This window comes from Erigeron canadensis, chromosome 1, assembly GCF_010389155.1.
Source record: "Erigeron canadensis isolate Cc75 chromosome 1, C_canadensis_v1, whole genome shotgun sequence".
In the NCBI taxonomy this organism is placed as follows: Eukaryota; Viridiplantae; Streptophyta; class Magnoliopsida; order Asterales; family Asteraceae; genus Erigeron; species Erigeron canadensis.
In genome coordinates this window covers 8,411,919-8,483,861 of record NC_057761.1, presented here as the reverse complement: position 1 = coordinate 8,483,861, position 71,943 = coordinate 8,411,919, and the positions used below count along the sequence as shown (strand labels likewise).

The following is a 71,943-nucleotide window of genomic DNA, read 5'->3' as shown; positions in this document are numbered from 1 at the left end:
TATTTTAATATAAAACTCAAAATGTTGATATATAACTCTCTATTTTTTTAAAAGGTGTGAATCATTTGCTCGCAATAGGGGATCTAACTTACGTTGTCTTAACTGGGTCCACGCTAGAGAGCCCCTCACCCTTAATACCTAGTAGGAGGAGAAAGTCTCAACTAAACCGCCTGAAGGCACGACATTTAGTTGGGATAAGATCATGCCCTATCTGCAGGACTCAAACTTGCTTCACTAGATGACTTTATTTGTGAAATTCCTTTAAATGTCTTTCTCATGTCTCGAACTCGAAATCTCCGACATGTAAAGCTGGTACTGAACCACTGAAATATAACGAGAAGTACTATAAATTAAATTTTTTATTACTCAAAGTAGTATATTAAGATTTAAACTATAATAAACTAACATCTAACATTGATAATGTCGTAAGCTTCGTGTATTAGACGTGAGCCTAAAATCTAGCTAAATAACTATAAACAGAAAGGCAAGCAAACAAGATCAATAATAAGTATATATTTAAGAAAAATAATAATGACAGCCCTAAGGGTTGTCATTAACATCTTATTACATGCATAAAAAGTAGTACTTTATATATCAATAACCGTCCTCTGAATTTTCGTAAGACAAAGTACAAATTTTAATGCATCAAGTTAACTAATATCATTAACAAAACTCTATATTTAATTAATTAGTTTTCTTGTTACTCTGGTATTGGTATCCTTAAATTCCTATTTCTCAACATGTATCACATTTACAAAATGGTCATTGTCCTCAAAACAGTGAAAGCTCAAACAAAACCTCACTTTGAAAATCTTTAGCCTATTCCCAGCTATTTTTATTCGAATAATTCATTACTTATTATTGACGGTTCTCAAAAGATAAAGTTAAAACAAACAATAGAAAAACCTTAAGCAGCCGCAAAGAAATAAGGAAGAAAAAAAAAAAGAACCAGTAAAATATGACTCAGACTATCTACATTACTACTATAAAAGCACCCTCCCTCCTGCTAAGCGCTAATGTTTTAAAAACAAACAGTAAAATACTCCCTCCTGCTTAGCGCCAATGCTTTAAAAACAAACATCCAAAACAAATAGCTCCAATAATGCTTCCAACACAACAATTACCACCATCATCTACAAAGCAGTCACCGCTAATTAGCGCCGCTAGGCGGTTGTGGGAGCACTGTATTGAAGAAGTCGATGATCCCATGGCGGAAAGAAGGGCGGATGCTCTCTTGGTAGCAGCATCGGTCATTGCTACCATGAACTACCAGGCGGGCATAAACCCACCTGGTGGGTCATACCAAGAAACAAAGTATCGTAATGGCGCCACTGAGTATAACCCTGGACAAGCCCACGCCAATGGTGCTAAAATTGCATATGAAGCCGGACAAGCCATTGCTGCATATGTAGCTTACGAGGAGTATAGACGTTTCACCACTGCCAACACAATATCATTTGCATTTTCTATAACCACAATGTTCTTGTTGCTTTCTGGTGTATCCTTGAAAAGGCGGATTTTCTCATTTCTTCTGACGCTGACTATGTTTGCTACGATTACTGCCACCGCTTACAGTTATAAGTGTGGAATGGAAGCCGCAACGCCAGATAATGAAGAAAAGCTGCAAGGATGGAAGTTTGTGAACCATTTGGTGAATGGGGGTCTGATCCTATGGTATGTGGTTGCAAGTGTCACCATTGGTGTTTTTGTTGGGAAACAACTGATGAAACCACCGTTGTTGACTTCTGCTAATCGCCGGCCGAGCAACCTGGAAAACCTAACAATACAAGGGTGATTTGTATGTGATATCAGACTCATTTGTTGACTTAATTGTTGTATGTGTCATGTGTGTAGTATTCATAAAATAATGAAGACCGAGTCTTGTATGGGTGCCTGATGACTTGCTCTACTTCAGTTAATAAGCAGTTAATTCACACGTATTTGGTTTCAGCTTTTACTAGGTATATGGTAGTTTATTGTAATCTCATCCAAGTGTTTTTGTTTATTTTCATCATTCCCAATTCAGATGTCTTTTAATGTATATGAGTATGTTATGTCCAAGACTATTCTTCTATCAGGTTCTACAGTATCTTTTTTAACTTTCTTTATCATGTACTCATCTGTTGTGTTTGGATCCGTTTCTTTGTTCATGGTATTGTGAATTCTATACCCGTCCGTTAGATATTGTGACTGTTATTATTTGTGGACTAATAAATATTAAAATGTAATGAATTTGACAAATGTTCCTAAAATAAAAAACCGACTATATTTAAATGATTCTAGGATAATAGGCAAGTCATATTAATAACCACCCCAAACAACATAATCCATATCACGAATTGGAACTCTAAAGACCATACCAAAACAGACTAAGATGTGCTAATTAAAAGTTTAAAACCACTACTAAATTTGACAAGCAAACCAAAATCAAAACATGATATCATACAGCTTATAAACAAAATGGAACATCGCAAGCTTCCCTTGGTACACGTGCTATTTCACATCATCACTAACCACATACTGGATCATTTCTTTATCAATATTGTATAACTGTATATAATCAAATAACCAGCCAACAACTTGCATTAGCCATTTTTCTAACCCTAATGAGTAATTTCATACTCAAAAAACCAATACCTTAATACCTCTTGAAAAATCCGGATTCCACATTATGAACTATTAAAGTTTAACTTTATCACATCCTTTTGGCCATGAAACCCTTTACCTAATACAATATCAATTATATTGAACAAAAAGATCTCATAAATCCATCTATCTTCATTGCAGACATACACCCGCAAGAACTTTGAATAAATAGCACCGAGACATGAAAAAAATGAAACTAATATGCATTTTTATTAACTAAAAGGGTACCCGTGCAATGCGGCAGAGGTGGAGCCAACGCGGTTTGGCGGTGTTGGCAACTTGGTGGCGATGGCGGTGTCGAGTGGTGTAAGTTAATTTAAATGTAATTGATGTAAAGGTGGTAATTAAGAAATTTTAGAAGATTTAGGAAAGGCAATTGGATAATTTAAATCAAGTTTTTTCAAAATGGGGGTTCATTAAGGGCAATTGGGTCATTTCGCATGTCCCTTTACTCTAACTCTTTCCAAAAAGAGAAGGAAAATAGATTTTACAAGATAGTATAGATAAAATCTAACAAAGTTAAAATATAGCTTCAAACTACTAATAAATATTTTAACACCTCCTTGACAACCACTATGTGTAGAGTTGCTTACTCTGGAAACCGTTTTGAAATATTACACAACCCGTACCACCTGTCCATTATGCCATCAAGCATAGATACTAATAGTTACAACCTAAAGAAAACTATATGAAGTCTTTCAGATAAAGATAGAATGTATAAAGCAACCCAAGAAAACTCTAACCACGCAAAGCCGTGAAATGTTCAAAAAAAAAGTCTCTCAATGGCTACTATTTGGTCAATTAACTATCAGCTAAATTTATTTGATATGACCCATTTTAAATACAATAAACTCTAAGATTATACCTGGTTGAAACTTCAAAGTACAACATTCCTCTTAGATCGCTAGTTTGCAAGTTCCATAATTCCTCCCAAAGGATCTCTAATTTACCTATACATGTAAAGATCCAAACCCAAATGAGAAGAAAAAAAATAGCAATCTGCTAAGCGAAAGAACTAATTTAGAAACCGTCAAGAATAAGAGTAGTTTCCATGGCATCAATATTCCTTTTCTGGTTACACAAGGACATGTCCTACTGGTAGATATGACCAAAACACTTAAGTATGAGATTTTAATGTTTCAACATCCTTATAAAGGCACAAGTTGGAAAAGGCTAAGCTCAAGTTGACCTGAAATGTTTTCGGTTAATCTTTCTTAAACTCTTACTGAAGAGTTAATGTGTTAGATATTTATTGCAAAAAGTGGCCCTATACTATTACCTTTCAATTACCAGCACATTACAATAGCTTATGGTTCCCCGGCCATTATGCCATCATTAATATTTGACAGTCTAAACCTACAGATCCAACGTCGAAAAGCAGTCATTGCCGAAGGAGTAAGACTAAAGAAACTCCAAGAAAAATGTGGATGTGCGTACACCGGATGTGATTGGCATCCATCTGATCAGAAAAACTGGATGTCGGGCCTTGACCCTGAGAAAGTTCATATCAACAGCATTGTGTCGCCCGGAACCCACAATTGCGCCACTGACAAGATCGGCATCATGATTGTTACCCGCACGTTTGCTCAATGCCAGTCTCTATCTATTCGCCAACACTTTTATGCGGGGCCCGTATCTTTGATATTCAAGGAGAATGGCAGCGTCTGTCATGGGATTTTGACAACATACGGGGTTGATGTCATCATAGAAGATGATAATAGGTTTGTTTATGAAACTGAATCAGACATTGTAATTCTTGAGATCTGGACTAAGTTCGGCCACAAGGATCCACCAGCATTTGAGAAATAATTGGAAGAACAACTCGGGGAGTTGTTGATCCATCCAGATGACCATACCTTTGAAAAACGAATAGCAGAGATCTTACCAATTTGTTTGGAAGCCCAGGATCACCAGAGCCAAGTGAGGGATGCCTGTTATGGAGTTCAGATTACTTGAGGGATAACTGGATCAACACTGATTTACTAGCAACAAAGTTCGAGAACTATGAAGTATTTTAGTCAACAGCCGCCTGTCACTTCCCGTAATTACTTCTACAGAGTGGAGAATAGAGAATACTGTTACACCCCAGGCTGATAAGTGATAACCTGGTTGTGTGTGTGAAACCGGTTACCAACCGGATTCATGTATTTGGAAGCCCCAGATACCAGAGCTAAAAGAGGGGTGCCTGTTATGGAGTTCAGGTTACTTGAGGGATAACTGGATCAACACTGATTTACCACTTTACCAGCAACAAAGTTCAAGAGTAATATGAAGTATTTGAGTCAACAGCAACCTGCCACTTCCTGAAAATTCTTCTACAGAGTGGAGAATACTGTAACACCCTAGACTGATAACCCAGTTGTGTGTGTGAAACCGGTTACCAACCAGATTCATGGTTATAAAAGATTGTTTAATGCACAAATTTGTGCCCATCCTCTCCAGATTTTATCCATAAATTTCATAGATGAGGAATTTGTTGATGGTTGCATTGGGTTTACAAGGGCAAGAATTGAAGAGAAGCCAACCTAACATAGTGCCCCCTACTCTAGCGTCCAAGCAACTCGAGCCTTCGCTCAGGTCACATAAACCAAAGTGCTAGTGCAGGCAACTATCAACAACCACGTTACCAAACGGTTGGGTCGATATAGGGCAATGGATCAAAACATATAAATTTTTCATGGGACGAAACAGTTGGGCTATGGTTTGATTGACCCACTACACTTTTAGCCCAACTTCCTAGATTTCCCAAAATAGTTTGCATGTCAAATATGATAAGAAATACTATAGCACTTCAGAAATAATCTAAAATACTGGAAATAAATTATTTTATCCGTTGAAAATACTCTTTGGAAAACTTGTAACCCATTTGACCAATTTTCATTTTACCCATTTGATCCATTAGAGGTGAAACAACCCATATCAACCTATTCAGGACTAGATGGGCCAAGACTCAAGATTGCCACCTATATCCACCTATTCATAACCAGATGGGTCAAGACTCAAGATTGATACCTATTAGAAGTTTAGAACCAGTTACTTCCCTCAACATACCTTACAGAGTTACAGGCTATTGGGTGGTACATATGACAGGAAAATCTAAAACAATTTCTTCATCAACATAAGCAGGCGTTGTTTGATTAGCTTATATAGAGAAAAAAAAAATTGATGAAAATTTCTTTCTGATGAATATATGTCATAAAAGGAGTTGAATGCTAAATTATACATGATACTAGTTCAAAATTTGTGAAGAAACCTTTTTTGGACAAAACTCTTTTCTCAAAGCATCTTCCACCTGCAGGAATATTGACGAAAGTAACCCTGAAAAAAAAAAGTGACACGATAACGTCTTTCAGCAGCAAAACCATCAGGGACAAGATTTACATATTTTTTATTCAGACTAATAATATTAGTTTTAATTTCCGCTTGATCATAAACTGCTAATAAATTTCATATTCATGCTATCACTTTCATAGTCATTCTTTTTTGGGTGTTATGTAAACCTCAGATGTTTAAACTTAATATTATTATTTTAGTATCTAAATAATATATTACTCAAGAACAAAAGAAAACCTGGCACGGAGGTCTCTCCAGGTTTCAAGGATCCTCTAACTAAAAGGGTGCCAGGAATCTGCTCAAAGACCTATAAACAAGGCAAAGAAAATATCATCACAAACGGATCCACAAATAGCAGCAAGATATAATCGATAACTAATAGCATACTTACCGTTACACGAAAATGCAAAACATTCAATCCCTCACCCCACTCAATTTCCTTCAAATTCCCAGAGTTATTCTTCAAGATTTCTTTGCAGTCAGACATGGTTGCGTGTATCTAAATTTCATCAAAATATTGAGTCAAAGGACTTACAGGAGAAAAGATAGCTGAAGTTTTTAGCTAAATTAACATGTAGTTGAGCCTTTAGCCTTACATCAATAAAAAATAAGGCAGCATTTTTATTACTAGATGCACCACTCGCTTGAAAGAAGGATTCAATTGAGTTGAGAACATGAAATGCACTGAACTTGCGTTGGATTCCCTGAAGCATAAGCAAAGTTATACTGTAAAATCAGGATGATATATTACCATGGCCGATATAATTAGAGAATAATGCCTATATATTTTCTATTTTTAAAAACATAGTTTATTTAGCAAAGAGTCAAATAATCTCTACTATCAAGCTATTACTCCATAAAAGACATATTATTACTTTCACAAGAAAACTAAACTATATATATATATATTGTTGGAAATTTTATGTAATAACATAGAATATCCAAGTTAATAGATATGTTAAAAGGAGTTGAAAGAGTAATTAACTAATGTGAGTTTGTCCCACATTGGTAGAAGAATAAACATTAAGTGTATTTATAAGGAGGAGTGTTGTCGGAATTATAATTCCTTATAAGGGGCTACACCCCAAGTGGGCGAGGGTGCGAAGCACCCGACGCGCCCGAGACCGGGGGCGTGGGCGATGAGGCGTAATGTGGCGTTTTAGTGGCGCACTTAGCACGCTCGCATTGCCGCGAGCCGCTATTGAGCCGTCTTTATTTTTGGCTAGTTCGGTGTGGCTTGATTATGGCTTCCATGGCTCATAATGGTGGCTCAGTATTTTGTTGTTATGGCTTAAGTGGGTTGGTTTATTCCTGGTTTAACACCTGGAATAACACTTGCCTTAGTTCAGCAAGTGACACCTAGTGTTAAGGTGTTGTTAACTTTCTAAAGTTAACATGTGTCTTCCACTTAAAGAAAATCTGATATATATGAATCAGATTAACAACAAAAATATAACACTAACACTTCAAAAATCTGGATCATCAACTCTTCTCTTTCACTTCTCTTCAAGTTGTTCTTGAAGGTAAATTCCGGGTTGTTGGTTTACTCCGGCAGTACATACTGCTTTGGCTGTTGTACCCTGGGAAACTGACGGGTTTACTTAGGTAGCCCGAAATCAGTCTTAAGGCCCCTCTGTTTAACAGAACCCTCATCCCGTTTTGCCTTCTTCTTTTCTGTTTTATGTTTCTGTTCTATTTTTCTTTCTTGTATTGATTAGTTAATAGTTAATTTACTTGTTATATCTTTTATTGAATGGTGTTCTTACATATATAACATATTTATATATATTGGCATGCCATCATGACATCTGTTTAAGCAGATAAAATTATAATGGACTTGATCAATTACAAGTTCAAGCAGCTATGCAGATTCTCCAAACTCAATAAATGAACAGTTAGAAAGTAAAAAAAAATGTAACAGGTGCTGTAAAATATAACGGTTCATGTTTTTAGAGAAATATATGCAAACCTCAAGCATGAAGGTGAGGACATTCTTTGAGGCCACATGAGATGATATTATCTTCTTAATTGGAGGAACAAACGACCACGCAATTCCCCATCGACATGTTTGACCTTGAACAAATTCAGTAGTCTTAACAACTGTAACTCCCGCCTCACGAAGCTTTGATGTCAAGCTTTTCAAACTTGATTTTTTTCCAACCATTGATGTGTACCACCTACAATAATACAGATAAGAGTAAAAAGTTACATAAAAAAAACAGCTTTTGAAGCATTTTCCGGACTACAAAAGAACATCTATATGTGTGATACCTGAAAGATTGTTTAAGTTGAATGCTATCTTGTATCATGCGACTGACAAAAGCTTGTTCTCCACCAGGGCAAACCATCTCTGCTGGGGTTCCCCCGCAAGATGTATTCGGATTAAGCCCTGATTCTTCCATTGTCTCGAAAAAAGGAGGATTACACATACAAAAGTCAAACTTCTCACCCTCCTTGACAACATCTAGAAGTATCGGAGGCCCATTGTAGCTCTTGTTTGAATTTCCAAATGATGCTTGTTTTGGATGCTCTGTATTACCCGTTATATCCGTACTACTTTCAATGCTGTTTGTGTGTTGATGAGTCAGCTCTTGCTCAAAGTCAACTTTTCGAATCTCAATTAATTCGGAAATATGTGGGTTATTCTTAACATTCCAGTCGGCCCACTCTAGAGCTACATCTGTCACATCTGTTATTAATTAAACGAAAGTAACATCTATTAGATCATGTCTATAACATGTTGATGATTCTGATAGTACAAATTAAAAGACTTCACAAGAAATCAAAAACAAGCTACCTGTTCCAACAAAGCTCCAACCAAGAAGAGATGCACCAAGTAGAGGATAAATACAATTGGCCCCAGTACCGATATCAAGTCCTTTTACGAGACTATTGTCTTGTCGGGTATTGGGAATGATGTTAGACGATAAAAGGTCTTCGATCCAATGAATATAGTTAGATCTATTGGGTACCGTGGGGCAGAGCTGTCCATCAGGAATCCACCTAAACTTGTAGTTTAGCTCAAATTAACAAACGAACTATTCGTAAAGCATACGCACTCTAGTACTCAAATGTGGTTTTATGTTTATCAATTTCTACTATTTCGGGCAAATTTGATGTCAAAATAGGGAACCTTCTACTTTACTTTGAGTGCAAGTGGGTAAGATCCTAAACAACTATATATGAAAATGATGACTAAAATTGTAGAAATAAGTTTTTCAAGATTGTGGATGAAAACTTAGATAAAACTTAAATAAGGGTAAATCATTATGCTGATAAACAGTATGTATACATAATAAGTAACATATGATGATAAAAAAGAATAAGAAGAATACCAAGTGACGGAGTGATGATGAAGGAGCAAAACCCTGGTGAGCTCACGAGTGGCATTGAAGTCTTTCCAATCGATCTTTGGTTTGCCATCTCGAGAATAAAAAACGTATGATCCAAATGAAGGGTATAAAGACGCTAATTCACTAAAGTCCGGTGGGTTGTCCGAGTATCTGTTCCGGGGATGTTTCTCTTCCTCCCTCTTTCTCTTTTTCCCCATTCTCTCTTCCCTCTTTTCTGTTTCAATTGTTTCTTTTTTTCAATTTTGGCTGAACTTTATTATTATGTAAAAAAACTCGACACTTTTTACAACATTAACACTGCATTGTTAAGTTTTTTTTAAGAAAGGTGAGAGAAGGACTGAGAAGGAAAAAAATAATAAAGGCATTGTTAAGTTTTAAAATAATATCGAAAGAAAATGAAAGGAGAGAAGAAGTGGAGAAAATGGTAGTTATTTTTGCTTTAAAAGTTTCATTTTCAATTTTAAGGTGATTAGGAAGTAAAACTTCCTTTCACTCTCCTTTCCTTTCCATTCTTTAGTTAACTAAAGAATACAGTGTAATAGTCTCGTCTTTTATTGGTCTTCACCTAATATCAAAAATGCCGGTCTTGAAAATCATCAGAATTAATATCGGTTTAAGTTCCAAATAAAACAGGATCGGTATGAAATCAAAACGATATTAAGAGAATCCCGTAAATTACAGAATTTTTTGGTACCGTTTCGGTCTAAATCTCGAATCCCACAAAAAAAAATACCAGTCGCAGTCCCATTTGGGATTTAATACCAACTTTTAGGACCGATACGAGAGAAGGATCGGAATTTGAGATTTTTGATTAATCCCTAGTTCACACCATCATACGAGGGTTGTGTGCCACATCAACACCATATAACACAATCTAACAACTACCTAACAAACACATCACGTCTGTAACAATAAACATATCACACGGTATCTTTATATTAAAATATAACACATTAAATGTATTAATAAAAGTATAACAAGTTTAAATAAGATTTTCAAAACATGATGTTGCTGTGAAGGTGGTTGTCAATATTGTATTGGATTAAGATTTCCTAAAGTTATTATAACTTTATAGGTAAAGTTGAGAGGATCTCAACCATTAAATTGAAATTAAGTGCCCTATTATAACAACCTTTGATTTCAATCCAATGGTTGAGATCCTCTCAACTTTACCCTATTGTATTAGCAGGGACGGCTCCACAATGGGGGCAGTGTGGGCAAGTGCCCCCATTCCAATTTTGGTACAATGTAATTTTTTTAGAGGTATATTTATAGTTTTATTCCTAAATATTACTCGTAACAATAAACAGAAAATACATTATACATACAAATGTCACCATCGTTGCAGGGACGGCTCCACAATGGGGGCAGTGTGGGCAATTGCCCCCATTCCAATTTTGGTACAATGTAATTTTTTAGAGGTATATTTATAGTTTTATTCCTAAATAATACTCGTAACAATAAACAGAATATACATTATACATACAAATGTCATCATCGTTGTCATAAGCCTCTTCTTTGTAAGTATGTTACTTATGTTGGGAACATTAGTTTTGAGATAAAATCTTCTATTGGTAAAGTAAAAATCTTCAGTTATTTCGATTTTTAACGAAGTTGAAAAATAAAAGTTGAAGAAAGTGTTTTATTTGTTTGGGTAATTGTATCAAAATTTATCACATGCTCTAAAATTGCAAAGAACAATGTTCAAGTTAAAAATAGATGTTCTCATAACTGGCACCCAGACGAAATTATTTTAAGGGTCCATTTTTTCTAAATTCTCCGTTGAGAGTTAATTTTTGTTTAAAAAAATTTTTCCCCTCAAAGATGACTCTAATAAATATAATAAGAGACTTTTAAATTTGCCCCCTGACAAAAAAAGTTCTGGCTCCGTCCTTGTGTATTAGTGAAGTACATTGACATTTAATGCCTATGAAATTCCATCTACAAATGGGTGATGAGTCATCAAACTTATCTTGACTTCATACTTGCACATGGCTCGCTAGCTTCTTCACTGGTAATCACTAACGACTCACGTCAGTGACAAGTCATCAAAAAGAATCCATTCCCAACACTTCCGCTTCCTTCAGTATTGGTTCTTCGAATGAATTAATGATCGTTGGAATATCACACACAACTCTAAACCCAACAATTTGGAAAATAATAGTGACAATATTTTATAGGTGGATAAGGTTCATATTTGATCATCTCCACTAACGACCCTCATCTCATGTCCATTATATTCATTATAGTAAAAGTACTTTAAAATGAAGACAATAAAAACACTTAAAATTAATACTTTTGCACATACTTTTGCATCACACTCATCCAATTAGTCTTCCGTTATGTTCTTAAATTATTTTGAAATTTTGATCGACGTTCAATTTGTATTTGTATCGACTTAGTCTTTGAGGTAAAATTCTTTACCTGTTACAAGTTGTACATACTACATAGCTTCCTACTCCCTAGTCGTAGAATGTTAAAGCATCTTAATGGACCTAAAGACATGCTAACTTAGAGAGTGTTTGGGATTGCATTATAAAGTAATAATATGATTATTGCGTTTATAAAATGCAGATAATCTAAAAAAGTGTTTGTATGAAAAAGTGATTATTGACTATTAAAACGCAGTTTTGGAGAAGCATGTACCTACATGCTTACATGCTTTTTCAAAATGCAGTTTTGAAAACGCATAATCTATTTTGAAAACGCAGATTTTGTTTTGTAATCGCAATACCAAACACCCCTTTGAAATGATTTGAGTTATTTTAGTAACTTAAATTAAATTAGAATGGTGTAATGTCAATAATAATTTTAAAGCGGCAACATCAGTTAAACAATTAAACCGACAAAATAAAAACACAGGCAGGAACTCATACCCATCGACATGGAAATCATATGAATGGAATTCTGGCAAATCTATACCATTAAATTTATCTTTACATTGTCCCAACATAGATTATCTTTAAATTAAAATTCTATATCGTTGTTGAAAATTACATTTTTTTCATGTTGGAAATATCCATACTGCCCTTATGCCCATGAATTACACAATACCATTAACATTACATATCTTTACAATAATTACGTAATCTAATTCTAAAATGCCTACATTACCCTCTCAACGTTAATTACACTCACATCAATTATCTACAATATTCGCTACCGCTACTGCTACCACTAGGGGCGGATGTAATGTATATCTAGTGGGGGGTAATGCCCCTTATGGGCTGCCCAAAGATGCATTTTTTGTTATGTAATTTTTTTTGGACAAAAAGCCCACAAAGCCTAAATTTCATGTGCCCTCGGCAGATTAGCAAAATTAGATCATGAAGAAATGACTTCAAATTTGATAACAAGTTTACATTACATATCTAATTATTTTATTTTTTTTTATTTCATTCTAAAATAATAACTACTCAAATATCTAATTCTTTTATCTTTTCTTGCTACTGCTCGATGACATCTTAATTCACTATCTTTTATTTTAGAGACTCTATTTTGAATAAGGTAAGCAAAAATCCTAACTTAATCTATAATTTATAAACCCTAATAAAAAGAAGAAATTTATTTAGGTGGAATGTAGTGGAAATTAAATTTATCTTATGATGTTGGAACTATTTTATTTTTATTTTTTTTCTCATTATTTTATCATTTTTACTTGCTTTAATAAAAATAATATTTATTTATAATATATAGATTATTTTGCTACTACTTTTTATTAGATAAATGGCAAAATATCTTATAAGAAAAGAAACGTTTTCATCATCTCCTAATGATATAGGTGAAATATTTTTTTGTAATATATATATATATTTTATTGTTTAAATTTTGGCTGTTTACCGGTTAGTTTTTTTGTTTTGTTGTTGTAATGCTCTATTATGATGGTAAATTGGTTATTTTGAAGATGTTGTTTTGGTTGTTTTTTGCAAATTTGGCGTTTTTGCGGTTGTAATATTGTTATTTTGCGGCGGATTTTTTAATTGTATTAAAGCTGCTAATTTGTTGTATTTTTGATTTTTTTTTATTTTCATGGATCTTTTGAGGTTGTTTTAAAGCTATTCAAGGCTATTCTGTTATAGTTTTGCAAACTTTTTTTTTGCTTTTGTTTATTGCTTCTTACGAGGCTCATCAGTCACTAAGTAAGCTTTTTGCCCCGTTTAAACAAATTTCTGGATCCGCCTCTGGCTACCACCACATTGTGTTGTACCCCTAGTTGATAATTAAGTCTAAGACATTGTATTATTATGGCAAAAACAAAAGACTAGTGTAAGTTAACACTACTACGTTTAATAACGAAAATATTTGGTAACTCATGGAGTATATATATATAAACTATGAAAGAAGTAAATTAAGCACGACTAAAAAGACTAATGTAAGTTAACACTTCTACGTTTAATAACCAAAATATTTGCTAACTCATGGAGTATATAAAAAAAAACTATAAAAGAAGTAAATTAAGCCCAACTATAATGACTCGAATCAAATGATATTTTTTCCAAACAAAAAGATGATATAATGAATTAATGACACGTTCCCTAAGGGACATAAAACCTATAAATGCTATTTACTAGCATTTGCTACAATTCCCTGAAAGCATATCTGTCAACAAGATAGCATCATCTGGAGTTTGACCATCTTTCCATACCTTAAAGTCGGGATAGAAGTAGCCTGCATCACTCCAGACCTTCAACTCAGTTCTTGAAACAGGTCCTTGTATTTTTCCTTGTGGGTCTCGGTAAAACCATTTTTTACAAGAGAAGTCATACTCGTCGTCTTGCTTCAGTGTTTCCTCTTGGTTGTCTTGCTTATGTGTTTCCTCTTGGTCCTCTTGCTTCTGTGTTTCCTCTTCATCGTCACTTAACTCAATTACACCGGCCGAGCCATTTAAGACCGCCTTTTGACCCGAATTTTTGGTCTTGGGAACCTGCTCGACTTCAACCCACTGGAGGCCTGTCAAGTGTTCTCCAGGTCTCCCATTCTCCATTGGCCCTGCGTTGCCTTCCTTGACTTCAACAAGAACTGGCACTTCATGTTCTGCATATATAAACAACTCGTGTTAATGGAGAAGCATTACCATTGTGAGTGCATTGAAATTTAAGTATCTTTCTTGCTATATTATTACTGCAGTAAATGATAAAGACTACGATGAACAAATATATGTGACAAAACTAGCAGAGCAGTCGGATTGGATAACAGGTTAAAATGGGATCAGGTTCACAGCCAAACATTGTTTTGTCCGTTTTTATTAAATAGATAATGATTTAAATATGGTTGCAAAAACTATGATATCAGAAAAATAATAAGTAAAATTCTAATATAATACATTCCAGAAGACTGTAAGCACTATAATTATTGCCTCCTTTTTTTTGGGTAAAAGGTTCACCCCTATTAACTTAATTATTGACAACTTTCAATATGTTGAACGTGTTCAGCTCATTTCACACGCTTCCCTTAAGCTAACTTTTGATTCGATCCAATAGAAAAACACGCTAAGCTGAATTAGCCATCGTAATTAAATTATAAACCAGATGAGGCTAATAAGTGCAACACTTGTAACCATGGCTTATAAGTAGTTAAATGTAACTATGTAATATCTCATGAAAACTGCAAAACAACTTCCAAACTGACAGAAATGAAAGATTTGAATGTAACATGGTGATAATAATGGAAATTAAGAGAACAATAAAGCAACATGCTCACAGAAGTCTCAAAACCAGTCATTCTGTATAACTATACTTCATTTGGGAGCCAAAGGTTTCAACAATGCAATAAAATGCACGTGAACATGTTTATGATATCATAAATTGGTACTTAAAAATAAAAATGTCAGAAAAAATTTATTATATCAAGGTAAACTATTTGTTATAAGCAAATGCACAAACAAACCTGATGCATCAAGAGTAGGATGTGAGACATCCTTATGAGTTGTGGGTGAACGATGCAACTCGTTTATATCCTCTGCTTGTTCCTGTGGGGTAAGTTCAGGATCTAATTTATCTGCAGTCACGTTTGGAACATCAGCCAGCAACTTTGATACCTCTGATGGTGTTTGGAGCAGTTTTTTTCTTTCTAGATAGTCAAATAGCGTAAGGACTGAAGAAAGTAAAGGTTTACCAAGAATCTAGATACAAGTCATGTTAAATTATTATATTAACATAAATAGTGAGTTTATTAATTTATAAAATGACTAAATGAGGTGAGATCTATGCTCTTTCAGATAATTATGATAGCATAAATTTAATTAATTTTTAACTAACCACAGGCCCAGGTTGGAGTTGAGACAAGACAAAAGTATAACTTAACTTGGAGAAATCTCCAAATACACTACTAGAAACAAATGGGAATACAAAAAAGTAACACGATTGCAGTAACGCAAAATAGCAATTATATTACACAAAAGGATATTCTTTGCGCCATCCTTTCTCATTGGCACGGTCAATAAGGTTTTGTAGATGTTTAAGCTCTCTAGGAATCCACTGCATAAAATAAAATAAAAAAAACTTCACTTAAACACAGCTAAGACAAAGCAAGTAAACGTAAGACGATAAAATGCTTCAACTTCAGACCTTATGTTGCGTTACGTTTTAAATCATTTTGCTATAATACAAACTCATTGTGTAGCTAATATAATATAATTAGAGTAGGAAAAGAAAAAAAATAAACATTAAGTTAGCAATAAAATGATGGGTAAAATAAAACTTCAAATTGGAAACTGCTATCCTGTGTATTATGCATTGACTATTTGGAATATGAATAACCGAAGTACATATGCTATAAAACTCAAATCAGAAAAAGATCATCATTTCTAAGATCCAAGAAATTGATGACAAAGTTTTTATATATTATGATCACGGTACAACAAACTAAAACAGTTTTGTACGGAAAGTCCGATTAAATGTTCACTGGAGGCTGGAGCAATACGTACATGTTTTATTATATCCTCATGCAAGACTTGGGTCTTCTGTTCAACCTCCACCTATTATTGAGAGTTTTAAGAATCAAAAAATAAGTGAAAGATCACAAAACCTCTTCATGTTAAGTACCACACTGAATAAGAGAGGAAAACTAACAACAGTAGGCCTCTTAAGCAAACCATCCTTGACTCTTTGACATAGATCCTCGCATTCTTCCTGGAAGAATAATGGGAATGCCAGATAACATGATTAGTTTTATGTTTGCATAAACCAGTTCAGATATACAGAACTTAGAAACTTCAATTTTCACACAAATCTTGAGAAACTAATTAACGTCGGCCTAGCTTACCAACTAATCATGTCTGTTAAAGATTATATGGTAATCGCATTTCTCAAGTGTAAATAATTTAAAAGGCACTAGGCAGAGCCTTCAAATCAGAGCATATTTGACAATGTACTTTATCTGATAATGTAATTAAAAAAAAGTTACGTATGAAGGGAATGAAAGAATTACGATCCTTTTTAGCTAAGATACTTTAGATATAATGAGATTCTAGAAAGATCATGAGCAAAGAATTGCAAATGAGTTGAAATAAAACATAGGGAAATCACATATGGGATGATTTGTAAGAATGAGTATCCTGGCAATAATTAGATCTTACTTTCTTTTCTGGTTTAACAATATTTCAATTATTATCTGTTTTTTTCACCCATCAAATATACAAGCAAACTAGGTCTAGAATCTTATTGCACTAGAATTGCACCCATGCAATGTGTGGAAGTTGAAAAAATTTCAACTTTTTTAGATAGAAAGAAATCTAACTTTCAGTGAAGAGACGAGATTAAGGGTAATGACGGCCAGCTCCACCAACTGCTGGCTTTGGCGGGTGGTCAATGGTGGCGCAAAAGAAGTTTCTACATTAAATTTGATTATCCAAAGAAATAATGTTTTTATTGTGAACCAATCAATTAATGTTGACTTGCTGCATACTAAAGAACTTACCACGGTACCCGCACGACACAGCTGAACAAATCATTTATATATTATCATAATTCATACGGATTTATGATATCTGAGTTTTTAGTGGTGGTTCTCAAGGTCAGTGTAATAAAATCGGAGAGATCGTAAGATATCACTTGCTTTCTCCAGTAATATAATCAAATGACTAATTGACTATGTTTTACTGTTTTTTTATAAAATAATATGTAGTAAATCCATATTTTTGTTGAAAAGGAAAAGAAACTTAAGTTACAATTAGCTAAAAATAATTTAAATGTATTGTACTTCAAAAATTAGTTAAGAGAGTAATTAAATGTGTTATAAGAAAAGAAATATATTTATGTTCAATAAGTAAGGAAACAAATAAATTCACCGATATTCCACCAACATTGATAAACAGATGATTAGTGCCTACAAGTAAACGATTAAGTTTCCTTTTAACAGCTTCAATTACTTCTCATCGCATCGGACCAACATTGGAAACATTCTTAAGTTCATGATGACTTACCATTTATACTATAATAAAGCTATAGCTTGACTGATCCAACTAAAAATGTTAATTACCTTAGAGAAGTCTTCATCAGACAACATGCATATAGGCAAGTCTTTTATCATGTTTGGAACCTGAAGAAGAACTTCATGTATTACACCATTTACAAGTACATTTTTTACCCCTGCATAGTAACAGAAAGACACAATAAGCAAGGACCTAACAGGCGCAGATGAAGGGTTTACAGCGATCACAGTAATGAACCATCTAAGTGGTATCAAATAAGTAATAACAGATCTCCATTCTCCAATAACCTTTTGATGAATTTAAGTTGTTCTAAAGAGCTAATATTGATAGATTAAGGCAAATCGCATTGGTTGGATACTTTATATCATGCATAAGATGACCGATTTAGAACTCAATAAACGCACCCTCACAGTAAATTCTTTAGCAACTTCTGTTCAGCACAAAGATTACCCAAAATTAATGCTCAAAGGTATATAACTATCTGGAATAAGAAAAGTTTCACTGATGCTTTCATACATATTGAGAAAAAACAAATAGAAACAGAGTTAATATAGAATTAAGCTTCACCAACTTCTACAAGAAATAGAACCTAGCGAGATGCAGGAACCAGAGACGGAATAGGTAGCAAAATTATCTTTAATAAAGGTACATGTTTATAAAGATAATTGTTTTACTGCAGGTAAATTTCTTAAACAGCCATACGGTTGAAAGCAATACTTTAGCTGATGTTCATCACATCATAAAAACAAACGAATGTACCATCACTATGATATGTATCAAGCTGATTGAAACAGCAAATAAGAAAACATACAGTAAATAACACGAACAGAGCCAACAAAAGTCATCTATTAACTTTCATAGATTCTGGATTCAAGTTCCAGGGACTCCTAAACTGGATCTGAGTTCCAACCACTCCTAATAAGTTCAAAGAACCGACATATAATCTGACTGACTACAATTTGTCTAAGCCTAAACTTGGTGCACAAGAAAATACTAAATATAATAAACTATATTTAAGAGAATGACGTTACTAAAAAAGCCATCAATCCCATGGTGGTCGTGACTAGTAAAAAAGGAGAGCTTCAAAGGACTTGCCTGCGCGGTATTGGGATGTGACGGTGGGACTCACCTCGTCGGTATGATTGTCTTTTATGTTCTGATTACCGCAAGAAGCTGAAAACTGACTGTTAAGGACATGGGTTTATTCTGTTTATCGTTTCGGAGGTTATGTTCTTTTTTGCTTTTTTTTGGGCTTTTTTTCATTCTTCTTTGGCACCTACGGTAGAGATCGGAGGTATTTGGCCCCCAAAAGGGATTGCGGTTTTAGATCCTTGGGAAATCCCTTTTCCCCCTATTTGTTCATTTACCAGGTTCAGCACCAAATCATAAATAAGCTCTACCAAGGATTGCCAAGCATTTGGTACTAAGTTTCCTCCTCCTTTTTTAGTAACAAAATGAATCAGAAGTAGGACTAAACTGAGAGTTAGCAGCATCAGTAGCAAGATCGCGTCCCTCGTTACGAGCTTGTACACATGCTTCTAGAGCTACTCGATTAGCTACGGCACCAGGTGCATTTCCCCAAGGGTGCCCTAAAGTTCCGCCACCAAACTGTAGTACAGAATCATCCCCAAAGATCTCGCGTCGCATGGGAAGAATCGGCGTTTAATGCGGGCATTGTTGCAAGTAGGCATTATAGTAGTAAATGGACATTACAAGTAGTGGAGAGTACAGAGTACTACTCCAAGCGAGACTCGTCTAAGGGTTCAAAACCTGAAATTCATATTAATTTAATTCCAACCTGAACCCGACTCTCACAGCTGTTGCATGTAATATTCTTTCTCTTTCCTCCCTTTTTCTAGGGAAAAAAGAGAAAAGAAGGGGCTTTATTTAATTGTATCTCTAATCTTCTTTATTCCTTCCCACGTCAATAACTAGAATGAAAAAAAGTTCAATGTTATTAGCTGTGAATTCGAACTTTTTGGTATTTTCTGTTTTGTCGAGAGGAAGGATCCAAATGCCCCATCAATAAAGTGAGGGCTTTCCGGACCTTCCCCAACCCTCACTCCCCCTTTTTCAAAAAGAAGCCCCGCTCAACAACCCTCACTACTACATATGGTTTTTGTTACATATCAATTGTATGGATATGTAAAATACAGGATTTCCAATCCTAGCAGGAAAAGGAAGGAAACGGATACTCAATTTAAAGTGAGTACACAGAATTCCATACTCGGTCTCATAGATACATATAGAATTCTGCGGAAAGCCAGTCGAATAGAATCTATTAAAAGAAAGCCAAGAGGCGATAGTGGATCTGTCTGAGGGCATCAGGAATTGTCTGTTTCAGTATTCACTCTTGTAAACGGTCGCAAACGCTCATCTACAGAGCGAGTGGCTCTTCTAGGCGGGCAGCTGTGTGACAATACTACAAAGAAAGCGGCGCTTTCGTGTAACATGTTATGGTCCCAACGCCCTTACGAGGTAGTCATGAGTTTCACGCGCTCTAAGCCCGTCAGTACTGATTCGTATGGAATTAGCACGACCCGGCGATCAAATTCTTGGTGGGAATCATCAACTTTATAAAGTTTTAATAACGGCTCACGCTTTTTTAATGATATTTTTTATGGTTATGCCGGCGATGATACCCTAAAAATCCCATTTTCGATTTGATAGAACTGCCTTGCAACCAGGTCTTAGTGAAAGCAGACATACTATCTTGAACAAAACTAGCATTAAGAACACCTTTCAAATAAGACCAAACCTGAAACGTATCTAATTACAACGAATTAACCGCAAATGCACCTTTCTTTTATCAAATCTGAGGGACATGGTCGCTCAATTTTTTTTCTCAAGAAAGACAGACTCACCAATAGCCAAATGCACAGTTTCCGGTCCTATTCTTCCGGTCCTATTCTTACTGACTTTCTCCTCGACCGAAGGTCACTTCACTCTTTATAGCAAGGAGACAAAGAGCTGACCTAAAGTTCATAGGACGAAAAGATATTTTTTGAGGCCCTGATACTCAGCCTAGCATTGAATAGACTGGATATTCACCTTATCAATATATCAAACCAATGATGGGGTCTATTTGGCACCTAATTGGGCACCTAAATCGGACCGAACCTTGTCAGGCTATTAGTTCTTCAAACTCGTACACGAAAAAGTAACTTTCTGTATGGGGGAATCCTTTATTCTCAATCAAGATGCCTCAACTGGATAAATTCACTTATTTCGCACAATTCTTCTGGTTATGCCTTTTCACTCAAATATGAACATCCATCGACCGTTACCACTTCCTCTTACTCGTGACTCGTATATGTACTTTCTATAGCAAGCACACGAGACCTATAGCTAAAGATCATATAGCGCTCGTCGTGTCCTTTATATGGATATCAGAGGCCAGGGAGCCATTCCATTGACTCGTACTGATGAGAATTTTACTCCACGGGAGTGAAGGGGTCTCTTTATTTCCAGTCCCAATAGTAAATATTAGATCGGAACCGTTTCGCGCAACTCGCAGATTTCCTTTGTTTGTTTAACGCGGAAAGCATCCTTTGGAGATCTTCCAAGGAAGACTCCCGATCTTTTTGCCGTCCTTCGAATAATTTCTCCCTAATTATTTGAGTGAACTCCCACGCATCGCCGGGATAAAGATCTTTCATTCTACAATGCTTCAAGTCAAGGCTCCCTCCCACTCGTTGCCCAGAGCCTTTACTTTCCATGTTTTTAGTAAAATGCGCGCTACAACTAGCACTTTTTTCTCTGATAGGCTCGCTTCTTCAAGCTCCGCCCCTTATTGGAAAAAAAAAAGCGTGTAAATAGGTATAATCTGTGTAATAGTAGAAACTATCAAAATGAAGATAATAACTATAAGTATACAAAAAAAAAGAACCGTTTTTTTGTAACGCCTATGATGCAATTGGGGCTTTTCGTCAAAAACGAATCAAATTAGGTAGTCCTTTGTGGCTTCTCAACCTGTATCTTGTTCGTTCTGGAAACACGTCTTCTTATTCCATCTTTTCTCGAATCTCCTTTAACGGAAGAAATAGAAGCTCAAAAAGGAATACCAAAACCTAGTTAACCCTAATATGAACCTTGAGTCATCAAAGCCTTTCTGACTCGGCCTGGCCCGGTCGCCCTACGCGACTGGCGCTTCAAAAGGCGAAACTCTCGTCGTAGTTTGGCGACCTAAGGGGCGGACACTTTTTGTTAAATACAGAAGGTTTCCAATTGTACTTAAGATTCAGATAATAAAAAAAAAAAAAAAGAAATGCGGGCAGGGTGGAGCTCGGCAGAGTGTTCGAGAATAGGGTAGGGTCCTGTTCTTAAGATTCAGATAATAAAAAAGTTCCAAACCTTTATGCATGCATCCTATTACTTTTTGGCTGGATTGTTAGTAACTGCATATTTACAATACAGACGCGGCGATCAGTTGGACCTTTGATTCATTAACATCTCTTTTTTATTGACTTCCTCCTTTTTTTTATCCGCAGGAGGTTCAATTCAGGTTGCTGTTCAAATGAGTGGTCTTGCAGCTATTTAAATAAATAAGAATATAAAATATATATAATATAAGACTTTTTTAGAAAAAAGATTATATATATGTCCAATCCCCAATGGTGGTGGGACCAACCAAGATGTAAGAATCCTCTTTGTATGCGCGTTATCTCTTGTTTATTCTTCTAGTTTTTGCTTCTTATGCTTTATCAACTGGGTGATACTCCGTTTCTTCTTAGGTTGTCTGTAAGTGTAGTTCGTGGTTCACGGGTGAGGTTACCTGTGTCCAATCTTGTTTCTAGATTGAGTAGAAAAGGGATATATGAAGTTCGTTCTGTTCCTCTATACATCTCTGTAATGGGTAAATCTCCATAAAAAAGGGACAACTTACGTGTAGTTTGTAATTGGATGTGAGGATTGCTAACCCAACTCTCTTTGAATCTCTGACTAAGCCTGTTCCTCGAGTACCGCTTGCTAATCGGCTAACGGAACTGGTAACCGTTGACAGAACTGGTAACCGTTGACAGCTTCTTCTCTTGTCTTTAACGAGTCGCGGCGTATTCCCTTTGGTAATTTAAAACCAGATTTCCTCCATAAATTCTCCGATCTAAATGGTAGAGAAGTTTTCATATTTATACCTTTTCTTGTTGGAGTTGTAGACAACAGACGCTCTCAACGGCTAGGCGCCACTCTCTTTCTGAGTTATTGCAGCTTCTTCATGATTTCGTGTCGCGGTGAACAAACAAAACAAAAAAGAGGGCCATCTCAGCGGAAGGAGAAGGACCTTCGCGCTGACCGTTCGCTTTCTCAGTAGCAAAAGCGCTTCTCTTTGCCCCTTAAGTAGAAAGACAAGAAAGAGATTCTTGGTTTTCTTGCTCCCGCTTCCTCATCTGCGCTCATCAAGCCAACTTTGCTCTTTGGAGAGTTCGCTTTGCCAGTCCATGAATATGTCGCACCCAACAGTTCGAGGAGTTGGCCAGATACGGATCGAAGCCCTGCCTCGAAAAAGTCAGGACTTTTGGGCAGATTCCAGTATCTGACCCATCTCTTTTTGCCGATTCATACGAGGTACTTTATTGCTTAGTCTAGCTTTTATGGAAGCTTTAACAATTTATGGCCTGGTTGTAGCATTAGCACTTTTATTTGCTAATCCTTTTGTTTAATATTTAGATTAGATTAGAAATATGAAAAAAAAATTTCATATTATATTGCCTTGCATTTGCCTGTGTTTTCAGATCGAGAATTATTTGCAGATGAAAAGATGTCAAAGGGGCTTCTTACTCCCCAAACAAATCCTCCTACATCTCTATATAAACGTTGGTTTATCAAGAAGACGCAAGAAAAGCACTTCGAATTGTTGATTAATCCCCCGCAAGCGAAGAGGTTTCAAGATACCAGTCGACCGAGTGAAAGTGAACAGCTCTGGGCAAATCTTTTAGAGAGCGTACCCTTTGTTTCTACTCTTTCTCTTTTCTAAAAATAACTAAAAATCTAAAAAAGAAAAAAGACTTCTTGCAATGAAAGAACCATCCCTTCCTATTTGTTTGTCCTGTCAGATAGAAAGAGAGACCCCAAAGAGCCTTCTTTACCACTTTAGGGGGCGGGGGTGAAGGGGGGGTTTACATGCAACCGAGGCAAAGTTGTTCATACTCGATTCATTAGGGTTGGGCATGGATGGAACTAATCAGAAGTGCAAATCGCGCAAGCGAAGCCAGGAAACGGACCGCAGCGCAACGACTAGGACTCGTGTCGGAGGACTTTTGAGCGCGAGCTACGGGCTATGTATTGCGATATAGATCTGAACCCTTTCCCGGGAAAACAAGTTATGGGTCACCATTTCGGGAAACGGACGCTCAATCGAAAGAAAGATAAATCCACTATATGATTAACGCATGCCCCAGGAATCCCTAGACACAGGGGGTACGAACTAATTTTTTACTGGAGGGAAGGCTGGGGAAAAGCATAGGGCGTGCGGGCTGCCTTCTTTTTTCTTCTCATCGGAGTTATTTCACAAAGACTTGCCATGGTAAGGAAGAAGGGGGGAACAGGCACACTTGGAGAGCGCAGTACAACGGAGAGTTGTATGCTGCGTTCGGGAAGGATGAATCGCTCCCGAAAAGGAATCTATTGATTCTCTCCCAATTGGTTGGAGATCTTTTACAAGAGCAATTTGGATTAGCCTTGGTTCGTTTAGAAAATATGGCTCGAGGAAATATATATGCAGCACTTAAACATAACTGGACACCAACTCCCCAGAACTTGGTAAATTCTCCTTCCTATCCTAAAGAAGGTAAATCTCATCGGCTGCCATTCTTCTTAATCCGATCTTGGTTGGCCTTTCACCCCTAGCCACAAGTCATCCCCGTATTTTGCCGCCATTCTTCTTAGTTCTGAGGTATCTAATGCTGTCTTTCCGGATTGATTCTTATAGAAGGTTCTTTGGCAATTAAAGGCAGGTTAAGAAGGATAGCTTATTCATTTAAGACAATATCATAAAGCTAGGACCTCTCCGGAATACAAATTCGATCAATCGCTTAGATGGCGAGTAAAAGATTCCACCCATTTTCATACGAATAGTGAGAAATCTCAGAGTTTATCCAGTTGGGGCATAGAAAGAAGACTTGAACTCGGTGTTTCCTCAATCTGAATAGATCAATCTGGATTATAGGCCAGCAAGCCAGAAATAAGAAAAAATGCAAAAAAGAGTAAGTAGGAGCATCCTTGTAGTCTTAGTAGTCTTATTGTATTTTCTTGGAGTCCGGTGCGGACAATTGGAGTTATTGTCCGATCATAGCCGTCTGAGAGTCCCGCCCGAGCAGGAGGAGCATCCAATCCGTACCTAGGTAGAGGAAGCTGATCTGCCGTATGCACTTCCGACTGACCCAATCGACAGCTTGAGGAATAAATGTGCTTTTGATTCTTCAATGAAAGCCTTCATGAAAGTTGCAACAGGATAAAGGATATCCTCTTTTATCGCTCTGTCTGCTTAATGCCTTCTATTGAATCGATTAGTGCCATTTCTTCTCTTGGAGGTTCTTATTCTTATTGATGAAATTTCATTCTACAGAATAGATCTAAACTAAAAATGAACTAAATTGTAAATAAAGCAAAATTTACTGAAGTATTATTCTATTATTAATTAATATTAATTAAAGAATAATGAGATGGGTTGAATAGAATGAAGCAAGCTAGCGACTCTCCTAGTAGCGAAGGAAAGGGGCAGGAGTTAGTCTTCTAGTTTATCCCAGACTTATTGGAAATGAAAGCTAGGGGAATGCTACCAACTCCCTTTACTCCCACGAAGGAAAGGAGATCAGAAAAATAGGCGGACGACTTAGTATGATGATGAATGTGTCCCGACCAAGCAACGAAGAAGCGCTAGCAGATGAGATTGGACCTATATAGACTAGGAAACACAGGGAAACACAGTCTTGGGGTCCCCAAAACAGAGTGAGAACTAGCCCTCGGGTTCATAAAGGAAAGGACCTTGCCCCTTCGACTTTTTCTTTCATCGATTGACTGACTCAAAGGCAAAACCGACATTCAAGGATTGAAGATGTATCCGATCCCAGGTGCGTCTTCTTTTTCATATTGAATCTTTTGTAGAGTAGGCAAGAGAGCCTTTCACAGACAAGTTTCCGAAACCGGAACTTAATGGAATTGTTACTTTCCAAAAATGCTTTCCGAAAAGAAAGAAGGTCCATTTTCCCACGTAGTTCAGTGAGTGGTATTATTGGACTGATCTTTTGGTGGGAAATGTTCTTCATTTTTGATAATGAAAGCATTCCATTACTACCAACCCAAAGAAATACGACCTCTCTGAGATATATGGTTTATGCAAGTTTCGATCGATATTTGCAGAGTTGATCATCCCTCTCGAAAACGAAGATTTGAAGTGGTCTATAATTTACTGAGTACTCAGTATAACTCACGCATTCGTGTACAAACCAGTGCAGATGAAGTAACACGAATATCCCCGGTAGTCAGTCCAGCCCTCCCGGGGGCCTAGCCCTCTTTCTTCTAGTCTTAGCTTTCTTGACGAACACCTGCGCTAATAAGCCTAGTCGTCATGGGAAAGAAAGGCAGAAAGAAGAAAGAAATTATTCCCTTTTTTCTTGTCCAATACCACCAGTACCTGAAATGCATCTCCAAACTACTTAAACTACGACGAGAATAGGTTGAGCTCCACCCTAGCCCGCGGGAAACAGAAGGTTAGGTTAGGAAGGGAGAAAGAATATTTACCAAGACTACTTAAACCCCTTATCTTATTTTACTCTTTGTCCTACTGCTGTAACTGCTGTAACTTCTGATCTGCATCATTACTCCCGCCCCCAAACAACACCTTGTCCTCAAGGTGTTGCTTTGAAAATAGATTGGCGTGATTAATTCCTGGATCCCAAATTCGGATTTGAAATTCCATAGCTTGTTGATCATATTGAAATTGTAAAACAAGCCCAACCATGGATTTGTATTCCAGCCATACGCTAAGCCCATCTTCAACACAGCCAAAGTTTTTTGATGACTACTAAATAAAATTATAAAGTTGCCAATTCAACTTCATAACAGGTTTGGACAGGCTATGGTTTTGCCCTACTACTTAAATTGTACTCCCTATAAAGATGTTCTCGTCCTCATTAAATAAGTTTCCAATAACACCTTCACTAGAGCAACCTTTCAGCAAGGCAGCTTCCGGTAACACACTAACACATAAGCAGGGTTGTCAATAAACTTATGCTGAAAATCTTCTTAGACCGGATTGGAACCGTTTCCGCATCATATGAAGCAGCCATAAACTCGTCTGAACCATTACCATCTTCATCACTTTCTGCAACCACTGTTGGTTTATTAGGAGCATCATTAAACCGATCTTCATCCACCCCAAAACCTGTTACCTTTGAAGGTGAAACCTGTGTCACCGGTTGTTGGACAAAAACCCAAAGTGGCGACACCCAATTCCATAAAATCGCCATGATTTCCTCATGACTTCGATTCAACTCCTCATTAAGCCATATCTCCTCCTTGAACTTCAACAAATCCTCATCAAACCCCATCTTCAAACAAAAATCACAGGTTGCAAAACCTAGAAATTCATAAATACTTTTTTTCCTTTTTTTTTTCACTACCACGTGTTGCAAGAAGTTTGGCTCTGATACCAATGGATACGTATCAAACCGATTGAAACAGATAATAAGAACAAATACAGCATAAAACACGAACAGAGCCAGCAAAAGTCAGCTGTTAGCTTGGATAGATTCTGGATTCGATTTCCAGGGACTCCTAAACTAGATTTGAGTTCCAGCCACTCCTAATAAGTTCAGAGAACCGACATATAATCGGAATGAATACAATACGGTGGCCATACGCCTTATTTAACCAAGTTGTCTAAACCTAAACTTGGTCCACAAGAAAATACTATAAAATAATAAACTATCATTAAGAGAACCTACTGCTGTAACTTCTGATCTGTATCACACTACCATGTCTTTAATAACACTTCACTTATAAAAATCCAGTTGGAGGAACACACAATTCAATCCCATCCAAGAGATGTGTCATAACTATATTTCATACAAAGGCACCAGTGGTGAATTCAGGTTCAAATTCATCAGGGTGCAAGTTTATTGATGAGGGAAAAAAAGGGTTAATTAGAACCGACAAAATGTCAACTCGAGTAATATTTTAGTGCAGGCCAGACCGTTACAAGCACCATTTCGTGTGCAGGTTATAACTAGACTTGTGTCGGTTGGATTAATCCAAACACACTTTTTTTTGTCCATTTTAAAAAACATTAATGAACAAACGATAGTAAAACAATAGTCATAAACGTAAATAAGACGAATAAATTAGCATGGAAGAAGAATACCTGTAACTGGATGAAGTTGATGAGAGTTTTTCTGAAAAAAATCATTAGGATCAGATTTTATCCTGATGTAACTACCTACCATTTTCCCTTGAAAGTTTTCAAAAGAATGCTGCTTAACAAGCTCCTCAACTAAACTCCTCTTAAGATATAAAAGCTTTATATTTTCGGGAATAACCGCTGCATAGATACTGCTCAATTGAGTCTCTGATGTTTTTTTCTTTCGAGGTGGAGCTGCATTTTTCTCTAACAAATTAAAAATTTTCTGCTTCTTAGTTGCTATTCTATTGTCATCGTCATATTCTTCTTCTGAACTATACAAATTATCATCATCTTCAGATGATGAATCATGGTTCTTGGCAAGATGAGGATTTAGTAGCTCAAATATTTTATTTCGGGCAATCGATTTCTTAATAAAAAGATAGCGAAGCCGGTCATCACAGTCAACCTTTTTCTTCCTTAAGGGGTTAGTAAGATTATGCATATTCACATAATTGTTAATAATGGAAGTGACTTCATGCTGAGACTGCTCTTTTGTAGTGTCATTGCCAATTGATTGAAGAAACTCGTATAACGGCTTAGAACACCAGCCGACAAACTCCGGTTTATTTGTCTTCACTACTCTTCTCCTTTGCTGCTGCTTTATCGGAACGAATGTTGGATCATTGCTCTCCTCCTCCACCCAAAAAAATGACCCCTTCCCATTTTCCATAGCAGCAGCAAAAGATATAGTCCTTTCTAAATTGATTTTTTATTATTTAAGTTTCATTAAACCTGCACTTTCAAGATTAAAGTAGAAATTGGCATCAATATGAATACATATATAAACAATATATGTTAATATCTTTTAAACATTATAAATATATATATATGAGGGATGGGAACATGGCTGAGGTATAAAACCCCAGCCCAATTATTTATTCATTATACAATAAAATATATATATATAGGAAATTAGGAATTGGTTCAAATAAAACAAACCTTAAAATACAAAAAGGTAAGTTTGGCAAATAAAATTTCAACAACATATAATAAATTGAAACTCTCATGCCCATGTGTCTTAAGTGGTAGAGAACAGTTAGGGGGGAATTTGTATCGACTTTTGAACGGTGGTGATTCGCAAATTTGATTCGATTTTTAAATTAATGAAATAGTAATAGAAATTAGAATTAATGGTTACCTGAAATGTGCCGGATAGTGTAGGTGCTGATTATGACATTGATGAATGTAGCAGGTAAAAATTGAGGTGGTTGGCAGAGTTTAAAGAAGAAGAATAGAGCCGGCAATTGTTATCAAGGGTTTGTTAAATGTTGGTGACTTGGTGAGTGACTCATCAACATTTGAGTAATTACAGAACACCCCCTTACACTTGTTTATTTTATATCAATGATCCTCCTAGAATTCTTTTAAAAATAAGATAATGATAAATGGTAAAAACAAAGTATCTTTATATATAATAAAGAATTGTCTTCTAAAATTATTTTTAGAAAAAATATTATGTGTCAAATCTATATTTTTTTTCAAAAATGTTTTATTTTATTTATGATGTCATATGTCATATTTAATATTGTAATATATTTAAAGATAAATAGCTAGCTTATTAGATTTTTATTTTAAATTCTTACTTTTTGATTGTTAATTTTTTTTTATGTTTTGTAATGCAATAAATACTCATACATATATATTATGTTAGCCAGCTCAATATCTCCAAACTAAGATATGATATATCAATTATAAAAACTACATATATTTTTTTAACTTTTTTATTTTAAAATTTTATATAGTGCCCGGGTTAAACCCGGGCTTGTTAGCTAGTATAAGATTAAAAAGAAAATTAATGAATAAATATATCCTCGTCTTATTATTTAAAAATAATTTTTAAGTTAATTTTTAGAAGTTTTTTTTATCTTTGTTAGTGAATAGTTGTCTACATCTCACATTTTCCACAAATGCATTATTATTTATAGATTATATCAGAGCGGTTTAATCACATAATCTTTTGGAAGGAATCGAATTTATTATAAAAATCGGAATCTGAATGAACGAAATTTGACATAATGCTTTTGCTTTTTTTAAAATTTAAATGACGAGAGGAATGAAATTCTTCCCCTCATCCCTGAATAATGAAGATTTCATCAAATAATCAAATGTTTATATTCCAACAGAATTAAATTCCTATATCTTTGAATAACCAAACACCCCAAAAAATGAAATTTGATTTCAATTCCATAAGATTCTGTTAACTTCTGTTAACCAAACGAAACCTATTCAAAAGTTATATTTATCTATGAAATTAATATTTTAAATACATTCACTTGAGATAAGTTTCTACCTAGTTAACACGTGTACTAAACCTGAAGGTGGGTTCTCCCTTTACTCGCGAATCTTGATTATACTTTATTTTCTAATCATCAATTCCTAGATATTCAAACCATAAGGGTGAGGGGAGTACCTCACCATCCCTCCCCGTCCTCCCTGATTTTTCAATAGGTATCTGTCTGTTCTCTAATTGCAAGGAATACCTCCCCACCCCCTCATCGCCCCTCCCCATCCTTTCCTATTTTATTTATTTTTAATTTATTTTTCTCTAAATAATAATAATAGTAATAATAGTTTATTAAAATAATTAATAATTTTATACACAACAAAAAGAAAAACTTTTAGCTAATTTAATAAAGAATTTAAAATTACAGGATGTAAAATGTAAATATATATAAATATTTATCCTTATGGAATCTTGGATGTGTCTTCTCCTCCATACACTCCTGCAACTTTTTATATATATATATATATAATAACACTCCGGTAAGAACACGTTCAAAATAAGAACGGTGAGAACACTTAAAAATTACATTTTGATGCGTTAAAAGTCCATAAAACTAACATAGTGCATTATTTAAGTGTTTAACAACACATTGATCCGTCAAAATAAAAAAAAATCACATTTTTTGTTTTGTGCATCCATCTTGGATGCATATTCATCAAAATGATACATCCAACAAAAAACATGATTTTTTCAATTTTGACGGATCAATATGTTGTTAAACACTTAAATAATGATAATTAGTTATGCACTATGTTAGTTTTATGAACTTTTAACGCATCAAAATGTAGTTTATAAGTGTTCTCACCGTGTTCTTATTTGATTGTCCCATATATATATATATATAACGGTCATCAATTGGCAATGAAACCCGCACCACAGTTCCCAATTTCCTCCCCACCCTACTAGTACCGGTACCACGGGGCGGTGTTCCCTTAAGTACCGGTCCGGTACCTATTTCCTCATCGTGGCACTCCGTGCACCCTAATGCAAAGCTTTTATGCATATTATTGATATATTTTAGATACATCATTAATATAAAAATGGATTAATTGATAAGGCTTTTTTGATTAGGTTATTAAAAGATAATGAGAATTTTCGACTCGGATGTGTGTGATCTAATCGTGGTATCTTTAAAAAAAAGGTAAGTGGATGGAAACTATTTGATCCCATATACTATTTGGTACCCACTAATCTCTCAACGAGACTAGTGTCTAGGTGAATCTCAACCACTTAATAATCCTCTGCTTGTCTGAAGTTTGTCTTTGACAAAACCCAAAAAACCTCTCCTAAAAAAGTAACGGCTGGTGGTCATTGGGCTATTACCTAGTGGTTTCATGGTATCCTATTATCGTTTGTGAATCATTTTTTGGTCACCTTCTAAATTTATTTTAAAAAATTTCGGATATGAGATACATCTCCAATTTATTGATGGTTTCAAATAACATTGTATAGGTGCTACTTCTTTTACTGATTAAGGAAAATGATTGATTTTTCTAAATAATAACCTAAAAATCATCTTAAAACTTTATCAATGTGACAAGTGGATTCTGCATAATCTTTTTTTAAATCTCTTCCTTGAATTTCCACATGTCATCATCTAATAAATTTGGAAAATTTTTAAGTTAATGAATTAGAAAAATTAATCATTCACAGTTTGATTAAATATACATATACGATGGCAACAAAAACAAAAATGGCCATTACATTTGCTCTACACAGATTATAACGTTATTATTAGGTTCAATAATAGGTCATACCATCATGGTATGTCATATTCCATTCCCTAGTCGTGGTAAAACAATAAAATAACAGTATTTAATCCATCTTGTACAAAGTATGACAAGGTGAAATGAACATTACCGATCATTTTTGTAAAGAAGTATCATTTCTTTTGATTAATTAATCTGTAAAATTTATGTATGATGATACATCCATAAAAGAAATAAAATAAGAGCCCTTAAAACAATAAAATAAGACCCCTCTTTGTAACGAGTGCTCCATGAACATGGGAGAAAAAAAACTAATACTAGGAGTACAAAACCAATATAGCAATAGGTAAAGTAAAACATTATTTTCGGTCACCAGTCATTTAACTTCCTACAAAACATGGTTTCATTGTTTGTTGATTTCCATTTTTAGCTCAGCAAAATTGCAATCTGTTTAATCCTTAAACTTTCCGATCACCACCACCACCGTACGTGAAAAGCGATTCTAGGCAACCCACGGCATTATTCCCTGTCTTTTTTTAAAAATTGGAAGAACATTATCATCAAATAAAACACGAAATCGTCGTCTTTTAGATCGAATGCATTAACGACCACCCATTAAGGTGGTCTGTTGTTGGGGATGTCCGACATTGTAAAACAAATCCTTGCAAAACCGATACAATTAGCAGACCAAGTCATAAAGACAACAGAAACCGTTTGTTCATTTAAAGACAATTGTGCAGAGATCAAAACCAAGACCGAAAAACTTGCAGCCCTCCTTCGACAATTCGCACGTGTCAGCAACAACCTCTACGAACGTCCCACGCGTCGAATCATTGATGAAACAGAACAGGTTCTTGAAAAAACATTACATCTTGTTTTAAAATGCACCCGGAATGGTCTAAGACGGGTGTTTAAGATCATTCCCAATGCCATCTTTCACAGAACATGTCAGCAACTCGAGAATTCGATAGGAGATGTGTCGTGGCTCCTACGTGTATCCACGCCTTCGTATGATCGTGATGATGAGTATCTCGGGTTGCCCCCAATCGCGTCTAACGAGCCTACATTGTGTCTTATTTGGGAGCAAATTGCAATCCTGTATTCGGGTACATTAGAGGAACGAGCAGAAGGGGCGACCTCACTTGTTTCGTTAGCAAGAGATAACGAAAGATATGGAAAATTGATTATTGAGGAAGGGGGCGTGCCTCCACTTTTGAAACTTGCTAAAGAAGGTGATGAGGATGGACAAGAGAACGCGGCCCGAGCCATTGGGTTACTTGGTCGCGATCAAGAAAGCGTGCAACACATTATAAACGCGGGTGTTTGTGCTATATTTGCAAAGATTTTGAAGTTTTCGCACATGAAAGTACAACTAGTCGCGGCGTGGTCTGTCTCTGAGTTGGTTGCTAACCACCCGAACTGTCAAGAACATTTCTTGCAAAATAATGTTATCCGGTTGCTTGTTGGTCATTTAGCGTTTGAAACGATTCAAGAACATAGTAGATACGCGATTGCTAACAAGCAAAATATGTCCCTTCATACCGTCGTTATGGCTAATACCGACCCAAAAGGTGTCAAAAATGGTAACGACGAAAAAGGCCTTCCACGAGGTCTAAGAACAAACGATATGCAGAATGTAGTAACTAACACCATGGCCGAGAAATCAGGCAAGAATAGTCGTAATGGCAGGTCAAAGAACTACAGAAACAATAGAAAACAAATCGCGTTGGTTGGAGTAAGTATCAAAGCGCGAGAATTAGAAGATCCAAGAACTAAAGCTCAAATGAAGGCGATGGCAGCTCGAGCCTTATGGCATCTATGTGCGAGAAACGTTGTGATTTGTAAAAGTATTACTGAGTCGCGAGCACTTCTTTGCTTCGCAGTACTTTTGGAAAAGGGTGAGTATGAAATACAGTATAACTCGGCGATGGCATTGACAGAAATAACCGCAGTAGCTGAACAACACGTTGAGCTAAGACATTCGGGCTTCAAACCAACATCCCCTGCAGCCCGGGCTGTTGTAGACCAGTTTCTCAAAATCATCAAAAATGCAAACTCGGATTTTTTGATACCAAGTATCCGAGCAATAGGACACTTAGCTAAAACGTTTCGTGCAACTGAAACACGAATCATCCCTCCTGTTGTACAACTCCTTGACAACATGGAAACAGACGTATCAGTAGAAGCCGCGATCACATTAACAAAGTTTGCGTGCCCTGATAACTTCCTACACGTAAACCATTGTAAAACGATAATAGATGAAGGAGGACCGAAACACCTGATCCAACTAACGTATTTTGGGGAACATCTGATCCAAAGTCCGGCTCTGATTCTTCTTTGTTACCTCGCGATGCATGTACCTGATAGCGAGACATTAGCTCAAGACGAAGTGCTTGTAGTACTCGAATGGGCGTTGAAACAAGGCCATTTTACGCAAGATTCAACGCTAGAAACACTTATCAGCGAAGCGAAACAAAGATTGGAGATCTATCAATCTAGAAATACAAGAGGATCGTGGATGCGATAACAATGGTCATGCCATTGTATAAGTCCTAGCACTTGACATTTGTGACATCTGATTTCTTTTTGTAGGGTAAATAATGCTTTAGAGGGAATGCTAGTTTTAGATATGAATATAGCGTAAGTTTAGTCTACGGAAATTTCAATTTACATTGTGAATGTATGTTAATTACAAAGATTTTGATATTTCACATGATGTCAATATCTCTAAATTATACTCGTATCCTTTTTCTGTTACCTGCCTTATGAAAGCCTAGCATTCATAGTCGTAAACAGACGGGTGTGTATGATACACTAAAACAAGATTGAGATGTTTTTGAAATGACACGTGACATACTTTTTGACCAATACGTGTTCTTTTAATTAATTAGTTTTATTAAATTAGCTTTTTTAATTGTATATAGATTCAATTTTCTTATTAGACTTAGAATTAAACACTAACTTATGACTTATTAATTCAAAAGACATTATAACCTTATTTGATTGATCGTTTTCTCACTAATAAATTGTCTATTTTTCTTTCTCAATTCTTCAACTCCTATTACTTATATCACTTATGAAAACTTCAAAAATTTGAGTTTACGATCCGAAATGACAAGGCTATTTGTCATCATCCACTAGCTTACAAGTTTTGATTTTGATGATTCTAAAAATTTAAGGTAAATCCAAACTCTAACTAAACATATATTATATTTATCATTACTGTTTATTATAATTTAGCTTCGATCATTGATTTACTTTATACCCACGAATCATGTATTAGGCATATTCGTATTTCTTTACGATACAATATATATAGCTATCGTACATCATACGGGTATTAGGACTAATATACCAATAGAACATTTATCATCTGATAGTCCTACCCTGTAAGAAATCATAATTAACACTTAACAAAGTTGATTCATTTTAACAAGGAAGGGATTAGTGTTTGGCGATGTAATGAACTATCCCCGAATGTCTATGTTACGCAATGATCTACTCAGGTGTTTATGTTACGCAATGAACTTGTTATTTTGTCACATAAATGTAATTTACCGGCTGAAATCATCAGCTGCCAAGTGTATTAAAAAACCAGTATATAAACACTTTTATCTTATTTTTCCTGCTCAATCTCTCTCTCTAACCTTCCCTCCACCTTTTTTTCCCTCCATTCCTTCTTTTCCCTCCAATCCTTATTTTCCCTCCATTCCTCATTTTCCCTTCATTCTTCCCATGGCTGCTTCTCTTCCTCATCAACGAACCAGGCCCATCGTTATGTGTTATGTAATTGTGGGGCAAAGATGTATATCCTCACATCCTGGACAAGAAAGAATCCTGGCAGAAGATTCGTTCGATGCCCTAAAGTAAGATTTGTTTAACTTTCACTTTTCTTGATAATGAATTTGGTAACATGAGATTTATTTGTTGATAACAAATTGCAGGTGAGAGGTGATAGTTGTACAACTTTTAGATTTGTTGATGATACACTGCCCAATGAATATATATTACAAAGAGTTGTTGTTTAACCTTCATTCAGAAGCAAAAAATTTACAAGACAAAACATCCCATGAAGAATTGGAAGGAAAAACACTCATTGAAGATGATGTCTCAAAGGTCCAATTGGTGAAAGCTTTAGAGCAGGTGAATATAAAATTGAAGGTGTTTGACAAAGTGTTTTTCATGTTGATTGGGGTTGTGGCAATGCTATGTGTTGTAATTGTTGCACTAGTGATTTAATGTTGTTTTGTATGTGTTGTTTTCTTGGTATGGAATGAAATTAACTAGTTTTTCATGACTTGTGTTTTCTTATATTTGTTATATGAAAGTAAGTAAATAAAACAGGGTATAATTTGACAACCGCAAGTCAAAAGATCCATGTTATATAAGCATTTTCTGCATATAAGTGTCACTTGCAAGTGCACATGTACATACATATACCCAAAAGATTAGTGTCACTTACACAAACCTAGCTATTACATGTACCCAAAAGATCAGTGTCACAAGCTAATACATTTGGTCAAAAGATTAGTGTCACTTGCACAAGATTAGCTTATAAAAAGACTACACATAAAACACATAAACAGACTACTGCAGGTTTATGCAATCATCCTTTGATTGTCCTGGTCCATTAAATTTTTTTTCAAGCTTCTGCCTTAGAACTCTCTAACTGGGTATCCTCCTTTTCACTAAGCCAAGATTCTTGCCATTCTTCTGCTTGACTGCTTCATTAACAGAACCTTGGGTTCCAATGTCTGGTTGAATGTTACCCCTTGGTGCAGTCATTGATATTGTCTCATCAATTGTTGTTAGCCTTGGTTGCTCTCTAACTACCATTTCAAAAGAACCAATCCCAGAAGAAAGCCAATTCATTGTCTTCCCAAACCCAACATTTGCATTAGCTCTTAACATCTTTGGCTTCGATGATCCACCAACATCTGCAATTAATTTGAAGTTTAACAAAACAAAATTGATGAAATATTACACTTGTACAACAAATTTAAATCAAATTGACATACCCATAGGTGTGACCCCAAACCTGAAGCCTCCCTTTGTGACACCAAACCTTACAGGACTTGAAGGTTTACTTGTATGGACACTATGTTGGGTAGCAGACTCACTTCCTTGGGTAGCAGGACCACTTTCTTGATTTGCAGGCACACTTTCTTGATTTGCAGCCACACTTTGTTGATTTGCAGGTTGACTTTGTTGATTTGCAGGCTGAGTTTGTTGATTTGCAGGCTCTCTTTATTGTGTTGCAAGGGGATTTGCATGACCAGCAGCTTGATTTGCACTAGGTTTTGGTTTTCTTTTAGGACAATTGACCTTAGGTATATGTGCAGGCCTTGGCAGGGGTGCAGAAGTGCATGTTCTTGCATTATGACCAACTACCCAACAATTGTGACATGTGATACCAACCTCATGCTTTGTAACCCTGGTTGAACCAACTCTTGGCTCATGAGATGCTCTTTGCCTCTTCTTCTTAGGCCTTCCAGGCATCTTTCTAGGAAGTGGGGGTAAAGGAATGTTAAGGTTTGGATCAATAGATGGCCATGTATCTATCCCACTCACAGGATTCAAATACTTGTCAAATGCTTGCCTATATGTCCTCTGTCTAAACCAAGATGATATAAAGTCCTCTGGTTCCTTGTTCAACTTATAAATTGCATTCACAACATGTACACAGGGGATCCCACTTAAATCCCACATCCTACAACTACAAGTACATGCATCCATGTATACACAAATGAGCATATTGGTAATTCATGACCTCAAACTTATTACAACCATTATGAATGACTGACCAGTCATTTCTAGAATTTTTAATGATGTCTAATTTTTTCCTAATAATGGGGCATACATCATGTTCCCAGCCAGCACTTATCTCCTTAAGATTTTCTAATCTAACCATGACAAACACTTTTAAAGCTTCTAACAGGGTGATGATAGGCTTGTATCTAACCTTAAGAAGGACAGAATTCCAACATTCACTGTAACCATTTTCCACAGCCTCACATCCAGTGTGTTCCCAGAAAAAGGCTCTGGACCATGATTTTGGATTTCTTTCCATTAAATACTTGTAAGTATTAGGATTTGCTAACCTGATTTCATTCATTGCAGCTTCAAACTGTGCAGGATATGAGGACTTTGAAGCTTTCCAGAATAGATTCCTAAATTCCATTCCACTGTATACCTTCCTGAAGTTGTCATAGATGTGCTGGCACACTGTCTGTGTTCAGCCCTTGGCATTATATCTTTAACAACCTCAATTAGACCCTGAAACAGAAAACAAGTTTACTTTAACTGGTTTAACTAAATACATTAACATAGTATAAAAAGATAGTATGAAACTAACCTTGTGGTGGTCTGACATCAAAGTGAGTTGGTCACCATCTGGAGAATCAAGATCATGACTGAGTAATCTTAAGAACCAGGTCCAATTTTCTTTGTTTTCAACATTGACAATGGCCCAAGCTATTGGGTAGACTTGATTGAACCCATCCCTCCCCATTGCACTCAGCATCTCCCCATTACATGAACCTTTCAGAAAACATCCATCTAAAGCCACCACTCTTCTACAACCCCACTTCCATCCATCTTTCAACCTATTTAAGCATACATAAAACCTTTGAAAGTAGCACTTCCCATCTGGATTGTTGCTCACACCTAATTGGACTGTTGATCCTGGGTTTGATCTCAACAGTGCTTCACCATATGGTCTCAACAATGCATAATGTTCCTCAAGTGTTTTTTCATACTCTGTTAATGCCCAAGTCTTTGCCTTTTTAACTTGTTGGTGTGAGACTACACACTTGTACTTCTTCATCACTAAGTCTTGTAGTGTACATAATTTGATATCTGGTTGAGACCTGATTCTTTCAGAAAAGTGCCTTCCTTTCCACTTATAGTTAATCAAAGATTCATATTTGAAGTTTCTGGCACAAGTATGTGTATATACCAAAGTCATAATCTGAAATGACTTTTCAGTACTCATCCACCTAGCGTAACACCTAAATGAGCACTTTTGAGGCTTAACAGGAAATCTCTTTTGCTTTCTTTGTTTACCTACAGTTGGATCTTTTAACTTTCTACCAGGCGTTGTACCACATCTAGATATTATGCTGTCCTTGCAAGATCTTTCAAACCAAGTTGAGTATCCATTTGCTAAAGCATAATATGAAAGACATTCTCTTAACTGATTATGTCCTTCATATAGCTGCCCAACCTGAGGTCTTCTCATCCTCCAATGAGTTGCAGTGTCATAAGATGGGAATTTTGGAACCTCTGGTTCTGGTGGTTGCAATGGATCAATGGGCAACTCATTGTTATCATCCTTAGAATTAAGTACCTGAAGAAGATCAGTAATGAACTTCTCATGCTCATCTAATGTTGCTGCCTTCACATTCACCTTTTGTTTATGGTTATTTCCACCAAGGTCTGGTAACTGCCTTGGTGTTGGAATTTTAGCAATTGAGTTACCCTTCCTAACTTCTCTTATTTCATCTTCTCCCTCACTAAGATAGTCCAAAGAGGCAACACTTTCAGCATCTGAGTCTTCATCATTTGGTACAAAATCATCATCATCAGAGTCACTTCCATCCACCATTTCATCTGCTTTACTACTTTCACCATGCTCTGTTTTTGAATTTTCAACCTCACCCTCTGACTCACCAGCTAACTCACCATCTGGTTTTGGTTTTTCATAATATTTGCTTAAATTTATAGAGAAATAATCAACATAAATATTAGCTGGACCATATGTCCTCATAACATCAAAGAAAGCAACCGAATCGGACTGATCTAATAATGGCAACATGTTTTCCAACCTAGAATCTTGAACACAATAGTATAGACCAGTTGAACGATTACCAGTTTCGGTCTCAATGAAGTGCACCAACTCATCATAATCTACTCCTGGGGTAATGGTAGGCAACGTCTTGTAATCAATATAATCTAGAGGGTCATAGACGAATGCTCCATCATAAAAAATCTTTATTTTATAAAAATCCATTCCTACATCAATATATAACAATATAATTGAAGATCAGAAACAAAAAAATAATTCAAATAAAAAATTCAAAAAACCCAAATTAATGCTTTGATTATGCTAGATATCAAGGAATCATGTATAAAATCTATGAAAATATGATATAATATGGATATACTGATATTACATACCTTTGATTTCAAGAAAACATGAAGTAATGGCTATTACATTGACGACGGGGCACGATTTTAAGTTTTTATTTTAGGGTTTTTTGAGAAAGGGGGTGATTTGTTAGGTGGGTGGATCTGTGTATGTATATATATATATAAGGATCAGTTATACATATATAATAACGATCCCGATTTTTATTTGATTAAAAAAAGCCACGTAATGAAATATTAGTGCCACGTAAGGACAAACTCGGTCAAACTTCAATAAAAATAAAATGGTGACCGGTAACTGGTTGTTTAGCCGGTAAATTACATTTATGTGACAAAATAACGAGTTCATTGCGTAACATAAACACCCGAGTAGATCATTGCGTAACATAGACATTTGGGGATAGTTCATTACATCACCAGTCACTAATCCCTTTTAACAAGGCCGGTATTGAGAATTCAAATGGGCAGAACAAGTTAGAATTAGATTATAAATATTATAAACATAAAAAATTAATACGAGTATAAGTCCCCCTGTAAAAAAAGAAAATATATCATAATGTACCATAATATATACATACAATATAACTGTTTAATACAAAGTATTGATAAATTTTTTTTTTTTTAAAGTTACGATACAAATATCATTGACTATAAAAATGAACCCCGAAACTAGGGTTAGGGCCTAAGGGTTTTCCCCTCCCATGCCTACCCTTGCATTTCAACACAATTTGAGTTAGTTTTAACAATGGTGAAATCCGAACTTTTGGCTCACAATTATCATTCTTACATGTTGCTGACCCACCACTAGATTTCTTCATCTCTAGCTTCAATTTTGTAGAGGTTTGAGTTGGCATTCTATGGTTAATTATCCTTTTCATGCCTTTTTCATTTGTTCTAAAACTGATTTGCCCCTTTATGTAGTCAAGTGTTTAGTGAGTTTGATGATCAATAGTGGTTTTTTAGTTTGGAGATATCATAAATGCGGTTAAGTGCATTCATGATAGATGCAACTAAGAGAAACAAGGTGAAATTACTAAATTTTTTTTAAAAAAAAAGTGAAATTACTATTTTACCTTTTATATATTTTAATATTTATAAAATTATACATTTCATTTTTAACTGCACCTAACTTGCACCTAACTTAGATGTAGTCAACAACATCCATCATTTTCCCTTGTAGTTTTGGGTCATATTATTATAAGGTGTTTTGGTTTCGACACTTTGCCTTTGCTATTTTTAGCTTCAATATTAATAGCTCGTGGGTTGTGATTCAACTTCGGTCGTTTAGGTGTCATGTTCAAGATTGTGGTTAAGTAAGCATGCATTTTGTTAGTCCATGGTTTGAACTTGTGAAATTTTGATTCGTATGTTAATACTTAGTTGTCACGTAGTTTTAAGTTAAGAAATATTAGGTACAAACAAATTATAAACACAAATTTACTTGTCAAATGATATGGATCAATTAAATTATAACTATTTTTTCTCTTTCATGTTTATCTTTCCATATTATTATGTTAGTGACAAATGAGTTTGTAAATACTAATTCATAAACTTTAAAAAAGTAAAGGTTTAAACTCTATTTTTTAAAAAATTTCTTATATATTCAATTAACTGCACCAAGTATTAGATTTCCAGCAAACAAATACTCAGCCACTAGAACATTTTGCTCTCTACATTTAAACATAATATAAGACAAAAATACGCATCAAAACCCAGACTCCATACACTGCACAAAAACAATGTGGTTACATCAAAGAGCCAGGTTCTTTACCAAGACTAGACTCGCTCTAAACTTACTCTTAATAGGCATTTAAAGAGATTTTCTCGTTTTTATTCTAAGTAATGATATGTCATAAAAAAATGCCTAATAATATGCATATTTCAATCATTTTTTGACATATATATTACACATTTTTCTCTGTTTTAATCTTCACCATTAATTTTGTCGTATGTCCCTTTCGTCTTCTTAGGAATATCTTTAAAAATATTATGTAGACATATCAAACCTTTTCCCTTGTTTGATATAAAAAGCACTTATTCACACATCTTAATTTTTCTATCAAACTCCGCTTATACGCCGCTAGAAGTGGATTATTAGAAGAGTTTTCAAAAGTCTTGGGTTTCATCCCAGACATGTGTTATTCGAGCTTCGCATATTGTCTAATTATATATTACCGTGTGTTATGTTATCGTGTGTTTCGAATACTAGCTTGTTGATAAAAAAAATGTTACCGTGTGTTATGCTACCGTGTGTTTCGAATACTAACTTGTTGATAAAAAAAATGGATAAAAAAACCCTTAAAGGAAACCATGAGAAAATCCCCAAACCTAAAAACTTTGTTCACATAAGATTATACGAATCATGAGGCAGTGAGTCTCCACAAATTCATCAGTCCACTTGTAAACAATCTTCAATGATCTCAATTTTTATCCTCTTTTCGGCCCACTTACATGCCATATGTTACTAGCCCATGTTTTCCTTGATGTCCAAAGTTTGATCACAAAATATTACACAAATTATTTTTCCTCTTAATTTAGTGATACCAATTATCAATAATAAATTATTAAAAGGTACTTTCAAATTATGGTATAAACAAAATGCACCAATTGAATTGAAATTGAAACTGACTTAATTTTATGGTTAAAAAAGAACTCAGTGGTAAAAGCTTTATAAGATTTAATGTTTATCAGATTTTGTATCTAAAAATTCGTTAGGATAATATAGGACTATAGGAGCAAAAAATAAAAATTACAACAGTTCAAAGTAAAAAGTTACTGGGTATAGGAAAAAGTAAAAAGCCCATTGGGATACCCCAAGCGGAACCCTAGCCGTTGGATAAGCATGAAAAGGCTAAAGTAGTAAATGAAGTGAACAACCCGTCAAAATTCCAGTCTTTCACATCCTTGACCACCATTGACGTGTCATATCAATACAAAATTACAATCTTACCCTCCACAAAATCCCCTTTATATATACATCATTTTATCACCACAGGGTTTTAGGGTTTCATTTTATTCCTCCTTTTTTTGGGGGTTTCTTTTTATTTTCCTTTTTTTCTTCTTCATATTTTCCAAACAAAAAAAAAAATGTCTGACGACCGGAAAACAGGAACCGTCAAGTGGTTTAATGATACTAAGGGGTTTGGTTTCATCACTCAAGATGACGGCGGTGAAGATCTCTTTGTTCACCAATCGGCGATCAAAACCGACGGCTTTCGAAGCCTAGGCGACGGCGAGACCGTCGAGTATGTTGTGGAGACCGGATCTGATGGTCGGAGTAAGGCTGCTGACGTTACTGGTCCAGATGGTGCTAACGTTGTCGGAAGTACCCGTGGCGGCGGCGGCGGTGGAGGAGGATACGGTGGCGGCGGTGGTTATGGAGGAGGTGGTGATCGTTACGGAGGAGGTGGTGGTGGATATGGCGGCGGTGGTGACCGTGGTGGACAACGTGGCGGCGGGGATAGGTATGGCGGCCGAAGTGGTGGTGGTGGAGGAAATGGTTGTTTTAAGTGTGGTGAAAGCGGGCATATGGCTAGGGACTGTGATCAGGGTGGCGGTGGCTATGGAGGAGGTGGGTATGGTGGCGGCGGCGGCGGACGTAGCGGTGGTGGTGGTTATGGAGGCGGTGGACGTAGCGGCGGAGGAGGCGGCGGCGGCGGAAGCTGTTATAACTGTGGTGAGAGTGGTCACTTTGCAAGGGAGTGTCCAACTGCTAGCAACCGTTAGATCTGGAATGAAATGGAAGTAGGTAAATCACTGCAGATGTAAATTTACCTTTACTTTTATGTTTTTTATTTTTACCTTTTTAACTGTTTCAAGTGTTGTTCTTGTCTTTTGATGGATGGTGTTATGGATCTTATTATATGGTTGGTTATAACCATTTTGATGGAAGTGTTTCTAGATCTTATATGATATGGGTATGGTTATGGTGTTTGATTATTTGGTTGCTTTTCTTGCTTTTAAGTTTGTAGTTATTATTTGCTTATGTTTTTTAATCATATGTTCATCTTGATTAGTGTAATTTTCTTAATATATTTTAGCTAAACTTGTTCGTTGTGGGCTTTATGATACATAGATTGATTTGTGCAAACAAAAGTTTGAATGTATATTTTAGGGTTTTTCTAGATGGTTTACAATGTAAATTCGTCATTGTGGTTGAATGGATAGACATTCAGTTTGGATAAACATAGCTCAGATATTTTTGGCGTTGTTTTTTAAAGGGTTTTATTTCAATTGAATTTAGACATCATTTTACAGTTAAATAGTTCTTTAGATTTCTCATATTTTTAAAATGCTAAAAACTGATTAAATTACTAGCACACAGCTCGTTTTTCAAGTCATTAGGGTTACAGACGATTTAAGTTTAGGTCAAAGATTTAGTAAATTCATCTCAAAAGTTAATTGTGGTTTAGCAACAATGGAAGTTTTACTAACCTTGCTACTGAGTACTGATTTACTTCTTTGTGAGGTTGAACGGATTTTGAAGTAGAGTAAAACATGTTTTTGGCACAGAAATGTACTATAAAACCATTATACAGTATTATTGAGTCATAACACAGTTTTTTTTGCTACTTAAGGTTTACTTTTTCTTCTCAACATTTCACGTACACTTGAGCTGTGTTTATTGGTTAACCCAGTCATACTCTTGCTATGACGTGTATAAACTATACTCGCTTAGGCTACCTCAAATTCAAATATTAGAAACTGTTGATACTGTTTGAATTAAAGTAAGATTTTCTACTCACACTCGGGCAACAAACCCTTAGTTTGTAATCTGCCAAACACATTTCAGTTTCAAATTCTTTCGTTTTTTGGCTCACTTTGCTTGTATCACACCGTAACTCAGTGAGGGGCTGGTATCATGAGCGTAGATGTTGGTTAAGAATTCATAGGGAGTTCAACAAATTCGTTTGCCTTGTTATTTTTTCACTTGCATGAGTTGCTAAATGAACTTTTGTTACTTGCTTGAGTTGCTTCATGAAGTTTTGACACTTGCTTGAGTTCTAAAAAGCTTCGTTAGCCTTGTTATTTTGTCAAATCGTGTTTTTTCCATGTTGTTTTAATGAAATGGTGTTTGTTTTTTTGGTTTTCAGAAATGGGTATTTTTTTTGAAATTGGAGATTCACAAATGAATATACTCAATTGAATACTGTTAGTTTTTGAAAAGGGTTTTTTCACTTTTGTTGTCTCAAGCCCAAATTGACACCAAATTAAAAAGAGTTAAAATACAACTTTTTTTTTAAAATTTTTTTGACAGTATTCTTTGCTTAGTATTTGAGATTCAAAAATTCATTTTCAACAAAATTAAACAAGAAAAACTGATTCGCGACATAAAATCTAAATATACGAGATCGCTCTGTAAACCTTTGATTTCTATGATGCCATGTTATTGTCACAATCATTCTTAATCACCTATTATTGCTACATGAATAAATTTGTTTTTATCATGCCTATAAAGTTTTTCTAAGCCCCCTCTTCTGGCACAAAAGAAACGGTGATCTTGACACTCCTTCGTGGTCAACCGTGTTGTTCTCTCATGAAAGATTCGCGAGACTTGTAAGCTGTACAAAGTTGGGAGGAAGACTAAATGCCATTGCCCCTCAGCAAAGATTTGCGAGTAGTATAAACTTGACCTAAGACCACCACCATTCGATCACTAATTAAGATGATAAATCCTTTCTAACCTTTGTTCTCCCGGTCAAAAATAGATTTTTTTTTTCATTTGGCATGAGGGATTCAAGTGTTTTTTGACCGATTCTCCCGGTTGGCACCATAATAAAACTAAAAACAAGATAGACGATTACATTCGCAACTAAGGATATTATTGGCTTTTTTCCACCCAGACTAACTCAATCTTGAAACATTTTACCTTGATACCTGATGCCATATGAAGGCACTTAAAAAATCCATCTTAGACCCATTTTGTATTGTTTGACGACTGAAGACTTTTTAACCATCAAAAAGGCATCATTGTAAAGGTATTCTCTTTGCCTACTTTTGAATACATGATATATGTTCGTCAAATGTTCTTCCATGATATGAAATGCTTTAGCTATTGGAATAAAAATAACAAAAGCAGGTTCTAAATCAAAGTGGTAGTCTCAGGACCTTTAGCAATCTTTCTTAAGAAATGACTCAGTCTAGCCCTTCCCTGAATAGAAACGTCCATATTAGAATACATTTCCGTGTTTAGTTTGTCCGTTCACATACTGCCTTCTGCTAGAGTTCCCCCGGTTTCTCTCTGAAGTTATTGGTTTTCCTCTTGAATAATTGTATTCGTTGCTATGTAAGTACTAGAAAAATCTGCAAATGAAGTGGCTATGTCATGGCAAACCTCATAAAAGATGCATTATGTGCTAAAAAATGTTTCAAACAGCACGATCACAAAATGGGAGCACCCTGGTCCCGGTACCAATGCTACCGATACCCGAAAAAACCATAACCAGTCCAAAACAATGGAGAAAGCCATTTCAGATACTACAAAGTGGCTTGAGGAGAACCAAGTTACAGGGTTTTGCTAAGTCAAGGTGCAAATAGAGTCGGTTTTCAAATCATTATCATTGTCTTTGAAGCCGCAATCAGAAGGTGTTGACCTCATTAAGAATGTCTCCAAGTCAAATATGATCATCATCAATAATAACCGTGTTGACTGCGTTCGAGTTTAACCACTAGCATCAAATTTAGTGTAAATTGGGTTGGAGAAACACTAACATCAGATTTGTGGTAGTGTTTTTAGTAGTTGGATGCGGTTTGATTAACATATAGATGTACAAATAGATATAGATATACTAATAGACATATATAGATATAAAATGCAATAATCCTTGCTTACCAGGACAAAACGGGGCCATCGAGATTTGCCCGGTATTTCTCGGTACCGGCACAGGTTGGTACCGATCCTCGAATCCAACAAAAGTGGATACTGGTCCAGATCCTATTTGGGATTCGATACCGAGGCGGGATGATAAGGATTTGGGAAAATTGGCTCATCGGGGACCTTTGATTCCATCAGTGCCAAATTATTGTCGCCACCATTTGATACTAATCATCAAATGTTGCTACATGATTACGCCTATGAGTTTTTCAAGCCGTCTCTTCTCACAGGAAAAAGGAAAATTTTGCTAGCTCATCAATGCTTAACCGTGCCTTTCCCTCATCAAAGATTCGCGAGACGTATAAACTGTACAAAGTTGGAAGGACGAGGTAAGGCCACTACCCCTCATCAAAAATTCGCTAGATGTAAAAAATATACAATTTTAGTTAAACTAGTGCTTTTGACTGTTTGTCCCCGATTAGCGATCTAATAAAGTACTCCCACTCAGACTAACTCAATTTTAGAACATTTTACCTTTATACCTGATGCCATATGAATCACTAAAAAAATTATCCATTTTAGACCCATTTTGTATTGTGTGACGACTGAAGACCTATCAACCATCAAAAAGGCATCATTGTGAAGGTATTCCCTTTGCCTACTTTTGAAAACATGATATATGTTCGTCAAATGTTCCTCCATGATATGAAGTTCTGTAGCAATTGGAATAAAGAAAAACAAAACCAGGTTCCAAATCCAAGTGGTAGTTTTAGGACCCTTAGCAATTGTTCTTAAGAAATGACTCGGTCTAGCCCATCCCAGAATAGAAAATGTCCATAACTAGAGTACATTTTCGTGTGCAGTTTTTCTATTCGTGTTCGATCAGCGTTTGGGTAGTGTTCTCTTGTTTGAAGTAATTGGTTATTTCGAACACTTGAACATGTTTCAGCTATACTATTTTGTTGCCGTTTTGTAGGTACTACAAAAATCTGCAAATGAAGTGGCTATGTCATGGCAAACCTCATATAAGATGCATTATATGCTACAAAATGTGTCAAAAAGCAAGATCACAAAAAATATATTATATGGAACACGATAATCGAATTTTTCTCATAATTTAATTCCAAATATATTCTATACTACAATAAAAATGATGCAATTAAGCGACCACACTGATGCAGTTAACGATCTCGGTGGGATAGGAGCTGATCGATTCAAGGGTTGTGAAATTGTGTAGTAGTACTCCCCATGAATTGTTGGAGGTGGTGTATGTTTGCCGGTGAAGGTATGGGAGAGGTCGCATTCAACAACGGTGGAGGGAGTTGTGGTGGGCATTGGTAACATTTGGTAAAGATACCAAATGTGTCTATTTGACGGATGAAGTTTGTCATACTTGCCCAGCCTCCGAATCCAAATCCAACGATGAATACCCACACAACGACAAAGACGTTGATTGTGTATGCACCAATCCATCGTCCAAGGAACTTCGGTGGTGGCTCTACTGCATTCTGCAGCACCAAGTTATAACCATTCAGATAAATATATTTATATGTAGGACTATATAGTTAATAAGTTTATCAATGTACTTGATAGCAAAAGAAAGACAAAAACAGGGGAGGCCCGAAATGTGTGCAAACCCGATTTCCGGCCTGGGCCAATTTTTTTAGGGGCAAAGTATGGTACTCCTATATATTTATTCCAATCTGACTAATTAGTCCCTAAAATATAACTATAACAATTTTTTAAGGTACTATAATCTAACTATTGTCACAACGTTAACCATGATATATAAAAATGTTTCCATATATATTTGAATTCGCTAAGGGCCACGGGCTTTTCTTTCCTGACTTGGACTAGGCACTTATTGTGTAGATGAGTAGAGTAGGATATTGAAAGTATACCTCTCGTGCAGCAGGTGATCGAAAAGTAAACATGTGTGCAAGCGCAGGGATAATGTAGACAGTGAAACTAACAAGAAGAGATCCAACAGTTGAATTGATAGGTCCAAAGAAGGGAAAGATGATCGCGAGAAACCAAATGGGGACAACTACTGGCAATCGAGCTGCAGCACGCTTGCACATACTTTTGCATTCGTGCATCCCAATTGCTTTCTCCCACACAAAATACAATGGAGTGCAAGCAAACCCGAATGTTATAAACTGCAACAAGAGTTAATATCAACTGATCAAACTCAATAACTTCGTACATGTATTCATGGTACTTGATCAAGCGTGAAAATGATTGACGTACTTGGTGAATAAGCATAAGGATAACGGCCATGTTTCTCCACGGTGATCTTGGAAGCAGGGCGAAGGCGTTGGAGTGATTGAGTAACGAGTCTCCAAATGCCCAATAAACTGCCGCAGCTGATGGAATTGTAAGAGTCATTACATATGCAGTAGCCCATAAGTAAATAGCCTTGAATTTTTGTGGCTTCCACATTGCATGCATGATTTCTCTGTTCAACCAAAAAATGTTCCATTAGTAATATATCTCATATAGGTCCCCTTTGTCTAGGACTCTAAGTCACAAGGACACGTGATTTGTTTCTCTGAGGCTCGGGTTCAAATCATGATATTAACTTTAAGTTACTAACTTAAGAAAAACTGTTTTTTTTTTTTCTTTCTAAAAGGTAAATTCGGGTTCAGCGGCATGTCTTTTTCATATACATAAACCAATTATTTAAAAGTAAAAACAAAATCTCCTCATATAAAAGCAACAAAACAGCAAAGAAAACAAGCAAAACTGCAAAAGTATGTTTAGTCTTCCCAAGTTTATTGGGCTCTCCAAAACTTATGGGCTTTTATATTTATTGAATAAAGTCCCGGTCTAGTGAGCCCATCATAATTTTTGGATATTTCATATTTTTTTTTATTTTGAACAAATTATGGAATTGACATAAAAGTATGTTTTCTAAATTTTCCTTTTTCTTTCATTATTAAAACACACAAAAGACTGAAAGAGTGTTGATAGAAGACAAAATGATGATAAAAGAAAATGTCATTTTCTAGAATGAAAAATACCAGAGAGTAAAAAAGCAGTAAAGGGCTGGTTCAAAGATAACAATGACTTTGTGTCACCCATGCTTGTGAAAGTGGGGTAGTATTGTAATTCAACATGTTTAAACTGGCATGTTTCAGAAATGAGTTGGGCTTATTTGTGGGTGTGGGCAGAGTGATTTAGATAAGGACTAGTCAAAATCCAGGGAATCTTTAAATATATATAGTAAAAACTTGGTCAGATCATGTCTCAAACAAACAAAACCCAAGTCATTTTCAAGGAATTGTTTAAAAAAAGGAGTAAACAAATGGTTCCTTACTATGGAAAAACTCGTCATCAATTGAACCAAAATATTGAGAAAACTTCGTAACTAATGAAGAATGAGGTTTTAGACCTATCAATTTTATAAAGTGTAAAACTGTATATATATATATATATATATATATATGACTAAGTTAATAGGTTTAAACACACCTATAAAATTGTGGTAGTGACAATTTGACATATGGATGCTACTTATTTCTGTTTTTTTTTAATCTTAATCTTTATCACTGTCAAATTTGTAGGTATATGTTTAGATCTATTAAACTAATCATATTTATCATTTTTGTTTTATGGATGTGTACTCTGAAAATGATAACAATATAAAAAAGGCCTTAAATTTATTAGAAGTGTGAATAACCGGTAGTATAAAGTTTTCAAGACATCTACGAAATGATTGCACCAATGGCCATCATTATAAAGCTTCCAAACCATCTTGAAAAAGACTGTTTTGTTGATAAAGAAACTTTACATAAATGGATGGATCAAAAGAGAATTAAAAAGTGCAAAGCAAAGAAGCTCAAGTTATTATCAACACCCACATAAGAAAGCATAAAGCCAGAAATGATGTTAATTACTTAATTCACATTTGTACCCTATTTAATTAAATAAAAATTGAAGGGGTGTCTCTTGTAATTAAGCTAAAGTACAGGGGGTGTTGTCTTACACAGTAACGGCATGTCCCCCAAACGTGTAGAGAATGTTTGTAGCCCCTGTGAAGTAAAGAACCATCTTTGCTGGACCAGTGTGTTTCACACCTTCAACCTACAAAATTGGCACATATACACCCTTATAGATTTTACTAAATAAACAAGTAAAGCTTTCTAACAAACGTATATCTATTCTCCATTGTCTTACAAAAGTCAACTTTATAATCATTCTATAGCACATCAGTATTAACCATCCAAATCTTGGTTTAGATCTTGTATCGCGTGACAAAAATGATTATAGTGGTACGTAACATTTAAAAGCAGAGCACATTTGTTGGCAAAATAGTGTTTGTAAGATATTTGTAAGACTGTTTATATCTTAATTCTCTCCTATTTTGGTTATGTCGGGATTATGCACAGTTGTTCTTGATGTAATTAGAACGATTTTGATAATTAACCACTAAGCAATGTTCTTGAATTGACCTAACATACCATAAGATACAACTCTAGTACATAATACACAAGCAATTTAAGGAGTAACATATAACTACTTGGTACTTTTTATAACACATGATGGTCTTTTTATAAAAAAAGAAAGAAAGGAACTGCTTAGTGACACCTTCTGCGGGTTTTGAGGCCCAATACCTTGACGGTGTATGTGGAAGGTTAAGATGTAGGCAGACCTTACTTCTATCTACATAGAGTGGTTGCTTCCATTTCTACCTAAATGATAGAAAAGGCTCTCCAACATTTGCATGGGATGAAGATATTTTGGGGGAAAATGGATCTAGTATTACTACAAGTGTTAATGTATGAGATAACGATCTATAGTTCACTAAATCATAAGACAAGATCACGAGAGATCATAAGATTTACCTGGCCGTGGAGGAGTGACGCGATAGTTAGGTACCACGCCGTGTATGTAGTCATAATCAATCCAAGAAACGACCAAATCCGGTAGTTGTGAAATGACGGGATGAATACTGTTGTCGCACAACATGCACCGAATATGTATGTCCATGTCCTCTTGTCTAGATTGTCATTTATGTAATATATATTGCTGCCAAATGTATAACTCATTTTAGTAATTATAATATACATAGTTGAATCGCACAAAATACAACTACTAAGTACAAGCAACATGTAGATGCGGGCCATATATATACGTTCGAAAATAATGCATCGTATATATTTCATTTATAACTAGTACTCATATTTGGTGTCTTTTTATTGTAATTGTTGTCCTGCTATATATTTGATTTGATTTGATTTGATGTAACTATTGTGTATTACATCCTTATACATCTTATCTAAAGACTAAAATTGAATTTGAAATGAATGAGTAAAAATATTTTCAAAAGAGGCTTATGCAAGGTGTGAAGTTTATATATATCTATAACTGTCTACCTCTTACGTTCTCATATTGTTGTTTATGGCCGGTGTGACAGCACATATACATTGGTTACTTAATTACCTAGCACAAGCTATGAGTTGGATGACAGATCCAAACAGCAGAAAAGTGCAATTGAATCCCAAGCCAACATTTCTCCAATGCTTTCCAAGCAGTCCATCAAGAACTTCAAACCACTGCAGCATATATATATTAATTCTCAAATACTAATCACCCAATATTAAAAAGGGTCAAATCAATCTAACTTGTTGTATAGCTTTAAGATCATGAAGAAAAAGGTGCATGTTTTTTTTTTTAAACGATAGATGTTAGTTTTTAGTAGTTAGTTTTCATGAAGTTAGTAATTAATTAAATGCTAGTGTGTCAAAATTGATGCATAGGTACCTGGATGACATGGTTTCTGAAATCAGCCTTTTCTCTTTCTTTTCTAGTTCTATATTCAACATAGAGAATGCTGATTAGATAAGCAGTCCAACTGCCCATCAACCCGTAGAAAATTTGAAACAAGATCCCCGAGAGCATTCCTAGTTGCGAAAACGAGTATGGCAAAGTAAGCAACACTTGTGCCACCTGCACGTCCGTACATTATAATTAACATTGTCACTAATTAATTATACCTATCAAACGTACAATATATATTATCAAGAAGTTAAATTCTTGATAAAATTCTTGGTATATATGCTAGCTTAGCTACTCTTCTTTTGTAACATGCAGTATAGTCATTGGCGGAACGTGACCAATTTATTTGGGGAGCCAAGTTCAAATTATATCTAGAACGCAATGCTTTAAAAGAAATAAAGAAAAAAAAAAACTGCTTAGTGCTAACGCAATTCTTTGTATCTATATAAACATTCATGTTTTATTTAAAAAAAATATATATAAATAAACATATACCTGATTAGAAGAACAACTAAACCAAGCATCATAAGCAGAACCACCATGCCAAAAGAAGTTTGAAATAGTTGATTTTACATTTTTAGGTTTCCCTTCAACTTCCATTTCCACATAGTTTCCTGCTAACACAGTCTCCACCACCTTCCCATTACCTTCATGGTGATCCATGATCACTTAATTATCTTTGTCTAGCTAGCTAGCTTGTTTTTTTTTTTTTTTTTTTTCTTTCTTTTTTTACTTTCTTCTCTCTCTATATATATGTGTGTAGTAGAATATGTTGGGGTTTAATGAAACATTAGGAATGATACAAAGAGAGGATGGGAGGTGTGTTTATTTATAGATCAATAAAGACATAAAAGAGAAGAGTTATATGTCTACATGTTGGATGTTGGGATTACTTTATACGAGTACCATAGTTTATTCTTTCCATAAAATGTGGATAGTGATACATATTTTGATGCAATTCCAATTCCATAAAATCATTTGGGGGCTAATTAGTTTACAAGTTAATTTTTAATTTCAAACGAATTTTTCTTTTTTTTATTAAAAACACTAGCTTATAAAAATTTCTAGAAATCAAAATTACACGGATCTATCCATTCACGCCAATAAGATATGATCACTATTTGAATTTTCTTTTCCTTTTTAATTATTAATCGGGTTTATTTGGAAAACATTCACTACTCCATACCGGAAAACCTTTTTGTTAATATTAAAGTTATTTCTTCCGCATCAGGATATCCTTCTAACAAACATCTTAATGAACATGCTACGTCAGCTTTTCATCCATCCTTCCCACAAACATTTTTTACCCACAACAATAATATATCCATCCTTCTTACAAACAACCGTATAAATTTTAAAGTAACTGTTGTCTTTTACCTTTATCTCTCGTCATCCTTCCCCATCTTTCTCTACAAACAACTATGGATGGACATCCTCCATGTCACCACTCACATCAATAATCTTCCTACAAACACCCTCCATGTCACCACAAATTTCCTATGGATTTATTACTAATTCTCATCCCTAGCAGCAAGAAACTAGTTTTAAGTTGCGTTTGGTATCACAAAACGTTTTGACACATAATGGAATCTGCGAATTTAAAGAAATGAAATTTAACTGATGTTTTTTTTTCTTGATTACAATGTCAGAGTTACAAAAATATATAAAACAAGACCCCCAACTATAATATAACTACATCACTCTAATATCCCCGCAAGCGAGACGCCAGCGGACCCAAGCGAAGTAACGCACATAAATTTTCAAAAAGTGGCCTTGTGAAGCTTTTAGTAAATATGTCCGCGACTTGAAGCTTGGATGGAATAAAACTAGTTCCCGTAAGAAATAATAATCAAGCTCTAAGTGTTCGATATGTTTGTGGGACAACGGATTTTGAGTCAAAAACAGAGCACTTTAATTGTCACATAAGAGAGTGGGACGAAGCGTAGAAAATAGGTTGAGTTCGCCAAGAAGATGACCAATCCAAATCAATTCAACGACCGTATGAGCCATAGCACGATATTCAAATCAATGGTGGGTTGCTTCTTCGCATTCCAAGACACCAAATTTCCACCCAAATAAATCGAATAACCATAGGTCGAACGTCGGGATTACATACAACGAGCCCAGTCAGCATCTGAAAAACCAACTAGAGATGGACGACTGGGTTTGGAAAACGTCAATCCAAAAGTCATCGTCCCTTTCAACTACCACAGAATGCGTTTGACTTCCTGGAAATGTTCAACCGTGGGCTGATGAAGGAACTGATCGCACTAACATGGTTAACTGCATAAGAGAGATTTGGGCGAGTGATCGTGAGGTATTGCAAAGCACCAACAAGCGAACGACAAAGTGTAGGATCTTCATATGGCACACCTAAGGAAACAAGAACAACACCTCTGGAAAGTGGGGTAGAATCCGGCTTTGCACCTAACATTTTAGCACGTCCCAAAACCTCATGAGCATATTTCGATTGATTAAGAAAGATCCCATCAATGGTGTAAGAAACCTCCAATCCCAAGAAATAGTTTAAAGGACCCAAATCTTTGATTCCAAATTCACGATGGAGGCGAGTTATGAACCGGTTCATAAAGGTGGAATCACTCCCCACAAGGATGAGATCATCTACATATACCAATAAATACATCACATACTTCGGGCGATGAAACATAAACAAGGACGGATCAGCACGACTTATGGTGAAGCCATACTGAACCAAAAAGTTAGTCAAGCAATCAAAACAAGCTCGAGGAGCTTGTTTAAGCCCATAAATTGCACGGTTCAGTTTACACACAAAGTCTGGATTACGTGAGTTGATATAACATGGGGGTTGCTCCATAAACACTGTTTCAGCTAATTGAACGTGCAAAAATGCATTATTAACGTCTAAGTATGGCGATACTATCCATAAATGACTGCCAATGAAAGAGTAACCAGAATGGTGGTCTCCTTTACAACCGGACTAAAGGTGTGAGAGTAGTCGATGCCCGGATATTGAGAGAATCCCTTTGCAACAAGACGAACCTTGTACCTGTCAACTGAACCATCTGAAAGATATTTTACTCTAAAAATCCACGTAGAACCAAAAATATTTTTACCAACCGGTCTTGGAACCATGGTCCAAGTATTATTTTTGCAAATAGCCTCGAGTTTGTTAAGCATAGGCTTCAACCAATAAGGATTATGAAGGGCAGTTTGGACACATTTAGGTTCAGAAATGGTGTGAAGAGCAAGGTGTAATGGTGAGGTAGATAAAGATGCTAGGTCAACACGGTGTTTAGGTTTGAAAATCCCGGCTTTCGCCCAAGTCACCATGGAATGAGTGGCAACAATTGGGGCAACTTATACAAACACTCTCTCAATTTGAACCACTACAACCTCTACCACATACATGACATCTGATACCTCTTTTCCTTTATGGTCCTTTTCTCTAACCTAAGGGGTGGGACTCAATTTAGCAAATTTCTTCTCTCATAACACTTAATTTTTAGTCACAACTCTTAGCATATATCGCATGATAAGACATAGTCGATAAAACTCATTCACAACACACCACACACTAATCAATTGTACAAGTTTGTCAAATTCTGACCGGGCAATTTGCACTTTACCTTAGGAGATCGTCTATTGTAGCCACAAGGACGTTTATCCATGGAGGAAGCGAGAAATTGAGGAATAAGGCTAATTAACTTGAACATACATTAAACATAAAACCTAACATAAGCCTTAACCTACACTCTTACTACTCATGCCAACCCATCTTAAAGGCATTTCATCATAAAGGTAAAGCACCATTACTTAAGCCTATCATTTCTCATACAGTTTAAGTCCGAAATCCTATGGCTTTGGTCGGTCTTTAGTTCACTTAAACCATTTCTCTGATACCTGATCGGTGTCGTTGGACCAATCAAATATATAAACTAAATACCTATAACTAGTATGGGTAAATCGAGTATCGTATCCACAGGGAATCAAGGGAAAGTGTTAAACAAGTTTAAAAAGTTAATTAAACTAGACATAAACTTAAAATTGATTGATTGATTGGTTTGATTAACAATTAAAAGTGATTGAAGACTTAACAAATTAACTCAATTAAACAAAGTAGACCATTCTCATGCTTCAAATTATGTTTTCAAATATGTAACCTAACTTATACTCATTGGAAATCACATAGACATGATTCGTTATAACGTTTGGATTGAATGAATTCAAGAACTAGACTAATCGGTTGTGATGATTCACGATAACGAAAACCGGGGAATTGACACAACTAGACTTCTACTTCATTAAAATAAACTATAAGTTCATAAGAGATTCATTCAATAATCAATGATCAATTAACAAGTTAAAACCAAATGATAGATGAATTTCATTCAAGTCATGAACAAATAATCATTCAAACAATCCAAACAACATTAGATGTAAAAGACTAATAAAGAATTAAACATCTAATCCAACATGAGTATAAGAAAGATTTAATATAAATGTCTTACATAATTGTTCACATGAGAATGATCAATAGAAAACCTAGCCTATCATCTTCATCATTGAATCTTCAATTTGAATTGTCATCTTCATGAATTGGTGATTTGATGATGATATTGGGGTCTTCTTTTTGTTAGGAACTGCTATTGTGTGTGACAAATGTGAATGGTAACTTCCAAAGTCGTATTGTGAATGGAATATAACTGAACTTGAATTAAAACCATAAAATTCGGATTTCTGATCAGCACCTGGCGTAGCCTACGCCCCTCTTGAGCGTAAGGTACGCCCTCTGAACTTTTGCCTGGCGTAACCTACGCCCCTCCTGGGCGTAACTTACGGCCTGTGTAATTTCCAAATTTCCAGATTTTTGCTTCTTGGTTCCTTGACTCGTTTCTTGACTCAATTAGCTCCATTTCATCGCCTAGTGCTTGAAACACTTAACAAACATAAAGGTATCCTAATCGTCTATTAAGCTTCACAAAACAAGCCAGTTTTACATCTTAAAATCATGCATTCTAGGAGTTTATCACATTCCCCAACTTAACTCTTTTCGTCCCGAAAAGACATTCATCATGTGTCAAAGCTAATTTACAATCCTATAATACTTCCTATCACCAAAGAAACACCATATAAGAATTATATCAACTATTCATATTTGTAAAACTCAATCTTCAAGCAACCTTCAAAGTACACTTGGGCAAAACTAAGCAATGCAAACCAAACTACATAACACAACCAACTTATGAGACTTACAACTATCAAAAGATTTACAACTAGCAAATAGAAATATATAAATGTGCAATTAAACCTAATAAACCTCAAGTTTGCCACAATACATGCATCACACTCTCACAATATGCACTCCCCTCGGTTCATATTTTTGAATGAATTAGCAAAAGATATGCTAATAATATATATATGAAGCTCTCAAGTCATTATTACACACTAAAAGTCATAGGTTAGTACACAAATCGAACCAAGACCTCATAACTCAAACTATTTCTTCGGTATTCATATAAGATTGATGGAAATATGGAATGAAACACGGTAATGATTCTCATTTGGTTGATTTACTAGAATGATTTAGGAACATTTCACTTTGGTTCTTTTGATCAACTTACATGGATAATTGAATTGAATTTCATTTATGACCATATACTTTGACTTTTGAACCGGATTTTTCAATTTGACTTCGATTTGTTCTTTCTTTCGATTCATCATCATAAACAATACAATTTTGAACTATTAACGGATTTCATGACGAAGTGAGGTGAAATATGAAGTGATTTGTATGATTGTTTATAGTTTTAAACACATAATTCAAGATAGAGGTCTCGACACGGTAAGTGTACTAGTTCTAACCTAATGTACAATAATGACTTACACAATATAGTAATCATGAGAAATAATGCTACGCTAACAATCTAAATCAATCGTCGACGAGGCGTTTTTTCTCTCATGAAATTGAAGGATATAACGGATATATAAGTGTGATACATGCATTATGACTCACAATTGGCATATTACCCTTATTTGCACATTTCTATGTTTTTACTTGCTAGCAACTCTATCAAGCGGCTTATAAGTCAATCATGTCATGCAATCTAGCCTACACTACCTAGCTCCACTTACATGTACTTATCCAATCACTAGAAAATCTCATTTTACAAATATGTATAACTAATATAACTCGAACATTTTGTCTCTTTGATTCAATTCCATAATACAAGAGAGTAAATTAGCGTCTATCTAACTACATAAATTGAAATTAACAAGAAATTTGAAATCTACCTATGAATTGAAAATGCAAAAACACAAAAACAAACAAATAGTCACATAATCACACAAGAATAACAAAAATAAAAATGAATGGAAGGTACCAATCACTGCCGTGGACCTCGCGATTCAAAAATCGATTCCATCAAGCCCCGATAGAGAGATTGAGCTTCAAATGGATCCGAAGCTGCTGGTGGTGCATCCGAAGTATCCTCAACCCGACCAACACAAGAATGTCAAGGAAACCATTCAGAATCATAACTCTGAGGATATGCTGGATGAGCTGCAGGATTAAACGGCTGTGTGTAGTCATATGGTGGGGGAGTTTCTACATAATCAAGACCTGCAATGTGGTCCTGATGATGGCGCACCTGCTCATAATAATCAAACTGCTGTCTTCTATTATGTTCATGAGCATACGCCATAGCTAACTCATAACTCCTCCTCTGTACACCACTCTGAGCAGTAATATCCCACATGCTCCTCTCATAGGAGATCCACTGATCATACTCCTGAGGCCTATCATAACCAAAACTCGTCCCTGTACCTCCTATCCCAGCTCCCAGCAAACCATCTCTTCTTCCTTGAACATCTTCTCTAGGCCTACTTGATTCACCCCTCTGACTAGCACCCATTGATTCCACAAGTGCTATTACTTCTTCCCGAGTAACCCCCTGCTTAGGGGCTACCAAATAACCACCAACCTTCAAATCTTTAAGGAGTTTAAACTGTGGATGATCCTGAAACTCCCATTCATTCCCTTTCAACAATCTCTTCCTGGTATAAGGAGTACCATCCAAAAACTGTAAATTGGTATCCTTTGGGACTACCTTGTTGATTTGAAGTAGGCGGGAGATAAGTTTAGGGTGTGGGATGACGAGCTTGTTCCTCTTGTTCCTTGCCTCCCAAATATTAAACATCATAATTTATCTAAGTGATAAGGCTAGGTTCCCCGTTACCAAGGCATATAAAACAATAACATCCTGATGCCTAACCATACTTTTATCACTGATCTGGGGCAAACATTCCAAAGTAACATTGACATTATCAACCGGGGCAGTGGTTTCAACAAAGAACGCTCCAACCTAAATGTTGTGCTCAAACTCTCTCTTCTAACATCAAAAATCTCAGAAAGCATATCAATCCAATTAGGTGGCGTTTCTGCCCCCGCCAAATATTTCTCATCCACATAATCACAAGCCCTTCCCGATGTAGCACCCGTGTCAAATTTTGCTATTTTATCTAAGGTAGCAAAAGACATTATCACCTTCTTTCCATTAACCGTGCCTACTAACTTAGAAGACACAGGCGGGTTACTACTATGAATTAATTCTAAGGTACTTAACCAATCCATAATACCATTTAAGTAAACCTCAGAATTATCATTATTAGTCCAAACAAAGGCTTGTTTCCATCCCATTTTCTCAAAAGCCTCAATCATCCCAAATCCCCTAAATTCTGACAAATCAAGTAGCCTTTCCCCCAACAATTGATCCTCAAGATGTCTAGCCTCCCCCATTTTTTCTTTAAACAAAATCGGTTGCCATTCAAGAGGTAAAGTAAATAAGGGGATACCTTGTCGCCATTCCGGTTTATCTACTTCAACTTCCATTTCATCACTTCTCTACTGTGAGTTTTCTTCTGATGATGAGGATGATGATTCTTGAATAACCACTTTCCTTCTCTTCTTCTTTTGTTGACTAGAAGAAGTGTCACCTTTCTTACTCAAGTTCTTGACCATCTTTCCAGCCTTCTTTAGAGCATCCATGTCAACAAACTAACACAAAGTAACAAACTTTAGCAATGGTTAGTGAATTAAAAAAAATTAAGAAGAAATTTCAAAAAAATTCGAAATTAAACTCACATGAATCTTGAAAAATAGGCTGAAATTAAACAAACAAAGATAGGGGTTTTGTAGCCCTTGAAAAGTTATGCAATTTAGCCTAAAGAATTGTTAGAATTGATGGAGAATTGAAGAAGTAGTTAGAGATTGAAGGTTAGGGTTTTGTGGAAAATAATTGGGGAAGAAAGAATTGAGAGATAAAGATATGTTCAGATATGTGTGGGTGAAAAGAAAAGAAAATCTGGTTGTGGCTATAATTAAAAGTTTTTAAATTTTCTGGATTTTATTAAAATAAAAAAAAATTCGACCTTCTGTTACCGTAAATTACGCCAGACCTGGGCATAACCTACGCCGACTTTGTTTTCTGTTGACGTAACATACGCCACAACTAGCCGTAAGTTACGCTCGTTGTCTTCAAACACTTGCCTAACTTTTAACTGCTGTAATTTACGCTTGATATGACCGTAACTTACACTGGCTCAGATAGAACTAGCGTAACCTACGCCATGGTGAGCCGTACCTTACGCCAACCCAGTTTCAACGGGCGTAAGTTACGCTGAGTTGGGCCGTAGCTTACGCCTAACTGGAAATACACTTTTTGGCGTCTTCAGAGGCGTAAACAGAAGATTTTTGGCGTAAACCAAAAGGAACACTTCCAGGGCACCGTAACCTACGCCAAAAGTGGCGTAATTACACCAACTTGAAATTTTCAATTTCCTTGGCACCGTAGCTTACGCCAGATGGGCCGTAGGTTACGCCCTTTATTTTTTATTTTTTAACTACAGCCACAAATCATGTTTAACATTGATTGTAATTGTTTATAAAAATAGACTCCCTTTCCCAACTTAAAGGCACATTGTCCTCAATGTACGCCCGAAATTAGAGATGAGTTACTCAACTACATAACTTGCAAAAACGTTTCCTTTTTCACCCAAACCGACCCTCCCCAACTTAATTCTCAAACTTAAGTGCTGGGAATTAAGTTTCATGTGTGATTATGCTACAAAACACTCAAACAAATAAACAAAAATGCAAACAAGCTAACTTACCGAAAATGAAGCTAGAAAACAAATAAACAACGGGGTGCCTCCCGTTTAGCGCTAAGTTTATTGTCCTCAGCCCGACATTACCTCAATTTGATTCATGCAAGATCATAATATGGTGGACTTGAGATGAAGTTTACCATTTCCTTTGTAGAGCCATTAATGTCACTTGCATCCAAATAAGGTGTAATCAACACGATTTTCTCAACCGAATTCACATCAACAATGGCGTTTGGTTAGTGTGTGTGTTCTTGGTGTTTGTGTGTGTTTTGAGAGAGAATTGGGATCAAGAGTGTGATGTTCAGGTTTAATGGTATGAATAAAAATGTGTTGTTAATGTGCCAAGTTATAATTTCTAAGGAATTGAGGGTTATTTATAGTCCAAACTATCTAACTATGCTAGTTAACACTATTAGCCCCTCAACCTTAGAAATTATCAACTCATGACTTAACAACAAGTAAGTTCATAACTTAAATTACAATGTATCACTATTTTTGGATTTCTAACATAAGGCTTCAAGCGGTGCCCGTTGACCATTTGCTTCACTCCATCCTTTGGATCCTCAATTTCAATTTCACCAAACTTTCCAACTCTTGTAATAACATATGGACCCATCCACTTGCTCTTGAGTTTTCCCGGAAAGAATTTGAGCCTTGAATTGTAAAGCCACACCTTTTGGCCAACTTCGAACACCTTTTTCTTTAATTTGGCATCATGAACCGCTTTCATCTTGTCTTTGTATGTTGATGCGCATTCATATGCCTCATTTCTCAATTCTTCCAATTAACATAGTTGCAACTTTCTCTCTTTGCCTGCATTCTCAAAATCCATGTTAACGGCCTTAACGGCCCACAAAACTCTATGTGCAAGCTCAATTGGAAGATGACAACCCTTCCCATAAACCAACCGATATGGTGTGGTTCCAATAGGCGTTTTGAAAGCAGTACGGTAGGCCCATAAAGCATCATTGAGTTTGGTAGACCAATCTTTTCTATCGGGCCTAACCGTCTTTTGAAAATTTCTTTAATTTGCCTATTGGAAACCTCAACTTGACCACTCGTTTGTGGGTGGTAAGGAGTAGCAATTCGGTGGTTTACGCCATACCGTTTAAGGAGTTTGCCAAATTGAAATTTTTTAAAATGAGACCCCCCATCACTTATGATGACACGAGGGATTCCAAATCTTGAAAAGATATTACTTTGCACAAACTTACAAACAACGGTATGGTCATTGGTTCTAGTGGCTATGGCTTCTACCCATTTGGAAACATAGTCTATGTTTTAACAAATTCAGCGACATCTTTAAAGATACTATGCCAAAACAAACCACACATAAGAACCTTATAACCTGTCTTTTGGCCGCTGAAATGACCTCCACATGCAAATGAGTGTGCATGAGTCAACACCTCCTGAATTTCTTCTTCGGGAACGCATCTTCTCACCAATTGATCCGGGCCAACTTTGAACAAATCTGGCTCATCCCAAATGTATTGCTTTGCTTGTGCCAAGAATTGTTGCTTCTTTCTCTTAGGCCAATGTTCCGGTATCTTACCTGCGGACAAAAAATTCACAAAATTTGCATACCAAGGAACAACAGAAACGGTTAGTAGATGTTCATCCAGAAACGTCTCATTAATTTCCTTAGTTGCTCCATCATCCATTGTTTGAATTCTTGACAAGTGGTCCGCCACCACGTTCTCACTTCCTTTGTTATCTTGAATTTCCAAATCAAACTCTTGTAAAAGCAACACCCATCGAATTAGCCTTGGCTTGGCATCCTTCTTTTCCATTAAATGCTTCACCGCGCTATGATCTGTGTACACTATCACTTTGCTACCACAAATGTAAGAACGAAACTTGTCAAGTGCATATACAACAGCAAGCAATTCTTTTTCGGTGGTTGTGTAATTCAATTGGGCATCCGATAAAGTTTTGCTTGCATAATAAATCACAACGGGTTTCTTGTCTACCCGTTGTCCCAAAACAGCCCCAATTGCAAAGTCACTTGCATCACACATAATTTCAAAAGGCATGGACCAATTAGGTGATTGCAAAATGAGGGCTTCAACCAATTTGTCTTTCAAAGTTTCGAAAGCTTTTAAACACTCTTCATTAAAAACAAAAGGTACATCTTTTAGCAACAAATTACACAAAGGTTTTGTAATGACACTAAATCCCTTGATGAACCTTCTATAAAACCCGGCGTGTCCAAGAAAAGAACGGACACCCTTGACATTGGTTGGAGGGGGTAAAGTAGAAATGACTTTGATTTTGGCTCGGTCAACTTCCATGCCTTTGTTTGAAATCACATGACCCAAAACCGTCCCCTCTTGAACCATGAAGTGGCTCTTTTCCCAACTTAAAAACCAAATTTGTCTCAACACATCTTTTCAAAACTTTTGTAAGCTCATCAAGACAATTTTCAAAGGTTTGGCCAAAAATTGAAAAATCATCCATAAAGATTTCTAGTGAGTCACCGACCATATCTAAAAAGATACTCATCATGCACCTTTGAAAGGTGGCTGGAGCATTACACAACCCGAATGGCATTCGCCTAAAGGCAAAAGTCCCATATGGGCATGTAAATGTGGTCTTGTGTTGGTCATCAGGATGAATAGCAATCTGATTATAACCTGAATAACCATCTAGAAAACAATAAAACTTCTGACCTGCAAGTTTTTCGATGATTTGATCAATGAATGGTAATGGGAAATGATCTTTTGAAGTAGCGGTGTTCAATTTCCGGTAGTCAATGCACACCCTCCACCCGGTGATGGGTCGAGTTGCAATTTGCTCACCACTATCTCCTTTCACCACTTGAATTCCAACTTTCTTAGTTACCGTTTGTGTTGGACTTACCCATGTGCTATCCGAAATTGGGTAGATAATTCCAGCATCCAACCATTTTAGTACCTCTTTCTTCACAACTTCACGCATATGAGGATTCAACCTTCTTTGAGCATCATGTGAAGGTTTTGCTTCAGAATCGGTGATTATCTTATGCATCACAATTGATGGATTAATGCCTTTTAAGTCGGCAATTTTCCACCCAATGGCCGCCTTGTATTCCTTGAGCACTTTTAGCAATGCCCTTTCTTGCACTTCTTCCAAATCTGATGCAATAATCACCGGCAAAGTTTGTTCTTCTCCCAAAAATGCATACTTCAAATGAGATGGGAGTTCTTTCAACTCAACTTGTGGTGGACTTTCAATGGAAGGTTTGAGATGAGTGTCAATGTGATCCGGTAGACTTTCAACCAAATGAGTCCATGGTGGTCTACCTTCTTGAATTGCCATAATCTCCCAATCCTTCTCTTCCTTCTTCAATGTCTCACTATGCTCCACAATCAACCTGTCAACCAAAGCACAAGACTCCCGTGTGTCTTCCTCACTTTCATGAGAAATGCACTCATCAATGACGTACGCCGTAAAGCATTCGTCACTAACTATGGGGTTAGGACACTAGCAAAAACATTTAATCTAATCTTACGGTTGCCAAAGGTCATTTCAACCGTACCCCGCCTACAATCAATTAATGCATTAGCGGTGGCCAAAAAGGGCCTTCCCATGATGACATTGGGCTGCCTTACATTACCGCTTGGTGCAAAATCAAGAACCAAAAAGTCGACAGGGTAATAAAAGTTCTCCACCTTCACTATGACATCTTGGACAATTCCTCTTGGAACTTTTAGTGACAAATCAGCCATCACCAAGGTGGTGTCGACTTTTTCCAATGGTCCAAAGTCATATTGATCATACAACATACCCGGTAGGATACTCACACCCGCACCCATATCCAAAAGTGTCTTGTTCATTTTAAAATCACCAACTTGAATTGTAATTAAAGGCGCTCCAGGATCTTGGAGTTTAGGTGGGAGTATACCCATCACAACGACACTAACTTCCTCATTCAAAACAATCTTCTTTGGAAGTTTATGATGCCGTTTTTGGGTACACAACTCCTTAAGATATTTAGCATAGGCCGGAACTTGTTTAATAATGTCAATAAGAGGTATATTGATTTTCACTTGTTTAAAAATTTCCCACATTTCTTCCTCATGGGGACCTCTTTTCTTAAGTGTAGGCCTAAGTTTTGGATCAATCAAAGCCAAAGGAAAAGGAATGGTATTACCCTCCATATCCTTTCCTTGTTTTTCAAAAAAATTTTCACTAGACCTATTGTTTTCTACCTCTTTAAAAGACACTTTTTTACTTGGTTTAGGCAAAACAAATTCCGGTTCATGTTGACTATCTTGGTCATCATCAACATCCTCCACCACACCATCAACAAGTGATGATGGAGGCACAACTTTATTATCATAAACTTTACCACTACGAAGAAGACTTACATTGCTTATCTCCACATTCTTGACATTCTTTGAGTTGCCACTTTTATGTTGTGGATTGATCTTCATGTCACTTGGTAGCTTTCCCGGATTCTTCCTCAATTCTGACTCATCCTCCGCTAATTGACCCACTTGATTTTGCAAAGATTCAACCATTTTATCCCGAATCTCATTCTTTCGATCCATTTCCTTCAAATACTCCATAATTTCCCCGGTTGACACCTCATTGCTTCCCGATGCTCCACCTTGGTTATTACCTTGTTGAAAGTTTCTTGGGTAGCCTCGATTGAATCCTTGATTTTGGCCACCTTGGTAATTCCCTTGGTTGTAGTTTCGGCCTTGGAATGGTTGAAATGGTGCTCCACTATTTTGGTTGTTTCCTTGAAAGTTTGGGTTGAGTTGATTTGAAGAATTTCCATACCGAAGGTTTGGATGGTTTCTCATTCCCGGATGATAAGTATTGGAGTTCATGTCAAATGGTCTCTTTTCTCCATACAATTGATTCACTTCTTCAACTTGTTCCGGGATCAATGGACATTGCAAAGCCGTATGTCCAAGTTCATCACAACTTTCACAAATCGGGTATTCTTGAGAAACTTGAGCAACACCCTGATTTTCAACTTTCCCCAACTTAGCAAACTTCCGTTCCAAAGCTTCAAGTTGATCTTTGGTGGCTTGATCACTTGTAGATGATGAAGAAGCTATTGGATTCCTTGCTCTCCTATTTGATTGAGCTTGTCTTTTCGAGTTCACGCTCATTTTCTCTAAGAATTCCCAATCAACATCTTCGGGATTTGTCAAGAAAGTTCCATTGCTAATTGAATTCACATCTCTTTTCTCTTCCGGTAGTAAACCATCATAGAAAGCCGTGATCAACTCCCATTTAGCAATTCCATGGTGTGGACAAGTTCTCAACAACTCATTAAACCTCTTGAAAGCTTCATGAAAAGTTTCACCCGATTGTTGCTGAAAAGTTCTTATTGAAGTTCTTGCATCACTAGTCTTTTGCATCGTGTAATACTCATCCAAGAATTGTTGTTGCATTTCAGCCCATGTAAAGATACTACCCGATGGCAATGATAAAAACCATTGCTTTGCTTTATCCTTCAAAGTGAACTGAAATAAGACTAGTTTAACTTCATCCGAAGAAAATCCTTGACCTCCAATGTTACCACAAATAGCCTCAAACTCCGACAAGTGCAAATAAGGCTCCTCCGTTGCTTTACCATAAAAACTTGGTAAAATACTCAAACATTGAGGTCTAACTTCAAAAGCTCTACCCCTCAACACCGGTGGTACTATAGGTGAGGCATTAACGGCTATGGCGGGTCGGAAATGACTATCAACTCCTTGTGGTGGAGGTTGATAGTTCATGTTTGGCATGGCCCGGTTGTGTGGTTGGTTAATGGGTGGGACTCCACGACGGTGGTGACGTGGTGGTGGTCCTTGAGGAATTCTTTGGTTGATGTATTGAGGTTGGTTAAATTGAGGATATTGAATGTTTTGTGGTTGCCCATAATCATCTCCATCATTCCAATCATATCCATCATCATGATTATCGAACCTCCCATCATTCCAATTATCAACCCTTTCATACACCGACTCCATATACCGTGATCCTTCTCCAACAAAGGTTGGTGTTCTAGTTCGGTGAGGAGTTGTGAATCCACTTCTCACGGATCGGGGTGGATGTTGTTGTTGAGGTTGGTTTTGGGGTTGGACATTTTGTTCAAGGTTAGGTTCTTGTTGGGTTCCTGTTGGTTGAATGATTGGTGGTATATTTCCGGGATTACTCATGTTTGCACGGTGAAGTACTCGGTTTCTCCTAGCTGTTTTCTCAATTTCCGGATCAAACAACAAAGGTGATTTCTTCTTTGAATACCTCGTATGCCTAAACAACCTGTAACCTACACAAATAACACACCTAGCGTAATTCGGAAATACAAAAATGCAAGGAAAATAAACAAACTATTAACAAAACTAAACTAATTCTTTTTGTATTTTCTAAAAATTTTAACAATGTGAAAGCAACTTTAACACTTTGCACACCGATTCCCCGGCAACGACGCCAAAATTTGATCGGTATCGTTGGACCAATCAAATATATAAACTAAATACCTATAACTAGTATGGGTAAATCGAGTATCGTATCCCCAGGGAATCAAGGGAAAGTGTTAAACAAGTTTACAAAGTTGATTAAACTAGACATAAACTTAAAATTGATTGATTGATTGGTTTGATTAACAATTAAAAGTGATTGAGGACTTAACAAATTAACTCAATTAAACAAAGTAGACCATTCTCATGCTTCAAATTATGTTTTCAAATATGTAACCTAACTTATACTCATTGGAAATCACATAGACATGATTCGTTATAACGTTTGGATTGAATGAATTCAAGAACTAGACTAATCGGTTGTGATGATTCACGATAACGAAAACCGGGGAATTGACACAACTAGACTTCTACTTCATTAAAATAAACTATAAGTTCATAAGAGATTCATTCAATAATCAATGATCAATTAACAAGTTAAAACCAAATGAGAGATGAATTTCATTCAAGTCATGAACAAATAATCATTCAAACAATCCAAACAACATTAGATGTAAAAGACTAATAAAGAATTAAACATCTAATCCAACATGAGTATAAGAAAGATTTAATATAAATGTCTTACATAATTGTTCACATGAGAATGATCAATAGAAAACCTAGCCTATCATCTTCATCATTGAATCTTCAATTTGAATTGTCATCTTCATGAATTGGTGATTTGATGATGATATTGGGGTCTTCTTTTTGTTAGGAACTGCTATTGTGTGTGAAAAATGTGAATGGTAACTTCTAAAGTCGTATTGTGAATGGAATATAACTGAACTTGAATTAAAACCATAAAATTCGGATTTCTGATCAGCACCTGGCGTAACCTACGCCCCTCCTGGGCGTAAGGTACGCCCTCTGAACTTTTGCCTGGAGTAACCTACGCCCCTCCTGGGCGTAACTTACGGCCTTTGTAATTTCCAAATTTCCAGATTTTTGCTTCTTGGTTCCTTGACTCATTTCTTGACTCAATTAGCTCCATTTCATCGCCTAGTGCCTGAAACACTTAGCAAACATAAAGGTATCCCTAATCGTCTATTAAGCTTCACAAAACAAGCCGGTTTTACATCTTAAAATCATGCATTCTAGGCGTTTATCAATACCACCATGTAATATCCGTCATTTAAAAACTTGGATTTTTAAAAACTTTGCCAAACAACGTTTAAACGTAGCGGAAAAGATCACATAAAAACTGCCCCATTTGTAACGGATGGAACTTTTCATAAAATGGTGTTACCAAGCGCATCATCAAAACAATATAAATTAAATCCAAATCATGGCACCAACATAAATGCCATTCATTATTATGAGTATCTTGAAATCATAATAAAGTAGCCAAGACATAGACTAATGGTAAAGTCTAAGCATTAAAGACTCTAATGTTATCTTCTTTATTTTTTCTACCTATCTTACCGAGCTAATCCTTTTCCTAGCTCAAGCTTACTTATCCTGAAGGCACAACATTTTCAAAAGAACAAGTGTTAGCTAATAAATTAGCTAAGTAAGATAACATGAATTTGAAAATATTTGCCATTTCATAATATATTAACAAAAACATGACTTAATTGTTAATATCACATACATATCATAGCGTACGATAAACATATCACAATAGGATCATCATATTCCTAACGTGCCTAACTTGTCTTTCTTATCTTTCTTTCTTTACTTTATTTCTTTGCCTAGACGTAGGTTAAGTGACTTATGTCACTTACATAGGGATGTGGGGTTTGTGTGCAGGCGGTCGTAGACCATACATGGAATCCTCACACCCGACATGATCGGTAACCATAAGGTGGTCCATCGACGTCGTTAAGGAATAACAAAGTCTTTCCAACTGAATAAACCGTTTATGCCTTTTTGCAATGGTGGTTAGTTACTTCACCCGGAATACCCAAACATAACTATGCCACGGGAGGTATCATGATTCCCAAACCACATGACCACGTACGCACTAGCTCCGAGGAACTAGCACGGGTTAAGCTTAACACAAAATTTACTTATGCTCAAGACTTTTTATTATATTAGCTTAGGCTACACTTTCACCTAAAGTAATCACATATATCATTCTTTACTCTATATTAGTTTAGGCTATACTTTCACCTAAACTAATCACATACATTTTTCTTTACTTTAGGGCCCTTAAACGTGCACGTGTGGTGGCAATCCTAATCATAAGTCTAGTGACTAGGTGTTCAAACCACACATGCAATCATATAACATAAGCATTTCATCTTTTTATAATCACATAATTTAAGCATTTCATCATTTCATAACATACACATTTACATCTTACCTTTGCAACCTACATAAGCATACCATACATCGTTAATGGTAATCATCTTATCCTTTATCAACCTCCCATAATCACCCATAAACATATAAACATGCATTCATAATCATTTGGGAAGTTTAACTTATAAAAACGTGTTTTTGTTGTATCATCAGGTGTCAAAAGATGTTATCTTACCTCGGTACTGCTTAATAATGAGTTACGTATGTCTTAAGATACTTGCTAAGTATTCCCAGGAACTTAGAAAAGAAAAATAGGTAAGCTAAGCATTTAACAAGATTTCTCAGCTTGAATAGGCTAGGTGCGCCGCATCCTTATCCATGGTGCGTTGCACTAGTTGAAGGGTTGGTAATAGAAGAGCTACGGGTGCGTCACACAGTGTGTGCCGCACTTCCTCCCAGACTCACTAAGTGCGCCGCACCTACTGTAGCTACGGGGAAAAAATCCTATTTTTTCCTTCTGAACAAAACCCATTCGAATTCTAAACGACTTTAACACCTTAAATTGACATGGAGACATAAAATTAACATCTATTATGGTAAAATTGATTACTTCAAACCATTAGTTGATCCTTTAACCATTTGTAAACATGAATCATTCGTTTGATCACCCGAATACATGAAATCAGTAATCTTTTAACTAATTAACCCAACCCAAAACCCATGGTCTGGATTAAATTCACTCATATGACTCACGAGATCAGATTTTAAATGGATTTCACCTATATTACATGTAGATGATTTATGAGATTCGAGATCTTAGCAATCAAAACGCCACAAAAGAAAGAGAGCTTTGGAGTTGAAGAGGGGATCGGCTAGGGTATCACACACACGTATGGATCTGATATGTGACAATTAGGGGTGCCTAATTTCCCCTTAACTCCTGACCATCAACTCCTAATGTTACATTTTTTGTCCCTAGACTTCTAAACATCGCATTCTTAGCTTAACTTTCTTATCGAAACACTTAACAGCTTAACAAGCCCTTAAATTTCATAACTTTACTTTAATTACTTTCTTTTAACATACTTTAATCAAATCATATTAAACGCATAAGCATTTAGTCACATAATCCTGTTTAGGGCACATAACTTAACAAAATCTAACATTAGCTAACGGAATAGTCAACAAGTCAAACATGAAAAGTTTGTGATGTTACA

General features: G+C 36.0%; 6 protein-coding genes, 1 long non-coding RNA gene and 1 pseudogene across 12 annotated transcripts; 3 read left to right on the top strand and 5 right to left on the bottom strand.

Moving 5' to 3' along the window:
• Window positions 1-1,690: 1,690 nt before the first annotated feature.
• LOC122585743 (RNA N6-adenosine-methyltransferase mettl16) lies at window positions 1,691-9,550 on the bottom strand. Of its 5 annotated transcripts, none has more exons than XM_043757869.1 (11): window positions 9,315-9,550; window positions 8,777-8,982; window positions 8,251-8,668; window positions 7,949-8,156; window positions 6,576-6,683; window positions 6,371-6,478; window positions 6,217-6,286; window positions 5,900-5,964; window positions 3,512-3,596; window positions 2,638-2,725; window positions 2,058-2,550 (listed from the first exon to the last, which is right to left on the bottom strand). In XM_043757869.1, exons 1-9 carry the CDS (start codon window positions 9,527-9,529, stop codon window positions 3,588-3,590), a joined length of 1,407 nt encoding a protein of 468 aa, XP_043613804.1. In that variant the 5' UTR covers window positions 9,530-9,550; the 3' UTR covers window positions 2,058-2,550; window positions 2,638-2,725; window positions 3,512-3,587. The 5 variants fall into 5 exon arrangements, with proteins under 5 accessions (XP_043613807.1, XP_043613804.1, XP_043613806.1 ...); XM_043757871.1 differs by having other exon boundaries at window positions 2,646-2,725; XM_043757872.1 differs by lacking the exons at window positions 2,058-2,550; window positions 2,638-2,725 and adding an exon at window positions 1,691-1,777.
• On the top strand, window positions 3,973-5,175 carry LOC122599598 (annotated as a pseudogene).
• Window positions 9,551-13,771: 4,221 nt separating the features above from the next.
• On the bottom strand, window positions 13,772-29,390 carry LOC122584050 (uncharacterized protein At5g08430). Of its 2 annotated transcripts, none has more exons than XM_043756401.1 (8): window positions 29,298-29,390; window positions 28,121-28,891; window positions 17,811-17,920; window positions 16,403-16,462; window positions 16,258-16,308; window positions 15,738-15,808; window positions 15,219-15,418; window positions 13,772-14,366 (listed from the first exon to the last, which is right to left on the bottom strand). In XM_043756401.1, the coding sequence occupies exons 2-8, from the start codon at window positions 28,827-28,829 to the stop codon at window positions 13,900-13,902; spliced, it is 1,668 nt and encodes a 555-aa protein (XP_043612336.1). In that variant the 5' UTR covers window positions 28,830-28,891; window positions 29,298-29,390; the 3' UTR covers window positions 13,772-13,899. The 2 variants fall into 2 exon arrangements, with proteins under 2 accessions (XP_043612336.1, XP_043612337.1); XM_043756402.1 differs by having other exon boundaries at window positions 28,121-28,896; window positions 29,298-29,374.
• Window positions 29,391-32,758: 3,368 nt separating this feature from the next.
• LOC122604373 lies at window positions 32,759-34,679 on the top strand. The gene has a single exon (XM_043777288.1). The coding sequence runs from the start codon at window positions 32,790-32,792 to the stop codon at window positions 34,677-34,679; it is 1,890 nt and encodes a 629-aa protein (XP_043633223.1). The 5' UTR covers window positions 32,759-32,789.
• Window positions 34,680-43,315: 8,636 nt separating this feature from the next.
• On the top strand, window positions 43,316-44,239 carry LOC122586055 (cold shock protein 2-like). Its single transcript, XM_043758166.1, has one exon. The coding sequence runs from the start codon at window positions 43,388-43,390 to the stop codon at window positions 44,024-44,026; it is 639 nt and encodes a 212-aa protein (XP_043614101.1). The 5' UTR covers window positions 43,316-43,387; the 3' UTR covers window positions 44,027-44,239.
• A 2,035-nt stretch (window positions 44,240-46,274) lies between these two features.
• Window positions 46,275-47,685, bottom strand: LOC122586056. The gene is made up of 3 exons (XR_006321859.1): window positions 47,649-47,685; window positions 47,133-47,480; window positions 46,275-46,603 (listed from the first exon to the last, which is right to left on the bottom strand). It is a non-coding gene; the product is annotated as an uncharacterized LOC122586056 (long non-coding RNA).
• Window positions 47,686-48,166: 481 nt separating this feature from the next.
• Window positions 48,167-53,629, bottom strand: LOC122586054 (auxin transporter-like protein 2). The gene is made up of 8 exons (XM_043758165.1): window positions 53,391-53,629; window positions 52,881-53,066; window positions 52,560-52,672; window positions 51,962-52,145; window positions 51,103-51,200; window positions 49,365-49,572; window positions 49,016-49,273; window positions 48,167-48,622 (listed from the first exon to the last, which is right to left on the bottom strand). The coding sequence occupies exons 1-8, from the start codon at window positions 53,556-53,558 to the stop codon at window positions 48,329-48,331; spliced, it is 1,509 nt and encodes a 502-aa protein (XP_043614100.1). The 5' UTR covers window positions 53,559-53,629; the 3' UTR covers window positions 48,167-48,328.
• Window positions 53,630-55,793: 2,164 nt separating this feature from the next.
• LOC122604327 (uncharacterized mitochondrial protein AtMg00820-like) lies at window positions 55,794-56,207 on the bottom strand. Its single transcript, XM_043777237.1, has one exon. The coding sequence runs from the start codon at window positions 56,205-56,207 to the stop codon at window positions 55,794-55,796; it is 414 nt and encodes a 137-aa protein (XP_043633172.1).
• Between the last annotated feature and the right edge of the window lie 15,736 nt (window positions 56,208-71,943).

What these genes read in the sequence shown, in the direction of transcription:
- LOC122604373 (XM_043777288.1), top strand. Translation starts at nt 32,790, where the DNA reads ATGTCCGACATTGTAAAACAAATCCTTGCAAAACCGATACAATTAGCA.
- LOC122586054 (XM_043758165.1), bottom strand. Translation starts at nt 53,558, where the DNA reads ATGGATCACCATGAAGGTAATGGGAAGGTGGTGGAGACTGTGTTAGCA. An exon ending in CGTCACTCCTCCACGGCCAG is followed by an intron (nt 51,201 to 51,961) that starts GTAAATCTTATG and finishes CCAATTTTGTAG; the next exon opens with GTTGAAGGTGTGAAACACAC. An exon ending in GGGGGACATGCCGTTACTGT is followed by an intron (nt 49,573 to 51,102) that starts GTAAGACAACAC and finishes TTGGTTGAACAG; the next exon opens with AGAAATCATGCATGCAATGT.
- LOC122584050 (XM_043756401.1), bottom strand. Translation starts at nt 28,829, where the DNA reads ATGGAAAATGGGAAGGGGTCATTTTTTTGGGTGGAGGAGGAGAGCAAT. An exon ending in TGCTTAAGAGGCCTACTGTT is followed by an intron (nt 16,309 to 16,402) that starts GTTAGTTTTCCT and finishes TCTCAATAATAG; the next exon opens with GTGGAGGTTGAACAGAAGAC. An exon ending in TCCTACTCTTGATGCATCAG is followed by an intron (nt 14,367 to 15,218) that starts GTTTGTTTGTGC and finishes TTATATATGCAG; the next exon opens with AACATGAAGTGCCAGTTCTT.
- LOC122604327 (XM_043777237.1), bottom strand. Translation starts at nt 56,207, where the DNA reads ATGGTGACTTGGGCGAAAGCCGGGATTTTCAAACCTAAACACCGTGTT.
- LOC122586055 (XM_043758166.1), top strand. Translation starts at nt 43,388, where the DNA reads ATGTCTGACGACCGGAAAACAGGAACCGTCAAGTGGTTTAATGATACT.
- LOC122585743 (XM_043757868.1), bottom strand. Translation starts at nt 9,529, where the DNA reads ATGGGGAAAAAGAGAAAGAGGGAGGAAGAGAAACATCCCCGGAACAGA. An exon ending in CATCATCACTCCGTCACTTG is followed by an intron (nt 8,983 to 9,314) that starts GTATTCTTCTTA and finishes CTACAAGTTTAG; the next exon opens with GTGGATTCCTGATGGACAGC. An exon ending in CTGCCTTATTTTTTATTGAT is followed by an intron (nt 6,479 to 6,575) that starts GTAAGGCTAAAG and finishes GATGAAATTTAG; the next exon opens with ATACACGCAACCATGTCTGA.